This window comes from Zalophus californianus, chromosome 1 (assembly GCF_009762305.2).
Source record: "Zalophus californianus isolate mZalCal1 chromosome 1, mZalCal1.pri.v2, whole genome shotgun sequence".
NCBI lineage: Eukaryota > Metazoa > Chordata > Mammalia > Carnivora > Otariidae > Zalophus > Zalophus californianus.
Genome location: NC_045595.1, coordinates 58,312,979 through 58,364,613, shown reverse-complemented (window position 1 = coordinate 58,364,613; position 51,635 = coordinate 58,312,979). Strand labels below are relative to the sequence as shown.

The window sequence follows — 51,635 nt, the reverse complement described above, 5'->3', positions numbered from 1 at the left end:
TCTCTTTCTCTGTCAAATAAATACATAAAAAATCTTAAAAAAAAAAAAGGAAAATCACAATGCCATTAGCAGAAGACAAGAGTGGATGCTAGATGGCCCAAAACTGCAGATGTCACCACCATGACCTTGGAGGTCAGGTATTCCTGACCCCACACTTAGCAGTTACGTACCCTGAACAAACCTCTTCATTTTCTGATACAGTTTTTACAGGGATTTAAATCTCCATTTTGTGTTTTTAAATTAAACAAAATGTGGAAAGTCCCAAGCGCAGTGCCCAGCACATGGTAGGTCCTCGATTCGTGTGCGTTTCCTCCCGCTTCTCTCTGGACACCTCCTCTTCTGACCTCTTTCCCCTGCCCTCAGAGGGGAAGTAGAGGCGGAGTCCTGGGGGAGGGCAGCTCTTCCCAGTGGCCTTGCCTCAGGGGAATAAAACTCCATGATCAAGGGACATGCTCAGAAAATGGAAATATCTGGCCAAGCCTTCAGAGATTTAATTAAAATTAATATTATGCCTTATCGAAGCAGAAAGCTCAACGCTGCACATGTAGAAGAATCTATTTAACCAATTAGCTGAGTCGAACATGACCGTCCAGACTTCAACAAGTCCCTCTGCACTCCCTCTTGGCCCAGAGTTGCTGCTAATGCCATGTGCATTAGACGAGTGGCCCAGCTAAACGGGTGATCAATAATGGGACAAGAAGGAGTTTCAGGTGAGGCTTGGGAGGAGAGGGTAGGCTTGCCCCGCTCATCCTAGACCACCTTAGTGCAAAGGCACTGTGATTGTGGCTGGAAGATCCTAGACTGGTTCTACCCCTCAGCAGCTGTGTGACCTCAGGCAGGTTAATTCACCTGTCTGGGCTGGAGGTTTCACTTCACATACATACAGTGAAGGTTGGACAGAAAAGGCATACAAGTGGACACAGCAAATTGGTTTCCCATGGGCTGAATCTAGCTAATTTTTCTTATTTGCAATTTCCGCCTGAATTCGCTCATAATGTTTTGAGAATATTCACATTTCCCACCAATCAAAATGGCAAAAATCCTGAAGTTTAGTAATACACTCTGTTCGCAAAGCTGTGGGGAAACAGGTACTCTCATACATTGCCAGTGGTGATGTAAATTCATACAATCCAGATGAAAGAAAATCGGGCAAAAATTGAAAAGTTACACAACTAAAACCTTTGACCTTTGATATAATGGTTCCATTTTAAGGAACTTATCCTAGAGATGATATACTTGCCCATGAACAAAATAAGATGGGCAGTGACAGTCAATGTTATACTATTTGTAATAGTGAAAGACTGTAAACGGCCAATGCCTTCATCAATAGAGGATGGGTTCAGGGTTGCCAGACAAAATGCAGGATGCTCCTTTAAATTTGAATCTCAGATAAACACTAAATGCCTTTTTAGTATATGTATGCAGACAGTATGTCCTGTAATATCATTTGCTAAATATGGCAACCCCAGATAGGTCAAATCAGCATTTTTTAACCTCAGCACTATTAACCCTTAGAGCAACATAATTTTTTTTTAATGAGGCGTCATTGACGTACAACATTATACTAGTTTCAGGTGTGCAACATAGTGATCCGATGTTTATATACATTACAAAGTGATCACCAGTATAAAGCTAGCTCCCACCTGTCACCATACAAAGTTGTTGCAATATTATCAACCAATATTCTCCATGCTGTACATGACATCCTGGGTACATCTTATTAGGGACTCTCCTTGCTTCCTCAACTTGGATGTCTGTTTTCTTCACCAGATGAGGGAAGTTTTCAGCCATTATTCCTTCAAATAGGTTTTCTGCTCCTTTCTCTCCTTTCTCCTTCTGGAACTCCTATAATGAATGCAAATGTGAGTACACTTGATGTTGGCCCAGAGGTTCCTCAAACTAGCCTCATTTTTTATTTTTTATTTTTTAATTAACATATAATGTATTGTTTGTTTCAGAGGTACAGGCCTGTGAGTCATCAGTCTTACACAATTCACAGCACTCACCATAGCACATACCCTCCCCAGTGTCCATCACCCAGCCACCCCATCCCTCCCACCCGCCACCACTCCAGCAACGCTCAGTTTGTTTCCTGAGATTAAGAGTCTCTTACAGTTTGTCTCCCTCTCTGGTTTCATTTTATTTCATTTTTCCCTCCCTTCCCCTATGATTCTCTGTCTTGTTTCTCAAATTCTTCATATCCGTGAGATCATATTGTCTTTCTCTGATTGACTTATTTTGCTTAGCATAATACCCTCTAGTTCCATCCACATTGTTGCAAATGGCACGATTTCATTTTTTTTTTTTTGATTAGCCTCATCTTTTAAATTCTTTCTTTTTTTTTGTAGTTCCAATTTAGTGAGTTCCTCTACACTGTCTTCCAGATCACTGATCATTCTTCTGCATCATCTAATCTGCTGTTTATTCCCTTTCATGTATTTTTTAACTTACTGAGTTCTTCAGCTCTGGTTGTTTTTCACATTTTCTATTTCTTTGTTGAAATTTTCACTGGGTTCATCCATTCTTCTTCTGAGTCTGGTGATATCTTTATGACCATCACTTTAAACTCTTTTTCAGGTACATTGTTTACCTCCATTTCATTTAGTTCTTTTTCTGAGGTTTGGTCTTGTTCTTTCATTTGGAATATAGTCCTGTGTCCTCATTTTGCCTGACTCTCTGTGTTTGTTTCTATGGATTAGGTAGATCAGTTATGTCTTCTGGTCTTAAAGGGGTGTCTTTGTGTAAAAGAGGTCCTATGGGGCCCAGTAGTGCAACCGCCTTGGTCACCTGAGCCAGGTGTCTCAGGGGTGCCCCCTGTGTGGGCTGCATGAACCCTCCTGTTGTGCGTGGGCCACAGTTAGTGTGGACTCATGGTGAGCAGGGCAGTCCCGGGCCCAACCGGTTGAGAAGCCCGGCCGTGACTGCTGCAGGAGCTGTAGCGTGTGGGGCTGGCCGTGCAGGGTCGGAACTACTTGGGCAGGGCAAGTCCACACGGGAATATCACGATGAGGCAAGTGGTGATAGCATGGTAGATGCAGGGTGTCAGAGATGGTGCCAGGCCAGCTAAACAGGAGATTGAAAAAAACTTGTGCCTACCAGTTCTTGCACCCTGATGAACATTCCAGAGGATCTCTGCCCCTCATGCACACACCCTAAAATCAGTCAATGAATCTCCTTCCCATGTAACCCAGGTGCTTTTCTACCTAAGCTGCCTCTGTGCTGGGTCTTGGAGTGAGTGAGAGTGTGAGATCCCTTAAGAGTGGGGTCTCACTTTCCTACCACCCCCCAGCTCTCCTAGACATAATTTCTACTGGTTTTCCAAGCCAGACATTATGGGGGCTCATCTTGCCAGTGCAGCTCCCCCAGACTGGGGAAACTGATGTGGGGCTTGGATACCTTGTTCCTCAGGGAGAGCCTCTACAGTTATGATATCTCTCCTATTTGTGGGCACCACACCGGGGGTGTGGGTCCTTAGTAGATCATATCTCTGCCCCTCCTACCTAGTTCCATGTGACTTTTCTTTATATCCTTAGTCGTGAAAAATCTGTTCTACTAGTCTTCATTTTGTTCTCATAGGTTTTCCGTATGTAGTTGTAGTTTTGGTGTGTCTGTGAGAGGCGAGCTCAGGAGCTTCTTACTCTACCATCGATCCTGCCGACCATACCTGGACACAGTAATTCTTTGTGGTGAGGGCTATTCTTGCATTGTAGGATGCTGAGCAGCATCCCTGACTTCTAACCAACACACACAAACACACCCACAACACACACACCCACACATATGCAAACACACACGTATACCCATACACACGCACACACGCACACACGCACCCATATACACAAACCCGTATACACACATGCAAGTAGACGTATACACATGCATCTGGGCACACACGTGCTCGCACACACACGTACTCTATCGGCGACAATTAAAACTGTCTCCAGACATTGTCAGGACAAACTGACCCCTAGATGAGAGCCACCAGGCTACATAAACTATGGCACTTCCATCCGCACAGTAGATACTCTGCAGGTGTTGGGGGGAAAGACAAGGGGCAGCTCTCTGTTGGCCAAGAGGACAAGTCTCCGGGCTACTCCTCGGTGAAGTAAGCACAGGGCAACACACGTGTGCCACCTTCTATGTAATACAAGAGGACCAGGAACTCATAGTTATACCTGTTTGTTTGCACTAACAACACTCCGAAAGGAGACAGAGAAATTAATGACCAAGGATGGCCTGGGCTGGGGCGGTGAAGAGGCTGATCCTGGGCACACGGGGCAGGAGGGAGGGAGACTCTCCCCCGTGAGTGGATGTGCAAGTCAAACATTTAGGAGTAAAATTGATTTTGTTGTCAATGTTCAGAAAATAGAAGATGTCACATTAAACATTCAGACTTCTCAGTTTTCTTGAAAAATCCAAGTCTGAAACACCAGGACGGGGTTCTTGCCTGGAACCAGTTAGCAGGAGCAGAGAGGCAGCACCCCCTGTAGACTGGGCACCGTGTCCCCCTTGCCAGTACCTGCCTGGCCCCACAGTAGCTAATTTAAGGGGCCCCAGAAAGAGAATGGGCTCTCTGGCACCATCCCAACCAGAGGCCACAGTCTCACTCCTCTCTGCCCCTCCCTGGGGCCTTTGCCCACCGCCCCCACTCCAGGCCCTCCTGCTGAAGGCGCTGGCTGGCCCCAGCCTGTAGACTTCCTCTCCACCCAGACCCTCTTTCCACCCGGCGACTCAGTGACCACGTGGACAGCCCATCGTTTGGCACTCTGGCTTCCCTCTCAGCCACCAGCCCCTCGCCACACCCTTACAGTCAGCACCACTAAACCTGGGGTCCAAATCCCAGTTCTTTTTGAGTGCTGTCTTCACAGCTTTGCCACACCTGTTCCTCCAATCTTTTCAGAAATGCCCCACCAACAGGGAGCCGTGAACTGGGGAGCCTGAGGGCTTAGGCTGTGGAGTTGGGCTCACATCCCACCTCTGCCACTGACTGGCTGTGACCCTTCTGTGCCTCAGTTTCCTTATCCGCAAAATGGGCCTAAGGATGACTTCTCTTCATTCATTCAACAAATACTTACTGAGTGCCTACTGTGTACCAGCCCCATGGCATAGAGCCATGCAAAAAGAGGCCAAAATCTCTGCCCTCACAGAGGGAGAAATAATAAAACATAAGAATTAAAATGCGTAGTGTGACAACAGTGATTGCCAAGCACACCCAGCAAGGCCTGACTGGGTCACCCGGTAAACACACCAGGCCAGTTTTAGATTCAGACAGTCTGTGACCTACATACGGCAAAAGGAAGAGGCACTGAAGGTGCCAGGTCCCCAGGGCCTTGCCCTGCACGGAAACCATGACACCCAAACCAGAGGGCCTGATGGTTGCACTGTGAGATGTGGGGCATCCCTCTCTGAGGAGCCAGATCTCAACCGCAACTGAGGGCTTTTCCATTCTGCAGCTCCGTTCCAATGGCGCCCCATGCATCATGGGAACTGGGAGGCAATACGAAGCTCCCAGGGGAGAGGGCCTCATCCTCCTGTGTTCGGGCCAATGTTCTAGGGTGCGGTTCAAGCCTGCACCTGTGTGGCCTCTGCGGATAGGCGCCAATGGTAGAGCCATGCTGAGGTGATGCAGGAGAGGGCTGTTGGTTTATATAGGATGGTCAGCAAAGGCCTGACTGAAAGGGTAACATTTGAGTAGAGGCCTACATAGCAGAAGAAGCAAATTATGCAGATGTCTAGAGGAAGAGGGTCCCAGGCAGATGCAAAGGCCCTGAGGTAGGAGGAAGACTGGCACATCTGTGGAAAAGCAAGAAACCACAGTGGCTGGGGTAGGGTCAAGAGGGAGAGATGGGGAGAGCATGTGGAGCAATATCAGGGGCCCAAGCCTGCTGGGCCTTGGGGTCGGTGTCAGGACCAGCTTTTAGTCCAAGTGAGGCGAGATTCATGGTAGAGTTCGGAGCAGAGGAAGGAGGGGCGGGGCACAGACCTAGGGGAGAGGACACCCCTCAGCAGGCTGTTGTGACAGTCCAGGCAAGATGCAATGTCACCTGGTCCCGAGTGGAGGTCCAGAAGTGGTCCGATTCTGCCAGTATGTTGAAGGTGGAGGTGACAGGCTTTGGGTGTGGGAATGTGAGAGAAAGACGGGGACCAAGAAGGACACCCAGCTTCCCGCCCAGGCCTGTGTGGATGGGGATCGCCGCAGAAGGAGCAGTGGGGGAGAGTCTGCAGCTAGACTTGGCGCCTGTTGAGTCTGAGTCTCCCAACAGACCTCTGAGTGGAGCTGTGTGATAAGCAGGAGGCAGGGCCACTCAAAAGAGAGCCTGCGGGCTCAGCTCCTAGCAGGGGCCAGCACACAGCCAGCACTCAGCCGAGGTGAGCTCGTTCTGTTACTGAGTCCACCTTCTGACCCCTCAGTGCTGTCTTCACTCTCCTCTCTTCCCGGCTTACATTCTAGAATCAATGGTTTTAACCCCTCTCTTGCCCCTGCCCCATCATCCAGCTGTTGCAACCCCCTCTGGCAGTCTAGTCACCCTTGACTCACCTGTCTGCCTGCCTTCCCCGTGCCTGTGTCCAGGCCACCGGAAACTATTGGAAACATCAGACACCCACAGATGGGTGCCACAGTGGGTGCCCTGGCAAATAGTAGGCTCTTCCTCGCCACCCGTACCCAAACACCCACGGGGGCCTGGCCTCCTTGACATGTCTCTGATCCATCGCTCCCCTCCATCCCAACTGCCTCCCCTGGGGTGGGCTGGATAATGGCCCCCAGAGATGTCCATGTCCTAATCTCCAGAACCTGGGAATATCACCTGACACTGCAGGTGTGATTAAGTTAAGGATCTGAAGGTGGGAGTATATCCTGGACCGCCCAGGTGCATCGGTGTCATCACAGGGTCTTTATATAAACAGTGAGGCATGAGGGTCAGAGTTAGAGAGGTTATGAAATGACAGAAGCAGAGGCTGGAGCTTCCAAAATGAAGGAAGAGGCCACACACCAAGACAATGCAAGGAGCCTCTGGGAGCTGGAAGAGGCAAAGAAACCGATTCTCCCCTAGAGTCTCCAGTGAGACCCATTTCAAACCCCTGACCTCCAGAACTGGGGGATAAGAAATTTGTGTTGTTTCAACCCCATGAGTTTGTGATGATTTGTTTCAGCAACAAAAAGAAACTAACACATCTTGCCTGGCCCAGTTCCCTCGGCTGCTCTGCCACACCAGCCTGCGAGAAGCTGCTTTGGTTGGTATGCTGCTGCCAGAGGGTCTTTCAGAAGCCCAGACCGGGCACTGGGTGGCTCCGTCGGGTAAGCGTCTAACTCCTGGTTTCGGCTCAGCTCGTGATCTCAGGGTCATGAGATCCAGCCCCATGGCGGGCTCCACGCTCAGTGGGGAGTCTGCTTAAGACTCTCTCTCCCTCTGCCCCGCCCCTCCCCTCTCTCTCAAATAAATAAATAAATAGATAGATAGATAAATAAATCTATCTTTTAAAAAAAAAGCCCAGACTGATCATATCAACACTCTGCTTCTGATCAATGGCCCTGTCACCTTTAAGCTTCAGTTCTGCAATATGGCATTTAGGACTTTGTGACCTGGCACCTGCTATCCTCTCAGTCCATTGCTTGTCACTAGTCATGTATTAAGGGGGACCCTTATGATGGCAAAGGACATAATGCCATTTCACATGGGCTTAAATAAAAAGAAGCTGCTGGCTCATGTGCCAGGGAAGTTGTGGGACTTCAGGCACATCTGGATCAAGGAGCACTGCCAGGAATCCATCTCTTACCACTTTTGAGCTACACTTTCCTGCTTTGGCTCCATTTTCAGGCAGGCTCTCCCCTTGTGTGGCAAATGCAGCCCCCAGCAGCTTCAAACTTGCATTCCAGCTTAGCCACCCCCAGTGGAAGAAGTCTTTTTCACCGCGGCGCTAGTAAAAAATCTCAGCTCCGACATGCATTGACTATAATTGGCTCTCCTTGAACCATGTGCCCACCTCCCAATCAAACACTATAGCTAGGGAGAAGCAGGTCTCTCACTGGCTAGGAAGGAGTCATGTGCCCATACATGGACCCTGGGGGTAGAGTGAGAGAAGAGCAGCCTCCAAAAGGAAAGCCGGAATAGATGCCGAGTGGACAGGAATGACAAGTGACCATACACTGTCACACTTCCTGACTAATATACCAGATAGCCTCCTTCCACCCTGCCGTTTTTCTGCCTCAAATGTCCATTGCCTCCCCTCCCCATGTGGCATGCCTCCTCCATGAAGCCCCTCTGGCCCTTAGACATGGTGAGCCACCTCTTTGGGGCTCTCACAGCCCTGGGCTTTTCCCCATCTCTCCCGTGCATGCTGACACTGTGTGGTAGTGGTTAACTCCCGCTGGTCTGTCTGCCCCCCTAACAGCAAATCTGACAGTTACTAACACTGACCAGCACTACCCAGAGAGCTTCATGGGTTTTTAGCTTATTTAACTCATTCAGCACCCCTAAGACGAATCCCTAGCTCAGGGCTAAAGACCAAGTCACAGACAAGATGTTCAAGTGAACACAGGCTACCAGGTATAGACTTATGCTCTCCACCTTGATGCTGCAGCCCTCTCTATAGACCAGAGGGAAGCAGAAAGTGGGTTTGATGCACCTCCGGGTCCCCAGTGTGAGCTCTGAATGCCACTCTTCCATTGAATGCCAAAGACCACAGGTTCAAGGGTCTGGGGGCTCTGACTCTTTGAGCCACTGAGCACAGTTCATAATATTCCCTCAGCTCAATTTCCTCAACTGTAAAATGGGAGAACAATAGTACCTACCTTGTAGGGTTGAAGCAACCATGGAAGGAGATAATGCTTTAGCACTTAGCGCAAAGCCTGGCGTGTAGCAGAGCTTTCAAAATGTTAGCCTGGTGATGTCAAAGACAATGTTACAAGCAATTTGATCCTCTGATAGACTGCGGGAAAGGAGAGGCCCCTCTTCCTCCCCCCATATCACACACAGCCAGAGAAAGTGGTAGTCAAGGGGACTTGAGCCTTTCCTAGTTCTGTTTAAAACCCTTGCCACATTCTCCGGGAGCTGAGGTTTTGATACCTGGCTCTTCTCAGAAGACAGTGCCCCAAGAGCGGGAGAAGCTGGTCCAGGCTGTGGTTACCATGGAAACCATTGAATGTAAATTTCATTTTCTGCCTTGCCCAGCTAAGCTATCGATTCGCAAGAGGAAGAGAAATTGGGAGCAGGTTCCTTCCCAAAGTGAAACACAAAGTGCAGACCCAAAGTGAAAACGGAAGGAAGCGTGATCAGGTGGAGCAAAATCTATCTGGAGAAAAGATGGAGCAGGGGTGGGCGGCACTCACCTACCAGCGGGGTGGCAGAGGCGATGGAGGGGCTCTCTGCTCCCATTAACCCAATGTCTCATGTAAGCAACACTCGAGGCGTCAGACCCCAGCTCCCAAGACAAGCTCTAGACTACCAGCTGTGTGATCTGGGGCAAGTGGATGAACTTCTCTGAGCCTGTTTCTTCATGTGTAAAAAAGAAAAGTTGACAAAAACTGCAGCCCAATAGACTTTCCTTGGGGACATCATCACCCCTGCATCCCCCAACCTCTTCTGGCATGCTCTCTCCCTTTCTAGCCTGAAATCCCTCCCATTGTTGTCACCAATGACTTTGGCACCCAAGGAGATGAATGTTTTCCGCAGAAGCTCCTGTGGGAATGTTTGAGCTTGCCCACGAAAGAAGGGAAGAGGAAGACTCTGAGGAGGACACGGGACAGGTAAGTTCTTGATGGAGCCACCTGGAGTGGAAATCTGGAACCAAGAGTGCTCTAGGGGAAACAGACCATAGAAGGGTCAGGGTTAGGGGACAGACTCACCAACCCAGACAAACCCTGGTGTGGGTCCTTCGCTGGTGCCTGGAGCAGCTTCTCCCTCCCCCGCAGTGGGTGCTGGTGCCTGTCTGCTCCTGGTTTTCTTCAAGGCTAACTACCCAGGGCTCCCCGGCCACAGCCGGGAGGGTGCTGCCTTATCAAGTCCTGGGGCTGTCAATACTGCTCCCTGGGGGTGATCCAGGGCAGCCCGGGCCCCCGACATGCCAAGGGTGCCCTGTCACACACAGTCCTGGCGGCTGCACCCGCAGAAACACTAATTGGGAAGTGAGACAAGCAGAGTGCCTTTAATGAGCTACCTTGTTGTAACTCTAACTGGTTGGCGTTATTTACAGAGATTCTGCTAATGAGGTGCCTGTGAGAGGGGGAGCCCTCGATGGGGGCAGGGGAGGGAAGGCGGCCCAGCTTGAGGGAAGAGGCAAGACTCAAAGGCAAGAGGGAAGGAAGCTCACCTTTGCTGAGCTACTGGGCCAGAGACCCTTTATCCAGGTGATCTCACACATCGCCAGCGACCCAGGAGGTAGGCGTGAGGTGCGCAGGGAAAGGAACATGCCAGAGCCACACAGGGAATCCAGTTCAGGCTGCTCCTCAACCAACCAACCCCTCAGGAACCTGTCGCAGGCAGAAGGCAGGTCCACCCAGACCCATCCTGGGGTGCCAAGAGGAGCATAAGGTCCGTGGGAACGAGGCCACGCCCACGCGGCGCCCCAAGTGCCTCTGGACTTACGAGATCCGCTCAAGAGGGTGGTCCCCCCTCTTCCCGTCCCCCTCCCCTCACCTCTTCTACTCCAGAGTTCACACACCTTGCTCCCTGGGGGGCGATTCCCTGTGGGCCCGGGTTCTCCCAGCCACCCCTCAGGGCCCTCCTTCCCTAAGGCCAGGTGGCCCTGAGTCCCCACCCAGCAGGAGAAGGAGTTTGCTCTGCGTCTTCCACTCTCGCAGCCCATCTACCGTAGATGGAGGAATGAATTTGACTGCAGTTTAACTGGGCTCAGACTGGGTCAGGGTCAGGGGCGGGGCTCAACCTCGGTCGGAGGCGGGGCTCAGGTTGGGCTAGGGGCGGGGCTCAGGCTGCGTCAAGGGGCGGGACTCAACCTGGATCCAGAAGATTGTCAGTCTGGGGTTTAGAGTACCATCTGTGGCTGAAATTAGGAGAAATAAGGACTCTGGCCATTGGTCTTAGTTTTTCCACCTGCGAATGGGATTGATAAAATCTGCCCTTCTGGAAAGTCATGGGATCCTGAAAGGAGTCATGAAATCATTTTGCCAACTGTAAGGTGCCCAAGCCCAGCCTTGTTATCATTTTGATTAGCAGTGAGCATCCGGGTGCTGACGCTGAAACCAAGCTCTCCACCCTGATGGGGACATTTCGCTGGCTTAGCCTCTCATCCCACTGGGCCCTGAGCTCCCCTAGCCCCTTCTCTATTCTCATTGTCACATCCCCTCTCTTCTCCTACTACCTGTCAAGATTGGCATCTCTTTAATTATAACGTCTGTGTGTTTCTTTAGGAGCCATGTAATTCCTCCTGACAGCCACCTATTTAAAATGAAAGTCAAACACTCAGAATTTTGTTTAAGAGTTGAGTCTTGGGGAGAAAATGCATTAATTGCTAAACGTTGCTAATTTCACTCTGATGTGGTAACAAAAAGAATGAATATATATATATATATATATGTACATACACACACACACACACACACACACACACACACAAAGAGGACCAATGAAACCAGCATAAGGGCAAGGATGGTGTCAGAATGTCAGAGCCAGAGGCTCATCTCAGAGCTTGTGCAGCCAGACCCCTTCCTCATTTCACGGATGAGGACACTAAAGCCCAGAGAGGTTAAGTGACTCGTGCTGAAGGTTGCCCAAGCCTCGGAGGCAGATCCAAGGCTGACTGATGCCTACAGGCTCCAGTGGCCTCCATGTAGCAGCTGGTTGATTGGGGGGAAACAAAAGCGGTGCATTCCTTCCACATATCAGCACTCAGGCCATCTGGGGTGCTGCCCGCCCTGCAGGGCTGCTGTGTTTGCAAGTGCTGCCTGCCAGGGGTCCTTGTGCTGGACAAGGGGCCTGCAGAGACCCTCCTCTGAGGCTGGAGATCTGTGCCTCGGTAACCAGGACAGTGGGCACAGACCCACTGAGCAGCCATCTGCGGCAGCTGAGCTGTGAGACACAGGTGCCAAGGGCCTTTGCCGGCAACCAAGACTGCCGTCCATGGGTGGGGAGAGTGCCCGGTTGGGCAGGCAAGGCGGCTTGCATGGGCTCCAGCCCTGGCCTAACGTGCCTCCGCAGCCTCTTGATGAAGAAGGGCTGCTTGGAGGGAAGCCACGGGACAATGTGTGGGTGCCACTGTACGTGGACGGAGCATTATTTATGAACGCAGACAGCTATCAGTTCAAATTCCTTCTTTGCTGGGCAAACTCGGTGAGCTGTTTCAACCTCTCGGTGTTTCTGATCCTGCATCTGGCCAGTGTGATTCACGGTATTGATCAAGCAGAGTTGGTTTGGGGGGCTGATGCGTGAACGTGTGCCTGCCATGTCCCAGCCCAAGGCAGCTCTCTACACCAAAAAGGCAGCAGAGGCTCAGACCAGCAAGCACAAAACAGGGGCTCAAGGGCCTTGCTCAGCCACAGACGTGTTTGCAGACCTGCACATGCTGTTTTACAAATGTAATTTGAAGGCATTCTGGACAGGGCCTGAGCCCCCCGTGGGTCCCGTACCCACTGCTCCACGCATGCTCACAGCCAGCTGCTTCATTCGTGTGCATCTCTTGACTTGGCAGCCCTGGAGGGATTCTTTCCTGCTAGCTCAAAAAGATGAGAGTCTTGCCCACATCCTCTCCAGCTCCCAGGCAAAACCGCATGTCTTCTCCATCCCAGCTCTGATGACATGGCCAGACCACGTCCAGTTTCCTACTCAGCTGGGAGCACCTAGAGGTCAGGGGCCACGTTATATCTCTACATGAGCAGAGGTCAGCTCTGGGTAGTTACAATCATTCAACAAACAGGACTTGAGTCTAGGCTCTAGGGACACAGCTGTGAACAATCTTGACAAGGGCCAAGCCTTCCCAGAGCTGATGTTCTAGTGGGAGAGATGAACAATTAACACTTAAGATGAAGAGGGGAAAGCAAAGTGATGTGCCAGACCAGCAAGTGAGTAAGTGAATGAGTAAGAACGGAAATTTCGGTTCAACCACACAGGAATCTTCCAAATAGGAAGAAAAGTGAACAAGGCTCAGTGAGGAACTGAATCTTCAAGTTTAATGGTTCAATGAACTCTTTTTATCCAGAATTTGGCCCCTGTGCCCACCTCCACTGCTACCTCCCTGGACCAAGCCCTCCTCCCCTCTTGCCTGCATTACTGCTAACAGCCTCGTGACTGCTATCCCCAATTCTGCCATTGACCCCTCTGTAGTCAACTACCAACACAGTAGCCACAGTGATCCTTTTAGAATGTAAGTCAGAGCACAATTCGTCTAGGAAAAACCCTGCTAGCCCTCATATCATTCTGAACGAAAGCCAAGGTTGTCTTCTGTCTTACTTAGAAGGCCCCATGTGACCTGACCCCCATCACCTCCTCCTCTTCCCTTCCTTGCTCTGCTCCAGTCCCAGTGGTCTCCTTGGAAATGCCAGAAACACTTCTGCCTCAGGACCTTTGCACATGTGATATCTCTGCCTGGAATGCTTTCCCGTCAGATACCCACACAGCTCCTGCCTTCAAGGGAAGTGTTTGCTCAAGTGTCCTTCCAAGTGTTTGCTCAAGTGTCATCTCCTCTGTGAGCCCTGCCCTTACCACTATCTGAAATGCCAGCACCCCCTGCCACTTCCCACTCTCCCCCTGCTTTAGACTTCCTTCTTAGTGGCTATCACCTTCCAATCTTTTATATATTTGACTATCTTATCTTGTTTATCTTTTGGCTTTCCCACTAGACCAGGGAATTCTATCTGATTCGTTCATCCTCACATCTAACACAGTGCCTGGCCCACAGAAGCTCCATAGAGCAGTGCTGGAAACGTAACTGATCTTAATGATGAGACAGACAACAGAGGGGCCCAGGCAGGGAGGGAGCTGCCCCAAGTCACAGCAGGAGCTGTGGGCCAAGCTGGGACTGGAACCCCCAGGGGGCCAGAGGAACTGCTGTGTCTCAACTTCTGCTCCCTCCTCTCCAACTGAGGGTCAGGAGCTGGGTTTCTCCATGCATGGGGACTGAGTCAGCATGGAGGAGGTGGCCACCAGGGAGGAGGCTCACCAAGTGTAGGCATGAGGGCACCCTCCTGGGGAAAGGAAGCCGCCACCTGCCCTGTCTGCCAGGCCACAGAGCTCCCAGGCCCAGCTTCCTGGTACTTCCTCCTTTCGAAGCAGCAACCCTGGTTGAGATGGGGGAGGGGCAGTTTAGTAGTTCTACTCTCACCCCCTATTGCTGGACCACTGCAGCCTACACTCCCCATCTCTGTCACCTGAATCAAGTTCACAGGCCCAGTCTGCTACCTTGAGATCCTTCCTTGGTTGCTCGTTGCCCTCTGGACCAGGTCCCAGGTCCTTAGCCTTCAGAGCCTCTGGACCTGTCCCTCACCGTCTCTAGGGTCTCAGTACTCCTGGGTAAGCCTAGAGCTTGGCCCACATCTTGCGGGGCCTGAGAGGAAGCCTGTGGCTCCCTGCCCCTGAGCCCACACACATGCTGTGCCCCAGCCAGAATGCCATGCCCATCCCGGTGAAGGCCACACAACAACAACATTGGTAGCAATAATCCTAGCTCGGCCAGACAGTGCTGAGCCTGACAGCTCGGGTTTCCAATCCCAGCTCCGCCATCTCCTAGCTGACAACCTTGGGGAAGTCACCTGACCTCCCTGTGCTCAGGCTCCCCATCTGTAAAATGAGTATACTATCACTCTCCTTTTCACTCTCCTTTTCTAAGGATGGTCAGGAGACAAATGAGCACGTGCCCGGCCTGACTAGTGCCAGGTCATAACAAGCAACCAAATACTAGAAGACATAAGTAAGGGAAGGAAGGGGAGGGGTCACCACTGGGTACAGTTATGCCCCTGTGTGTTGAGTGCTCCACACCCACACCATCCCATTCTGATCCACTCAGCAGCCCAGTGAAGAAGACACTACTAGTGCTCCCAGTTTCCAGGTAAGGAAACAGAGGTACAAAGCTGTACTTAGGGTCTTCTCAGCTCTCTGCCAAGAAGGGCAGCCTCAGAGGAAGAAAAACTATCTAAAAGCAGTTACCTTTTCAATGTGTCTACTGCCACGTGTCTGCCGGACGCTTTAGCTGCAGGACCTCAGATCCTCAAGGTAACCATCTCATCATTTATAGATGAGGCCATCAAGGCCGCGAAGATTTGCCTGAGCTCGGCCAGCTAGGAAGGGGCAGGTCTGCTGGCTCCAGATCCTGAGGTCTTTCTGGAATAGTGTCCCAGCCACGGAGCTGCACACCATGCTTGGCTCTCCCTTCCAGGGAGGACCTGTCCAGAGGGAAGCAGTGAGTCAACAGCCTCTAGCCTCTTTGCCTTCAGAACCCACCAAGGCAGTAGGACGACGCCACATTCTTCACAAGCTAGAAACTGAGTGCGGCGGTGGTACGAGGGCCTGGCCAGTTCTGCTCCACAGCTCTGGGCTGGCAAGACTTTCCCAGAGCTATGCTGTAGGCTGAGGCCTCAGTCCTTCCTTCACTCCCTCCTTTCAGAAGAATCAGCCCTGCACTGAGGTCAGGAGCCCTTCCTTCCTTGACTCTTCACAGGCATACATCCCTCGCAATTCTCATCTTGACAGCTGGTTTTCAGGGACCCCAGGTGAGACCATGCATCATCTTCCATCCCAACTGCCAGGAAGACTTCTCAGGTATGGAGTCCTGCAGGGCTCTGCAGGTGCGGACGGCAGCGCAGGGCTTCTGTGACCTCCAGGAGTGGAGGGATCCCCTGAGGGCTGGGGTCTGGAGCCCTCTGGCCATTAACACAGCAGCCTTTCCCCTTCCTCAGGGGCGAGCGACAGACTGAGAATCAGACAGAGCTGGTGTCCTTGTACCAGTGCCTTAGACTGTCTGGGCCTCAGTGCTCCTCATCTGTGAAACAGGCATGGGGATACCTATGCCACCACATTGTCTTGAGAACTGCAGAAAGCACCTGCTTTTCAAAGGTGATAACCAGGAGTGTGGGGTTTTAGGTCCATTTCATTAGAAGCGAGATGATCAGAATTGGGAAAAGTCACAGAGCCCTACACTTTTATTATTCAGGTGGAGAACTGGGGACAGAAAGGGGGGAGGAGGCCGGAAGGAGCCTCGAGGCCCTAGCAGGGGTGGACTCCTGTCCCTTGGCCCCGCCCCCGAGTCCTGAATGGCTTCCATTGCCATGCAGCACCACCGTTGCCTTCAGCTACGGGCAACCCGAAATGTGTGTGTTAGAACTAGTCACAGGGTGCCCCAGGTGTGCCCAGGCTCCCTGCTCTCACCCTGTCCCTGGGCAACTCTGGGGACTTGGTGGGGGGAGAGGGAAACCCAAGTAAGCCTTGGTGCTTTCATGAAGACTGTGGCTAGCCAGAGGGCTGCTCAGAGGCTGCGTTTCCAGGAGAAGCCCACCACAGAGGCAGGGCGGAGGAGGAGGCTGAGGCTGTGCCCACCTCCACTGCTAAAGAGATCTCTGGGCCACCTCTCTAGAAGCTAGAACAACCAGAGACACAAAGCTAGGAATACCTCCCGAGACCTCCGGGAAACAAAGACAAAGACACAGGATCACCCCTGTCTGAGTTAAAGACGAAGACCACAGACATGAGGTAGGTAGAGCGACTTGGAGACAGCACAAGACACAGAGAGACCCAGGGTGGAGAGGATGAGGTGCAAAACAGATGGAGCGGCAGAGACTGAGACGCAGAGAAATGGGGGAAGGGGATGAAAGGAACGGCGGAGAGAGAGGAGACAGGGAGAAAGCCGGTGCCAGGGCTGGGGGCGCGGCAGGGGCGGGCGCGGGCCGGCTCCGGGCACGGGGCTGCGCACACCTGCGCTCCGGCTGGTGGCCGAGGTCAGAGCCCCCCGGCCGCCTGCCCGCTGCTCCCCCAGCCTTTGTCCTGTGGCTGGAGGCCGTTCCCGTGGGCCGGGAGCGCCCCCTGCCGTCCATAGAGGGTCGGACGGCAGAGAGCACTCAAACCTCGCGCCCAGAGACCCGCCGCCGCTGGGCGTCCGCTCGCGGTGCACGAGGGGAACAGGCCCAGGGAGAGGACAGGAGGGAACCTCAGCCGGCCGGCGCCTCTATTGGACCGAACTCTAAGCCTCTAGTTTGGTGCTTCTTGCGCTGATGCCTGCCGGCTCTCGCAGGGGACGGTCTGAGTCCCGGAGGTGCTGCAGAGTGAGGTCCCCCCACCCGAGGAGGACGCCCACAGCCCTGCCTCCACCATCCACGCCCCCTCTCCTGTGCAAGACTCAGGCCGCCACGCGGAAGGCAAGCAACAAAATCGGTAAGCAGAGCCGCCAGGGACTGCGTCAGCTTGTGGCCCTGGCGAGGGGACACGGCTCTCGCCCAGCGAACCCCTCCGGGGAAGAGCCCACCACACCCAGCTTTGCCCAATTTTCAGATTTTTCCAAAAAAAGCCAGAAAATTTGGATTTTTATGGGAATGCACACAATTCAATAGCTTTTCAAAACAGGGTAAGGGAAAAAAATGCATTTGGCCCTCAGGCCACCCGCGGGCATCAGCTCTCTCTCAGACTTCTGCCGCCCCTCTGACTCGGGCCTTCTGTGGCTGTGTCCTTAAGAGTTTTCTTCACTTAAATACATTATGGAAAAAGGAAACTCTATCTCTATTATAATTAGAAACCCAGTATCCTGCTTGCCATAGAAGCCGGGTAACCTTAGAAGGAAAATAGGACCATTAAAACTAAAAGTTTGGTCCTGTTCCTCTCACATTACCACATTTGGTGGTCAGCCTCACCTGCAAAGTGCTGATGTCATGAACCACAGGACCTCAGGGTCGGTGGCGATGGGCCCAAAAAAGGGATCTTTCCGGGACCCTCGCAGTGGCCTCTGGGAGTCTGGGAACCGAGAGAGGCTCCTCCATCTGTGTCACTGTCACTGTCCCACTCAGAGCCACCAAAGTGGAAGGCGGGGGGAGGGGCGCTGCCCTCAGAGATTAAAGCACAGAAGGCAGCAGGGCTTGCCCGAGAGGAGGTAGGGAGACGGCGCAGAGACAGTGCCTGAGACTTGGATCAAACTAGAACCTTCTCAGTGATTCCCACCGTGGAGACTGATGACCTTGTTCCTTAGTAGCAAGGAAGGAGCCTGATCCTTCCTGTAAGGATCAGCAGTGACGCTCCCAACATTTGGGAAATGCCAGTCAGGGCATAGCAGGAAGCAGAGGGAAGAGGGGAGCTAGGGCCCATCCTGTAGGAGGAGAAGCAAATGGATGGTGTGTGGACCGGGAGGGAGGATCTCCAGCAAAGTGGCTTCTTTACACAAGTCATTCCCTTGCTTCAAACCTTCCAGGAGCACCCCAACTCTGGGACCAAGACCAAACTCTGCGTGCTTAGGAGGCCCCACAGTAACTGTCCACTCACTGGCCCCAGGACCTCCGTGCTCCCCACCCCCCAACCCCAGCCCCACTGGCCTGCTCTCCTGGTGAACAGGCTGCAGATGGATCTCGAGAATTTGAGTAGGAGTTAGCCGTGTGAATCAGACTGGGCGAAGGGAACAGGCTGCACCGAGGCGTGGAGGTGTGAAACAGCATGTCGTGTTCCGGGACTTGGTGAAGCCCAAGGACTGGGGCAGAAACCGGGAGGTGGACGAGACAGTAGGTGAGAGGGGCAGGCACGCAGTGGCACCCTGGTACAGCTGCGGAATATCAGACAACCTATACAAAATGTAATTAACTCTCCACCAATAGACGTAAAGGGATTTCTATACGGTATTGTTGAATGAGAGAAACAATTTGAAGATAAGTATGTATAATACGATCCCATTTTTATAAAACAATGGCCAAAATACTCTGTGAGCACATACATACAGCCATGTATCTGTATAGGGTTTTATTAACACAAAAGAAAAATACAGAAGGCTACATACTGGGTTGTTAACATGGGTTTTCTTCTGGAAAACCTTTTGTGGGGGAAGGAGAACCAAGAAAAAAAGGATATAAAAAGTCCAGACTGCCTTTCAGAAGATGTATGACCACAGTTATGATGCATGTGCCCGTCATCCGCCCATCACCAAACCCGGACATGTGCGGGTGCGCTCAGCCCATCCCTGCTCTTCACCCCACATGTCTGCTCCTGTCTGGATGACAAGGACATCTCCCCACCTGCCCCCCAGGCCCCCTGAAACACACACACTATGTTTAATTTTGTGTTCTCCCACCCAGCCCATTCTCCACACAGCTAACCCTCTCATGGTCCCAATTGCTCTGAGAGCGAAGCCCAGCCCTCAGAATGGCTCCCAAGCTCCTACTCGGCTGGCCTTGTCACCACTGCAGACTCAAATCTCATTGCTCCCCTGTCCACTGCCAAGTAGCCCATGCTCCCAACCACTGTATTTCCCTCACCTCACCTTTACACCATTCAGCACAAACTTTGTTGCTATTTGCTATATTCCAGTCACAGTTCTGAGCCCTCAGCATTTATTAAAAGCATTTAATCCTCACAACAACCCTGTAAAAGGGTACAATATTTTTGGTTGTATTATATTTTGTAGGATGGAAAGCTGACACACAGAAATGTAAATAATTTGCCTAAGATCGCACAACTAGTTAGTGGGGAAAGCGGTCCTGTAGCCAAAGCTCCTGAACCACTGCGCCCTCTCTTATGCCTTTGAACACGCTATTCCCTCTGTATGGAACTCTCTTTAGTTTCTGTGTTCACTTGGCTAAATCCTGATCACCACTAGATTTCAATTGACATATTGCTTCCTCCAGGAAGACTTCCCGGACCCCCCAAATCTGGGCTAGACATTCTTTTGATGTTCTTTCCCATAGCCCAGTCATTCCTCATTCATAGCACATCTCATGCTCTTCTAGGGTTGCTGAACATCACTACCAGCCTATGAGCTCCTTGCAGGCGGGGGCCTTAGTTTACTCTTTTGAAGATGGGTCCCAAGTACCTAGCACAAACAAAGCTTGTGTTAGGAGCTCAGTCAATGTGTGCTGGATAAAAGAGTGACTATTAATACTTCACATAGGCTAAGATTTGCTTGCTCCACATATTGGAGCGGGGGTGGCGGCCTGAGGGGGAGTCTTGTTTGAGCCCCTTTCAGCACCACAGAGAGCTCCTCGGCCAGCCTCCTGCGGCTTGGCCAAGGGTCTGTGGGTTTGCTTCTTTGTTCTCTGGTGGTTCTGAGCTCTGTCCTGGCTAGGACTCTCAAGGCATGAAAACTTCGCTGGTTTGTCTGAGTGGGGAATACCTCAGGGCAGAGGAGGAAGAAGAGGAATCTGAGGGCTAGAATGAGCCAGTCCCTTGGGCAGAGCTGCATCCCCACCCCAGGGTCCTCTCATCAATCACACCCCACCTCATATACACTTTTTAGCCAGCACAAAGTTTAAAAAAGTAGTTAGTTAGAGAGCCTGTTGGAAGCGGCGCCAAATCTATGTGTTTTCTGGAAGTATTGAACTAGAAAGAAATGAAAACATCAAAATACTCTTTGTACCAGGCTCAAATTGAGCCCTGCTTCATTCAGTCCATGTCTCGGCCTGACTAGAATGATGAAGGGATGGAGGGGAGAGTGGGTTGAAAAGGAACAAGGCTCAGCGGGGAACCTCAGACTGCCATTCTCCGACCACGGGCTGGCGAGCTCAGAAGGAGCCCCTGCTCCGGAGGAGAGCAGAGGAACAAGATTGACAGGTGAGGAGATAGAGGGGGAGGGGGCAGCCGCTGGAAGAGGCTGAGACACAAAGCCATGCTGGCAGACTGGGGAGAGCCTGGGAGAGGAGTAGACGGACCAGCCAGAGCCATCAGTGCTCCAAGAAGCATGTGCAAGAGCTCACCAGGCAGCCACAGGGCCCCAAGGCAGAAAGGACAGTGTGTGTGAAGGAAGAGATGTGAACCGCATATTGGCAGGAGCCAGAGGACAACACCAGTCAGAAACATAGCCAGACAAAACCTCCGAGGTTTTTGAGTGTCACTTACAGCCTGCTTGGAGGGCCCCCAGCCTTGGGAAAGAACCCGGTCTTAGATGACCAAGAGGCTTTTGTCACTCCTTGTTCAAAAGCACATTTTGGGACCAAATCTGGTGGCTGGAGTTGCCCAGTTGTGCACCAGGCTATCACAAGGCTGAGGTCCCCACCACCAGAGACATTCATTGTGTGTGTGTGTGGGTGTGGGTGTGGGTGGGTGGGTGGGTGGGTGGGTGGGTGGGTGGGTGTGTGTGTGTGTATGTGTGGAGGGGTGCCAAAGGATGAAGAGAAACCAGGTTCTTGGAGTCCACTCCACAGCCGGGTTTTGCTAGCCCTGATCCTGCGAAGCTGGAGGCAGCCACTCCTCCATGGCCAACGATTTGGGAAATGGGGGTGCCCCAGCTGGTCTCAGCTGAGACGGAGAGGAAATGAGTCATATCTCAAGGCCATGGAGAGGGGAGATGTCTGGCTCATTTTGTTTTTACACAGCATTGGCTGAGCACTTTCTCTGTGTGCCTGTTACGCACATCAGTGGCCTGAATGCTCTCAACAGCCATCAGAAGTGGGTGCAGCTGTTACACAGCTCTTTGCCCCAGAGCTCAGAGAGGCAAAGCAAGTTGCCCAAGGCCACCAGCAAATTAGCAAGGGAGCTGGGACTGTTACAGACCGTGCCAGACACAGGCAAATGGAGAAGAGTGCATCTGCCCTGCTCTCTACCCACATTCCAGACTCTTCTCTGTTCTTCCCCTTCTCCAGCTCCTTGCCTTCGAGGACTGGCTTCCTGCTTGAGAGAGAGCTGCCACCACTGTGAATCAAGCACTGCCTACCTTCTCAGTGGGGCTGGGTTCTGGGCATTTGGGGTCTCGGCCATAGGTTCTGCTGGGAAATGGGAGGATCCTGCCCCTCTTGGTCCAAATGAGCCAGACATCCATTGGGAGAAAGTGACAGGCTGGCTCCAGGCATAAGCCCACCTCCAGCATTTCTAACCCCAAATCCTCTTCTTGCCCCATTTGTCACCTCGCTCTGGGCACCACCCCTCCTGGCCCTGACCTGCCCTGGACTCACTTCTCTGCCTCTCGCTGAGCATTTCAGGGATCTAGCCTCTGGCCCCACACATCATCATCTTAGAAGCAAACCCTTCCTCGGACCCACTCCATACCAGATGTTCTTGCAAGACCCTCATGTCTATTTGTTCATTTAATCCTGACACCTACCCCATATTACAGATGAGGAAACTGAGGCGGAAAGCAGACACCGTACTTGTGAGTGACTAGACCCAGGCAGTGTGACCCCAAGCTCTGTGCTCTTAACACCCTGCTGTCTCTCGGTGACAGGTGAGTGTGTGATTCTGGATGCTCAAGGTACCCATCCACCTGGAGGGCTCAGGGCTGTGAACTGGGGTTCCCCTCTCCTGCACGGAGCCTGTCCTTGGGCGGTTGGGAAGGAAGGTGCAGGGAGCCTCCGGCCGTGCGCTGGAGAACTGCATGCTCTGGCACCAACACTGGCTGGGCAGCAGGCGGGCTTACACAATGAAAGCTAATTCCTCAGTTGTAATGACTGGAAGAACTGCTGGCTTCTGACTCCTCGCATAATTACCGTGAGACCTCCGTAGAGTAATTCACCAGATAATTACATGGTAGCAGGTGGGGGGTGGGATTCTTCTCTGGAAGGTAAAGAGGTAGCATTTAATTTCGAGGGGGATGCCTAATCCTATAATTACTCAGTAAAGTCCCGTATTTCCGCCAACTTGATTCCCTAGGGCCAGCCTGACCTGCAGAACCAAATCAAGCAGGAGCTCTTGCCCAAGATGAAAATTCGAGGCGGGGGCAGGGGGGTTGATGGGGTTTCCCAGAGCATCTTTACATGTGAATTGTCCTTGGAGCCTCGAAATACAACAGGAGAAATAGGCAGGGGAGGAAATAGAAAGTGCTTTAATATGCTGAAGATGAAACAGACACAAAGGGAGAAATCTTTCCTATCCCCAGGCAAATCAGCTGTTCAGTGTGGTCATCCAGGCTGGGGTTCAAACTCAGGGCATCCCAACCTGTCTGAGACCAACTTCTTTGTCAGTCAAAGGGGGCTGAGCCACACTGCATCGGTGTGCATTATCACAAATAGTACTGCCTAACAAATACTCCAAAACACGGAGGCTTTTAAAAAGCCACCATTTATTGCTCATGCTTTGGCAGTAAGCCGGTAGCTCGGCTAAAGCTGTGACTCACTCACATGCCTGGTGACATGGCTGTCAGCTGGGGCAACAGGTGACTGGGCCACATGCCTCTGGTCCTCCAGCAGGGGAGCCTGGGCTTGGTCACATGGCGGCTGGACAGCTCCAAGAGCCACAGTGGAAATGTACAGGGCCTCTTGAGACCCAGGTTGGGAATGAGAACACCGTCACTTCTGGCCACATTCTACTGGCCAAAGCAGGTCCCAGGACAGCCCGGAGTCCAGGGTGGAGAAATGGACTGCACCCCTTGATGGGAGGGCCTGCATCGCATCAGCAAAGGGCATGAATACAGGGAGGGATGAGAGATTGGACCCACCTTGGTAATCAATCTACCACAGCCTGCCTTATTGGGTTATTGCAAGATTTATGAGATGCAGCTCATAAGGTTCCTTGCACACATAAGTGTTCAGTAAAGTGGAGGTCTGCTTATTATTGCGAATAATAATAGAAGGAGGCTAGTGTCAGGGAAGGGGATGGACTCCTGGTGCCTAACATCCAAGCCGCTGGCCTACCCCTGCACAGAGACAATGGTGCAGTGGAAATGCCTAGCACAGACGGGGATGTGAGTCCCTGTCCTGCCTACCTCTTGCTCTGTGACCTGGGCAACTCACTCCCCACTCAATGCATGGGTGTCTATGGCACCAAGTGGGGGTGACCCCCCTCCACAGGAGCAGCATGAGGGTCAGAGGGACACACTGCATGCCACGACAAAGCTGACCCCCGGCCCCCTGGCTGCTTCTCTCTCTTTTTTTTTAAGATTTATTTATTTGAGAGAGAGAAAGAGAGCATGCACTCGGGCAAGCAGGGTAGGGGGGCAGAGGGAGAGGAAGAGAGAATCCCAAGCGGACTCCCCAATGAGCACAGAGCCGGGTGCAGGGCTCGCTCTCACAACCCTGAGATCATGACCTGAGTCAAAACCAAGACTTGGATGCCTAACCGACTGAGTCACCCAGGCACTGCTCTGTTGTTTCAAATCTAAACCCCACTGCCCAGAGGGTTTTGTATAGCTGTATTTCCTGTTGCTTCCATTACAAGAAGAGCAACTGATTTCCTTTCTTTTTCCAAATATTACATTATTCTATAATACAGGAATGCTTTTTCAAACTGGATATTTCTTCACGGAGATTCTGGTGCGTTCCCTGCTCCACCAGGCCATCCTGCCCCCCACCCACACCTCCAGGCAGGACCATACCCTCATACCCTTCTCCAGTGGTCACAACAATTTCTTTCCATAAATTCAGTTGTCATTACACAAGTAATTGTACTCTCCTTTTGAACACGGCAGAGAAAGGGGCACCTGGGTGGCTCAGTCAGTTAAGCATCTGCCTTTGGCTCAGGCCATGATCTTGGAGTCCCGGGATCGAGCCCCACATCAAGCCCCGCATCAGGCTCCCTGCTCAGTGGGGAGTCTGCTTCTCCCTCTGCCCCTGCTCATGCCCTCTCTCTCTTTCTCATTCTCTCTCTCTCTCAAATAAATATTTTTTTAAATGAACACTGCCGAGAAGGTAGAGTGCTGCATGCCCGCCATCCCCCATTGCAAATCCTTCCCCCAGGCCCCACCACAGATGTCATCTTCACCTCCCCCAGACCACCACAAATGCCGGCACATTTCACATCTTTCCAGACCTCTTCCTCTTAATTAACATATACATTAATTAAATCAGATCCCATTAATTTACATGTAATATATACGTTCCCAGAGAAGTAAGACGTCTAGTGGGAAGTATATATTAATTTGCAACATTCTTTTTCACCCAAACTGTAAATATCTAACTCTATGGATGCATATAGATCTGGTTCATTCTGTTTACATGTTGTATTCTGTAGTATGAATGGACCATATTTTATCCATCCATTCCCTAGTTGATAATAAAATACTCACCACAGCACTCTCCTAAACAAGCATTTAGAATAGGGATTAACTCACTTAATCCCTCACATGAACCAACCATGAGATAGACATTACTATTATTTCCATTTTGCAGTTTTGAAGAAACCATGGCTCAGAGAGGGCAGGTGACCTAGGTAAGGTCACACAGCAAATAAGGGGCAAGGCCAGGACTTGAGCCTATGTAGTCTTGCTCCATAGTTCCTGCTCTCAACCACAATGCTGTGCTGCCTCTCACAGCATCTGTGTATGGGTTGTTCCGGATTTGGTTGGTTTTTGCGGGGGGTGGTTTAGGTTTTTTGCAAAAGTAGCCCAGCCATCTTAATTCTGAAGAATTAAGTTCTGGGGTGTCTGAGCTCAGCCCCAGGTGGGCTGGACAAGAATGATAAGGTCCCTTGGAAGACCAAGGTTAGCATTCTGTTAAGCCAACATCTACATTGGCCATTACAATGTCAACTGCCTTCATGAAGACACGAACCGTGTCTCAGGGATCAGCCTGGGGCTCAGTCAGGGCAGCGCTGAGTAACAAAAGAGGGACAGCCCTTTCCGAACATTGGCATCCCTGAGACTAGAAACGCTAAAGTGGCCTCTGGGTCACTAAGTGCATCTCCCTGAAGGGCCAAAAGTGTGTACCAAGACCGGATGGCAGAAGGCAAGGAGGCACATTCTGGAAATTCTAAGTGATTCAGTATCGGGGACATAAAGCAGGGAGAAAGAGGAGCTTGGGAAGAGTGGGTGGTCAGAGGCGAAGTCAGGGAGGCCGGCATGCCAGGCTCAATTCCATAAGCCTCTCTGAAAGGTCAGAGCAAGGAGCTGGACAGGCAGGAAAGGGGAGGTGTGGCCAGAAGGGACATGGCTTGGAGGTGCAGAGGAGCAGAACTGAACGGGTGCCAGAGAGTTTGCCAGACCTGAGAGAGGGAACAAGGCAGAAGCCTGCAGGTCAGCAGGAGCCAAGGTGTGGGGTCTGAGAGCTATATGCAGTAAATAGCCCAGGCTCCGTCCTGCATTTGCCAGGAGCTACAGAGGTGCAGGCACAGGGCCATGAGCTGAGGGAGCTGGACTCAGGGAGGATTTCTCCAGATGAAGGGGGTGGAGGCAGCTATGTCTGAGGGGTTTCTCCACCTGAGGGAGCTGGGGCAGAGCTCCGTTCCAGGGGGCCACAGGGAAAAGAGGATTCCAGCACTTCTGCAGAAACAGGTGCATGGTACAGGGTGGATGTCCTCTGCCCCCATTTCCTCGGCTTTAATCCTCTCGACTTTTCCTTGAGTCTAGTGGTTTGTGGGGCAGAGCCTTCCAGGAGCGTGTTGGAATTGCTTTGAGGCCAGTGGGCATCCACTCCAGGGGCAGCAACTCCAGGGGCCCCTGCAGACCCCAGCCCTCCCCAAGAGTCACCCCCGTCCTCCCAGATGGTTCTGTGGCCATCAGAGAGGGCAGCACCCTTTAGTGGCAGCACACCTACCAAACAAGGGGGTGAGGCCCCCGCACACGGCAGGTGCTTAGCAATTACTTCCAAAGTGCCATTCCATCACACAGACTGCATGCAGAGTTCTGGGGTGTCCGAGCTTAGCCCCAGCCGGGCTGGACAAGAATGATCAGGTCCCCGGGAAGACCAAGGTTAGCATTCTGTTAAGCCAACATCCCACGGCCATTACAATGTCAGCTGCCCTCATGAAGACACGGACCGGGTCTCTCTTGATCATCTGGGACATCTGCTGCATGTCTTGGGTGGGGCCGATCCTGAGACAAGGGTCAAGTTCACATCCTTTATTTAGGAAGTGGATCTAGGTAGCACCAGTAGGGAAATGGGGCTGAGACAAGGAAGGGAAGGAGACCAATGCTATGCAGCCTCAAACCAGTCACCGAAGCTCTCTGATCTTTGTTTCTCAGTAGAACTGGGTACAGTAATCTCTCTCTGAGAGGATTTGGGGGAGGTTAAAGGGAAGTGATGACAAAAACAGGATAGGTCATTATGTTGCAGTGCTGGGGACTCTCTAAGCATCAAGCACTGGCCCAGAGCAAAGGATAGACCTACACCCCATGTATGCAGGGCTGCAGGTTGCTGTCCCTTGCCAGGCCTGGGGCTGGATTCTGCCCTCTGGGCTCCATGCTGGTCCAAGGACATGATCTTCCATTGGGACTCCAGGACCCCCTGAAACCCCCAGTGGATAGCAGGGGAGGGGAGGGCTTTTCATTCTGAACTCTGCTGGACTTTTTGGACTCCACATGGGTAAAGTTCAGCAATCCACACCACCCCAATCCACGAGTACTCCAAGGTTGAGTGGGCACAGCCGTGAAGCCCTCTGGGCTTTGGCACAGGCCCATCTTAGGCAAGGGGCCTAGAATCCCAGGGTCCATCTAATACTCCAGTCAATCAGAGAATGACTCCTCATTTGCTTCCCCACCAGTTGCCCTGTGACCTTAGCAACTTCCTTAGCCCTTCTGTGTCTCCTTTGCAGCATCTGTAAAATGGGGCTAACAACAGTACCTACCTTCTGGCTTGTTGGGAGGGGAGGACTGTTCATCCATGCAAAGGGTCCAGGCACATAGTAAGTGCTCAGAAAATGCTGGCTGCTAGTGCTAGGCTGGAAGAATAGTCAGGGTCCCAGATGTCAGGGCTGCTGAGGGGTAGGAGCTTAAAATCAGGTGGAGATAGATAATATCCTCGTGGCTGATTTCATCAGGGACACTAGGGAGCCCCTTCCCATACCCATGACACTCCAAGCAAACTGAAGGTTAGGGTGCGGCTAACAGAGCCTGCCCCAGGGGCACAGCTGATGAGGGGCTGACAGGTGAGCTGAGGAAGGAGGATGGGGGTGTTCTGAGCCCCAAGCAGGCCTAGGCTCCAAGATATGCATATGACCCAAACTTGGTTAGCTTTGTCCTGTGTCTGGAATGTCTAGTCCCTTACACAGGTGACTTCATTAGTCCCCACAAGGTCCTATCAGGTAGAGTCCAGAATCAGCCCATCTTTCAGATAAAGAAACTGAGGCACAGAGAGATTAGGTGCTCACCCAGGGGGCAGAGCCATGGTACTTCCCAGCAAGCCTGCCTGAGTCTGTGCTCCTCTTACCCACTGCTTTGGAAAGGTGGTTGGGGGGGGGGGGCATTTTCCAGAAGCTCTCCCCTCCACTGCCTCAACCCAGGATCCTGCATCTCCTCCCTAGTCCCTCCCTTAGGCTCCACCTCTTCCCTGCACCACCAGCCCCCCCAGGCTCCATCTCCTCCCTGCACCCACCCAGGCTCCATCTCCTGCCTGGTCCCCTCCCCCAGGGTCCCTTTCCTCCCTTGTGACCCCCAAAGCACCATCTCACCCCCAGGCTCCATCTGCACCCCCTTTCCTCTGGAGTACCCCATATTCTCAGCATCTTTCCCTGACATGCACTCCCTCTGCAGCTAACTCTCCCTGACTAAGCTGGGTCTCTGAGTTTGGGCATTGGCCTTGGGGGTCCCTGACCCAAAGGGATGAAGAGAGACATCCGGAGTGCTGTCTACCTCCCTTTTCTCCCGGGATCTGCCGGGCCCAGACCCTACTTAGCCTGCTGTGCTTCAAACCTGGGCTCTCCACCCCTGCCCGCCTGCTGTAGGCAGGCCTGGCTGCCCTCGTGCAGAAGGGGGGTAGGAAGGAAAGCTACTTGCCTCCAGGCCCACAGCTTCCACATCAAACCCATCCTCATTAAGAAGCGCTGCGTGTGCCAGGGTGACATCTTTATTCGTGCGCCCAGAGACTTCAAAGCCTTCAGGAGATCTCCTCGGTGGATTAGACATGAAAAATGTCGGAGATGAGATGGAGCAAAGAAGCAGACGGCCGCTCCAGGCGTTAATTAAGCAGGGGGTGGGGGCCCACAGGACACGGCACGTAACCAGGGCTCCTCCAGCCCCAGCCCAGGGTGGGCGGGCTTGTCTAGGGCAGGGAGCTCCAGCCTGCTGCAGGCTCTCCAAGGCCACGAGCCCAGCCGCCTGTAGGCCAGGCCCTTCCCCATGGGAGAATTCACTCTACAGCATCCATGACCAAGCAGCTCCCCTGCTGGCCCACAAATGTGGATTGAGTCTTGCCCGGACAGGTCCAGGAGGAAGGGGACCCAGGCCCCTCCCAAAGAGTTCACAGCCTGGGGAGGCAGGAAGGAGCAGTCCCAAGCCCCTGCGGTAAGTTCTCCAGGAGAGGTGGGTTCGGGAGGCCGTGGGAGCTGGGATTCCAGGCAGAAGGGACAGCACATAAAAGCAGTTCTCTCACTGGAGGGTCACCAGCGGGATCCAAACTGAGATGGACCAGGACAAGCAGGCCATGGGTCGTCTTCAGTAAGGGGCAGTGTGGTCACAGTTAGGGTCTTGAGGATGCTGTGATGGCCTGGCTAGGAGCTGGGTTTGGGGCAGGGATCCAAAGGCTAGAAAGCAGTCAGGACATGGCCGTGGTCCTGGTGGAAGACATGGACCTGAAGCAAGAAGCAGCCACAGACATACAGAGGAGACAGAGGGATGGGAACCACCAGGTGAGGAGACCTGACTGATATCCAGATTCCTGCCCCTGGGACCAGGCAGAAGCTGGCCCATCCCCCTGGTGAGGACATGGAGAAAGGACAGGTGTGGGGAGGATGCTGAGCCTGGTCTGGGGCCTGCTGGCTTTGAGGTGCTCCAAGATACCTGGTGAGATGGTCAGAGGTGGGGGAGCTTTGGGACCAGAGCTCAGGGGAGGCACGGGAAAGCGTGGATGGCCCATCAGCCACACACACAAGATGTATGGGCTGGGGGGGCAGGGCAGGCTCTCTAGATGTCCTGTGTCCAAGGAGACTGTGTCAGCACTGCTGGGCCGAGGCCTCCATTGGTGCCAGGGAAGAGGTGAGCAGCCAAGCCTGGGAGGGGGCAGAGGGCACAGTCTGATTATGCAGAGGAACAAAGCGAGGGGCCCGACAAAAGACTGCCATCCGGCCGAGGTGCCGCAGGGGACCCGAGTTCTGGCAGAGCAAGGGCACCATCTGCTTTAAAGGCAGAAGGCACGGACAGTGCTCCCCACCACCACCATGGACCTTACCCAGTGCCTAGGAAAGGTAGATGCTAGGACCAGGAAGTAGGATTCTGGCTGCCCCCATGGGTGCCTCCCAAAACATTTCCAAGGGGGATGGGAAGAGGAAATCTCCAGCTCAGAGGGCCACTGAGAAACAAATTTCTTTGAGCTTTCTGGTCCTTGCTAGAGGAGGGGGGAGAAAAGTTTCACAAATTAGCTTTCTCTCCCCCACTAGGGTGGGAGGAGGAAAATGGAGCTATTGATTGGCCCATTTGGAGTGTCAGCTTTGACTTGGTGTGTGTCACATGGGTGATCAATTGGAAAAAGCCGCAGGCTCTGATCAAGAGGCGACTTCAGCGTCTCCTGGCAGGGGACGCGGAGTCTGTGCCCGCGGTGGGGATGGGCACTGCTGCTCCTGGCCGAGTGGCAGCCACTCAAGTACAGGCCGACAAAATGTTTGGCTGTGCTCCTGCCCCACCTAAAACTCTCCCCTGCTTCCCCCTCCCACCCCCGAAGGACAGGGCATTCAAGGCAAACAACTCTGCTCTGCCAGGCAAGGGGCAGCTCTCTCTAACCCTGGGGGATCCCTGCCCTGCTGACGCCTGGTAAAGCCCCACACTGCTGCTGTCACCCTCTGTCTGAGCTCCCTGAGAGCAGGGCTTGTGCCGGGGCAGCTGTGGTTCTGCTGGCATCCATTCCCTCGTTCTAGAAATGGGACCTCAGCCTGCCGGGGTTAAGTCTGGTCTCACGTGAGCTAATGGACGGGGGCTCTAGGTTGACCAGATGGCCCAGGTCTGGCCAATGAGAGCGCTGTATCCCTGGTCACTGCGATTGGGTCAAGAAGTGATCATGTGACCCAGACAGAGCCATTCAGAGGCAGAGAGCGTATCCAACTAAGATTTTGCCACACTTTGGGGAAAGAGGAGGTCCTTCCTTTTCACCGGGGATCCCTAAGTTGGTAGGACATGACAAGGAGATCGTCGGTGTTTGAAGCAGGTTGGGTTCCCCAGGAAGTCGACTCTCAGAGTTCAGTGAAGGGGACGTTCATTAAAGAGAGTCCTGGGGATCAGGCCCTCAGAAGGCTGGTGAAGACAGCGCAGTGAGCAGAGGGAGAAGCGACAGGCCTGGCCACCCCACGGGGACCCCTGGAGCTCAAGTGGTCCCTTCAGGGTTGTCCTGAGCTGGGCTGAGATAGCCAAGCCTTTTCTTCTCCCCATCTATCAGCCACTGGGTCTGGGCCACCAAGGGAAAGTATGTGACCTTAGGCAACACAGTTCTTGGCACGCAGAGCAAGAGTTGAGAACTGTCTGCTTGACTGCCCTTCCAGGAGATGAAGGGGCAATGCGTCCTTCATCAAAGGGGGATCTGTGCAGTGCCTACAGGGTCTACCAGGGCGGCCATCTTTGTTACCACTAGGGAATGAATGAATGAATGAAAGAAATCCAGGGCAAAGCAGAAGTAAGAAATGGAGCCATGTTGAGATCCAAAGACCTTGTTTGAACCCCTAGTTGCTGCACTGCCTGATCCATCTGAACTTTTTGCTTAAGCCAGTTTGAGTTGGGATTCTGTCCCTGGCCAATGAGAGGGGTGGGCACTCAAACCAAGCTTAGTCTAACTAGGTCATTTTAGGGCTTAGCGTAAGAAGGACTTTTGATGACAAGGACTGGAGAGCAAGGAGGGATCCAGGGGGTCAGAAAGGAGAACACTGGAGCTTAGGTCAGAGGCAGCACTGGTCATGGTCAAGGCATGTGAAACAGGCCAGGGTGGGGGTGGGGGAGGGTAGGCACACCAAGAAAGGAAGCAGGGAGCACAGAGCTGGAGGGATGTCTGCACATACATACCACACCCTCCATCCCCAGCCTCCCAATGCCCAGTGATGCAACACTGAGTGACATGGACCCTGGCCAATGACAGCCCCACATTCCCTTGGCCACAGTGCTTGCTTCAGGGGGTAGGAGGGTCACCCTAACAGGACCAATCAGAGTCCAGGCACATCAGACCCAAGAATTCTGCCGGAGCTGAGACCTCTGGCCAGGACCCACGGTCCACTTTTCCCCCCCACCCCACTTCTTTCATGTGGTCATCACCCCACCCCCACCACCTCCTCTGCGTGACCCCCTTCCTTCAACCCAATTACAAGCAGGCTTCTCCTTGTGGAAGCCCCAGTCTTGTGCCCTCTGGGTTAGACCTTTTGGGCTAGGAGAACCTCCTAGGGCAGAGCCTGGTCTCCAGCCATCTCCGATTGCTCTTTCACCCCCACCTTCTCCACAGGCTTGGCACACCTGAGTGCGCATTTGCTTAGGAGTGTCAGAGAGAAGTGTGAGCTCAGGAGGAGGGGGGAGAGGAAAGGGGAAGTTCCATGGCAGGCACACATAAGGGAAAACAAAGTTCAGCTCAAACTGACGATCATGTCCTCAAGGCTCTGTGTAGGATGCCCAGCAACATGGCTCAGAAGTAAGGGAGAGAGCAAGGAGACAGGGAAGGAGGGAAGGAGGGGGGTGGCTGCGTTAGTCTTTCCTGAGCGCCCCCCTGTATGCCAGGCTTACCACTGTGTTACCTCCGGTGCCCACTCAGCAGCCCTCATGGTGGATTTTGTTCTTTCAGGAAATGGCTTATCGAAGACCTCATGGCAACTTCATGGCTATTTCCTTCACAGTACAGAGTTACGGAGCAGGGGCAGTATTTGGAGTAAAGCTGTAACAGAAGACAGAAAAATAAATCTGCAAGAATGATTAAGTGATTCCCAGAATGAGTCTCCACAATTACAGATTATCCCAGCTGGAAAGACTCTGGAGTCACAGACTCGACATCCCATTTCACAGAAGGGTAACTAAGCTCCTAAGTGGGCCCCAAGTCCTCGAATAAATGACGGGACCAAGCTTAAAACCCAGGTCTCCAGCCTAGTCGGAGGCTCTAATCAACCCCGCCGCCTTGGGCTTCAGTTCCTCCTTCCAGAGAATCCGGCATCCCTCCCTGTGTCAGGGAGTGGGGGGGACAAAGGTCTGCAGAAGGCCCTTCTGACTGAGCTCTGATCTGCCTTCCTTTTGTTCAACCCCATCATCTTTTGTAATTAGAAAATAAATTACTTTTTCTGAAAGAAACATGCCAGGTTCTAGCTACGTGGATAAGAGGGATGGAGCGGTCCTAGGCCTGACAGGTGGAGAACCAGCGTCCTATCAGCCAGGCCAGACAGCTGGGGCCTACAGACAGACCAGAGACAGCCGGGGGGTGGGGGGCGACAACACGGCATGGCAGGGAGGGGACGCAGAGCGGGGTGAGACAGCAGGACAGCAGCTTGGCTGATGCAGACCCTTTGTGTTTGCACACAGTCCAGCAGCCAAGAAAGCAGAACCCAAGCATCTTTGAAAGAGGACCCCCGGGATCAGTCCTCCAAAGGGAGAATTGGGTCTCAGAGTGGCCCTCACTGTGCCCCTCCCCTTTATGTGTGTGAATTGATACCATCCATCCGGATGTGGTTATCTTGCTGGAGTCTGCAAGGCCAAGGCTTCCACAGAGGCCCAGCTGGTCTGTAGCTCCCACCCTGGCCCCCCACTTCTCTCCCTTCATGTACTCCACCCTCCCCACCCCACCCCACCCCTGGCCGCCAGCTACTCAGCCCATCTGCACTCCCACCACAGGGCCTTTGCCCTGCCACTGTCTGCACAGAGACATCGTTATCCCCATGACCTCCTCCTGGAGATCTCTGCCCATCAGGTCATTGGGAACCACTCCACCCCACCCCACCTGGATTCCCTTTTCCTTCCCCTGCTGTGGTTTCCTCCAGAGCACATATGACCTTCTTTTTTTCTTTTTAATTTTTTTATTGTTACACATATGACCTTCTAACATACTACCAAACTCCTATCTCGTGTATTGTCTACCTCTCCACTTGGGACGCAGACTCTCAGCCCTGACAACAGACCTGGCAGGGGGGTGGGGGGTGGGGGGGTAGGGGGAGGTTTTGATGCCGATGTGGTAGTGTGAGGAGACCAGGCCCACTGGTACCCTGGCTGTGCGAAGGTCACAGGCAGCCCTGGAGAGGGGCTATCCTTGTCGGTGTTTGCTGGAGCTTACTTCCCTGTGTCATGCCCATCTCCTTCAGCACTTGTTGAAAGTCCCCAGCACATGGGGCTATGAAGCAAAGCACAGACAGGACCCAGTGCTGTCCATGGTACCCTCAGAGGGTACCATGATGGAGACAGCTGAAACCCAGGAGAGGTTCCCCAGGGGAAGGAACCTTCGAGGTCAAGAGCCAGACAGTAAGAGCCAGCCTCAGTCCCTACATGGGGAGTCTCCTCCATGCCAGCTGCAGAGGCCTGAATTGTGTCTGAATTAAGGAAACCATCTTCAACATTGTTGGCATCCTTTCCTGCTGGCACACCATCTCCCAGGGGCTCCCCAGGCTCCCGCCTGTGCTGGTCTACAGAGAATGTCCCTTACCACCTACCTGGTGGAGACGCCTGGGAGGTTACATGCGCCACTTCACCACACCCCCAAGAGAGTGGGCAGCCACATCTGGTGGAGGGGAGCACAAAAGCCCAGCCCCCTCTCCTCAAGGTAGGACAACTCTGGTGAGATTTATTCTTCAGAGCTCTTCCCTGCTCCGACCCCAGGGGAGGAAATAGAGGTTTTCAACCATATTCGAAGATGGTCATTATCACTTATAATAATATACACACACATGCAATAAGCTGCCATTTTCACCTATTACACGGGTGAATACCAAAAAGTTTGATAATACACTGATGAGGATGCAGGCAAACAGACATGCCACCCTCCATGCAGGGCATCTTGGCAATATCTGCCCACATTACAGATGCATGTGCCCTGTATCCAGCATCCGCTTGTGAGAAGCTCGCCTGCAGTGGTACAAGGACTTGAACTCGGAGATGTGTGTACATAGACGGCAGGGCAGCAGAGGACAGAGAAGCCATCTCAGTGCCCATCCGAAGGGACTGGCCACGTGAGTTGCAATATATCCATAAAGTGGGGCCCTCCACAGCCATTTTAAAAAGAGGGAAGCAGATCTATATGTGTGAATACAGAATAACCTGGCAAGAAGACTATTAAAATAAAAAGGCACGAGGCAGAACACTCTGTATGCCATGCTACTGTTGGCAGGGGGGAAATAGGTCTGTGTGTCTGTGTAAAATATCTCCAGAAAGATGCTCATAAAACTGATGAGTCGCTGCCTCTGAGAACAGGAACTAGCTGTCAAGGCTGGAAGACAGTTAGCACTATATTTTGACTCTCATTTATATGACCTTTCCAAGAAAAAAAGTTTAACGGTGTAAAATAGTAACAGATGTTTGAGACCCAGGGGAGGAGAGCACAACAGCAGGAAGCAGCAAGGAAGGAGGGCCCTGGGCCTGATTCAGCAGGAGGACGGGCAGTGGTACCATGCTGCCCCCAGGTGCCTGGGAAGAGGGGGGACGGGGAGTGGCTCCTACCAGCTGGAACTGAGCCCAGTTAGGGGTGGGCATCCTGGGGGACCAGCCCTCAAGATGGTCCCCACCAGAGGGAAGCAGATGCAGGTGCCACGGGATGACCTGGAAGGATCCACAGGGGATGGGGTGGAGATGGGAGCCCAAGGATTGGATTCCACCCCAAGGACCCCAAGCTATAGCCCCTGCCACACACACACACACACACACACACCTTCTACTTAAGCACATCAAGGGCTTCCTGTCCCTCTTAGAGTAAAGATGAAAACCCTTCCCTTAGTCTGCAGGGCCCTGTGTGGTCGGCCTGGCCCCTCCTATGGCGACAGCGCCACCCCCAGCCCCCACCTCCCTGTGGATATGCCCCAGGTTCACCTGCCGGGAACGCACCAAGTCCCTCCCACCACAGGCTCTCGCACAGGCTGTTGCCTCTCCCCGGGGGGGCTTTTCTTCACGCACCGTCTCCACTGGCACCACCCCACCTGGCTAACTCCTGATCATCCTTCATGGGAGCTTGGCCATCACTGCCTCAGGAAGTGGCCTCCCTCACGAGCACATGAAACACTTGCCGGTGCCTTTGATGGTCATTTGTGCAAGCCTCGAACCCATGTCTGCCTCCCCACACACGACTCTTTGCTCCAGAAAGGCCGAGAGTCCCTGCTTTTATTTTATCTTCTATCCTATCCTATCCTATTCTATTCTAACACACTTAGAAGCACAAGCCACAAGAGTGCAGCTCACTGAATGTCTACAGTGCACACACCTGTGTAAACACGACCACGCTCCAGCAACTTCTCGTGTCACCCACCCCCCCCCAAGGGTGACCACCATCCTGACTTCCACCAACTTAGACTCATGCTGCCAGCTTCTAAACTTTCTACACGCTTAGTCACACAGCAGGTGCTGGGTGCGAGGTCGGATCTGAGCGGCCCGCTCCCGGCGCCGGGTAAGAGTCCACCGGAAGGATATCCGGAAGTTGCTCTGCGGCCGAAGGGCCCGTGAGCTGCTTCCGGTCTGCGGTCGTTGCGGATTACGCTGCCCTGCACGTTCTTGTACAAGTCTTCTGATAAGCGTGTGCAGACGTTTCTGTTGCGTGTAGACTCAGGCGTTGCCAGGTGGTGAGATAAAAGTGTGCTCCACTTTAGTAAACAGCGACTGCCGCACGGTTTACCGTGTGGGTGCACGGAGTCGCACTCCCGCCGGCCCGGGCCAGGGGGCTCCACGTTCTCGGCCACACTGTCCCCTTGGGGTCTGTCCTCTTCGCCGTAGCCGTTCGGATGCGTGGTCGTGGCCACTCTGGATCACACCAGTTTGTACTCACCCTTTATCTCCATGCCTGACACCGCGGGTAGACATTTAATAAGTATTTGTCAAAGCAAGGAGAGAGGGAAGCAAGGAGGGAAGGAGACAGAACAGGAGAGAGGGAAGGCGGGAGACAGGGAGGGAAGGGAAGGAGGGGCTGTCTCTTAAATTGGTTTGCTTCTGCCTCTGAACCGCCAAGCCAGCAGGCTCCCCGGATCCGGCAAGAATGCCCTCAGCCCTGGGGACAACTCCTCAAGCAAAGATCAGAAGTCCAGAACAACATAGGCACTTTGATCCGTCTCTTGCTAAGATGGAAAAATTCCTGGAGGGTTGGCAGGTGGTGGACACCTCTGGACCAGCTAAACCTCCCCGGGAAGGAGGGAAGTCAGGAAGATGAAGAGAAATGGTCCAGGTGGCACCCCTCAGGCCAGGAACCGAAAGCAGAGAGAATCAAAGACGCCACCAGAACAACCCTGGTCAGCGAGGTGGGGGTGCCCGGAGCCTCTGGAGGAGGCCAGGCGGGAGGATGCAGGTCAGCGGGCTGAACCTCTCCTTTGTTTATGGGGCGCACAGCAAAATCGGAGAGAGGGATGGCAGAAGGGAAGGAGAAAGGGAGCGGGGAAGGTAAGGTCAGGGAAGAGCCACTCGGGTCTTTGACTCCTGCATGCATGCGTGTGTGTGGGAGGGGGTGCATGTGCATGCATGTGTTTAATTTAAATTTAAACAAAAGAAAGCAAAGCTGGCCCTAGTAATATCCACGAAACGAACATACAGAGTATTGTTCAGAGGCTTACTGTCTGACGGCATGAACAAGGTCAGGACTCACTTCTGGAGCCCTGGCCAACCGCTTTCCATGGGCTAATCCACTTCCTCCTCACAGCTCCGTGCAGTGGACACTACTCCACCCCACTCCCGAGACGAGAAAACAGAGGCACACCGGGGGGCCACAGAAGCAGCATGGGGTGACCCCCGAGTTTGAGCCGCCAGAGTCCGCGCTCCTGGAGAATCAGGAGAGGATGCAATTAATCATGACTTTTCCTTTTCCTCACACTTTTATATGTCAAATAGCTACAAAACACACCTTACGTGTGAGATATCAAAGGAGAGAGAGAAATTCGATTGTGGTGGGACATTTTAACTAATACTCCTTTATGAAATATTAAGGAAACAAAAAATGAGCAAGGAGGATCTGAGCTCTGTAATTAAGAGGACAGAATTAATACATAAACATCTATCATTATGCCCAACAGGGAAGGTGCCATGCAAGTGAGTTCTGTGAAACAGATCTGAAAGCTGATCTTTTGGTCAGTCACAGCGCAAATGTCAAAAAAGATGTTTGAACAGATCTTTTAGAGCTGACAGTCTTGACCACAATAAAATAAAGCTGGCAATAAATTCTTTCTAAATATAGAAAGAAAATTGGAGATTCAAAACTCCTCTCTTAAATAACATGTAGGTCAAGGAGGAAATCAAGCACACAACAGACTACCTGGAAGACAATGAAAACAGAGCCCCACATATCAAAACCTCTGGGACAGTCCTCGCCGGCCTCAGAGGCTTCTCCGTGACTTTAAATGCTTTTATTGTCAAAAACCCACTCACACACACAAAGAGAACATGAACAGATGAGGCTTTCAACCTCAGATTTTTAAGAAAAGAACAAACCCAAAGGAAAAAACGGGAGAAAGGAAATAATAAAGATACAAGCAAATAAATAAATTAGGGAACATAAAAGCATGAAAATAATAAATTAATAACAGGCCTGGTTCTTTTGAAAAGAAACTAATAAAATAGAAAAAAAAAACTTCCTATAAATCGAATCAAGGAAAACTCTGTAAATGTAAGGTCTTCCCACTTCAAATTCAGGGCTCTTTAATTTTTTAAAGACAGGCAGGCTATAATAATAAAAAAAGAAAGAAAGAAAGGATCTCCACTAAGGTTGCAGGGAGGGGTAGGTGCAGAGACTCACAACAGATGTTCCTCTATGGTAGAACCTGTGGGATTGGGGACACAAAGCTCCCCAGTCTTGGTCGAAAAGTATCCTCGTCTCAGGAGACATTTTTGAGGGCTCTAGCGGGGACTCTCCTTCCAGAGGTCCTGAGTGCGTGGAATGAGTGAGGCGCAGTGGCCTCCGCGCCCATTTTACAGATGAATCAGACAGGCAAAGTGACATCCAAAGGGGCCCCCTAGCACTGGCCGCCTCTGGGCCCCCTAGAAGAGCCTCTCACCCCATCCTCTATTTCTCTGTTCTTTATTTTCCTTTCTGATGAATTTCTTTCCTGGGTTCTTTTCTTCTTTCTAAGCAAGGAGGCAGAGGTCTCGACAGATCCAAGCAGACCACCGGCAACTGTAATCACCAACAAACTAGTTCAAGTTCCATGGTCTGGAGTCGCTGAGGCCCCTCTCCAAGAGCAGCTACCTCCCCCAACACACACACATCCTCAGCCCTCCTCACAAGGAAATAAAATTGTTTGTTTTACCATCCCTTTGATACAAAGATACTAGGTGGGTTCACAGTTCACATTGCCACACTGATCACTTAAAGTAACTAAGTGTAGAGTTTATTTTAATGGCCAAAGTCATTTAAAAATGATCCCACAAACCATTTTCAACCAACAGTCTCATTAATGTAACATTTTTACTTAACAGAGGCCATTTGGGCTGGGGACGGAGAGCGGGGTGTTAATGAGATGCTGATATAACTTAGGAGAATGTAACTCAACCTGGTTCAAGCAAAACAAAACCAAAAACAACCAGACTGACTCTCTTGGCTTGGAGCCTGGATGGACCCAGAGGATGTAGCGAGGCTTTCACAGGCCCCTCTAGATCCCGGGGGTCTGCATTCTCAGAGTGCGGCCAGCCGGGGGGACCCCCCAGGACTTCCAGCAGAGGCCGGGGGATACTCAGGTCGACTTTGTTCTCCAAAGGAAAACAGGGAACCGGTACCACCCTATGACAGGTTGTCTGCAAATCTGGAGATTCATGCAGGTGTCCAGTTTCTCCAAACCCGTTCCCAAAGATGCAGGCTGAAGGGTTTGGGGTGTCATGATGTCTGTCACTCAGGTTCAGTGAATTTAGCAAAGAGAAAACGCATCAAGGGAGGAGGAAGGTTGAACAGCCGGCCCAAAGCCATAGCAACAAACCTAGGCTATTCAGATTTCTTTCAATCAGTCTCAGTATTTCCGTTGTGTTTCCATAAGGAAGGGGACAGAAAAGGGGCGCCTGGGTGGCTCTGTCGGTTAAGCGTCCGGCTCTCGGTTTCCACTCAAGTCATGATCTCAAGGTCATGAGATCGAGCCCCACACGGGGCTCCATGATCCGAGGGGAGTCCGCCTTGGAGTCTCTCTCTCTTCCTCTCCCTCTGCCCTTCCCCACCCCCCACCCCCATCACAAAAATAAAATAAAATAAGGAAGAAAGGTGGCAGGGCAGTTTCCAGCTCAATCGTTTTCAAATAACAGGGGAATAACGCAGATTTTGCCGATGAATGTGGAGTTTAGGTGCATGAACCCGAGGGCGCCTTCTGCAGGTGTGGTGAGCCAGAGGCCCATGAGGGAGCCCCCTGCACAGTCCCACACAGGGGTCTTGGCAGACAGAGGAAGCCCCGCGTGCCTGGGCCCTGGGCTTCTCCCGGAGCTGTGAGCTTTTTGCTGGCTTGCTGGTCTGCCTACAAGGGACAAGGCGCCACAGCTGCCCGGCTCCAGGCCCTGCCTCTCCCACCCTCCACAGCCTGCCAGACAAGAGGGCGCTTTCTCCCCTGGGTGTTTACATCCAACCCAGGAAGCAGGAAGGAAAAGGGCTCTTCACAATGAGATGGGCCCTTTCTCCTCACAGCTGAATGTGGGTGTGGAGGAGACTTCTATTGTCCAGGGGGAGACAGATGGGGAGGCGGGAGCCATGTGAATGACATACGAAGTGATGGGCTTCGACCTGATCCATAAACACTCCGATTTTTATCAAGGCTTCTTTTGAGAAAGGAGAACAATACATCAGAAGGAAGCAGCCTGCAGACTGTGGATCCGATAATGCCAGGCACCACTCCCAGCTGGGCCAAGTCTTTGTTTCGTGATCTCAGACATCGATTCCACTTCCTTATTGCCTCAGTTTGCTCATCTGTGAAATGGGGATAGTATCTCCCAACAGGATTGTGATGATTGAGCAAGTCTCCAAGGGTCCACAAGTTAGGGACTGAATTATAGACCAGAGCTCAACTAACCATGTCACCAATGGGAGTTGAGGGCTGACGGCTTCCCATTCTGGCCCCCAGCCCCCATCCTACCGCACAATTCCATACTCCCTCAGAGACTACTCCCCACAACCTCACTGCTGGAACACAGGATGTGTTTGTTGAACTCTTTGGGGTTCCTGGGAAGAGATATATCCAGAAGACCATAAGCGAGAGAGCTCAATGCAGTGTCCCATGGAGACCCCTGTGTCCCAGGCTCCCAATCCCAAGTTCCAACCTCACGGAGAACATGACCCAGACTAACACCATGTCAGAGGCATCCACGGCTTTGGAAGCCCCAGGTTGTGCCAACGAGTGCAAGCTAAGACTACCTGTCACGGGAAAGTCCGTGCATGCGTGCGGGCGCGCACACACACACACACACACACACACACACACACACACAGAGGAAATATACACAACAGTAAACCGAACTCTCAGAAACATGCTAATCACTCATATCCATCAAGTATTTACCATCTGCGGAGCTCCTTCATGTCCACCCCTCACCTGAGTCTCATATCACCCTGACGGTCTCCCCACTTGATGCTGAGAAGTGGGTCTTAGTGTTGGCTCCCCATCGTCACTAGAAATCACAGATGACTCCTAATCTCTCCCCCACCATGCCTTTCCATCAGGGGGCATTTAACCGCTTCAGAAACACCCTCCCCTGTCCCAGCCCCGGGGACTCATGTGATCACAAATCCTACAGTGGTTTTTATCTGGCTGCTCTGCGTGTGTCTCCCGGCTGAGCAGCCGTGGACAAGGCGTGTATCCCCGCCTGCAGGGCTGGAGGCTCCAGAAAGGGGGCAGGGGCCCACTCCAGTGGCTGGAGTCCTGCTGCAGGGGTCAGCAAATGAGGGCCTACAAGCCAAATGCCACCTGCCACCTATTTTTGTACAGCCCTTGAGCTAAGAATGGTTTTTCCATTTATAAGTAGTTGGACAAAAAAAAAAAAATTTAAGGGGGATGCTCCTGGGTGGCTCAGTCAGTTGAGTGTCTGGCTCTTGGTTTCAGCTCAGGTTGTCATCCCAGGGTCCTGGCATCGAGCCCCAGGTCAGGCTCCATGCTCAGTCTGCTTGTCCCTCTCCCTCCCCCTCTGCTCCTCTCTCTCTCAAAGAAATAAATAAAATCTTTTAAAAAATGTTTTAAGGATGATATTTTGTGGCGTGAGCAAATTTTATGAAATCCAAATTTCAAGTGTCCGTAAATAAAGTTTTATTGGAACCCAGCCACCCTTGCTTGTTTAGGTATCGCCTGTGGCGGCTTCCACACTACCACAGCAGAGCCCAACAGCAGCAACAGGGGCCATGTGGCCCGCGATGCCAAAATTATTTCCTACCTGTCCCATGGCAGAACAGTTTTGCTGACCCTGCACTCTCACCCTGTGCCTCTCCCCTCCCTATATCACCTGGAGGCAGAGTGTCGCTCTCCACCCACTCAGTGCTGGGCTTGGCCAAATGTGTGTGAGCAGATGTGAATGTGAGCAGAAGCCCTAACCATGCGTGTCTGGCTGGCTTAGCCCTCTTGTGCACAAGGAGATCGAGCCTGGGGAAGCCACCTCTCAGAGGAGCTATTCAGAGGAGCTGATGCGGCCCCAGCTTCCCCAGCTAAACCCCTACTGTCAGCCAAACCCCTACTGACCCTGGGAGCCTGGGTGAAAAATAAGGGTTTGCTGTCAGAGACCACTGAGTGTGGGGTGGTTTGTTAAACAGCACCGTTGTGGCCATAGCTGATTGGGACAATCTGTAACAAGAATGAATCATAAAAAGAACTAGTTGTAACGTTGGTTCATTTTTGAAAGACTTCTGCATTCATTTTATCATGAAATCCCCATTTTCTGGGTAAAGATAATATGAGAGAGCTGATAATGGCATGGCCCAACCCCTGGGCCTTTGCACTGGCAGTTCCCTGTGTCCTTGCTCTTTCCTGGGGACCCACAAGAGCACTCCCTGTCCTCCTCAGGGTCTTCGCTCAAACGTTGGTTCTCAGGGAGGCCCTCCCAGTCACTCCATGGTAAATTGAAACCCCCACCCCGACAGCACTCCCTGCTACCATTCTCTGCTTCTTTTAGCCTCCCAGGACTTATCAACTTCTAGCAGGATTTATTTTCTTATTTACTTCATTTCTTTCCTCTCTTCCCCCTCTAGGATGACAGGGCAGAGGTGAGGGCGAGGGTATTTGTTTTGTTCACTGCTAACCCATGACCCTGATTCTGTTTCTCCTCTCCTTAGGGCCCTCAATCCTTTCCCGGCATACTTGGGGCACGTGGCCCTCCCTGGTCTGTCCTACCCTCACCCTGTGACCTCTCAGACCTCCTCTCCCCCTCACTCACTCTGCTTCTGCCACCCCGGCCTCTTCACTGTTCCTCAAACAAGCCAGGCACATTCTGCCTCAGGGCCTTTGCACTGGCTGTTGCCCCAACCCAGAACACCTTTCCCCCAGATGGGCACATGGCTGCTTTACCACCTTCTCTGGGAGGCCTTCTCTGAATGCCTTCATTTAAACTGTAACCTAGTAGGTACTCAATAAAAATTCATTGAATAAATACAAGGGAGGGAAGGAGATCTGAAGGGAAGGATGGGGACCCAGGAATACTGAAGATCTGTTAGTCTGCTATGAAGAAAACAAACACTCAGGAGATGGAATTTAGGAAGGGTCAGGCCTGAGGCATCGCCATCCTTCCAATCTAACAATTTACATTCCCAGGTGGCCTTATCTCCCCACCGCAAACATCTTGAGGCTTCCCCTGCCAGCTCAGCTGCCTGGGGGCTTGGTTGCTCTACAGCAAAAAGTAGGAAGCTCTGTGGGTTTTGCACGTGGGGCAAGTGGCTGAGTGACAGGTCACACACTGTGCTCAGCCCCATGCTGTGACTGTGCTGGCGGAGATGGCAGGCCCAGGCCTAACCCGGACCCAGCGCTAAGGGGGAGGACTCAGGAACCAGAGACAGGGAAGGGCCGGATTCCATGGGAGTATGGCCTCACCAACGCTCAGCAAATGCTAGCTTGTTGCCAGGCATGACTCTAAGTGCTCCCTATGCACACCCTCACCATCCCCCCCAGGAACTGTGATGGAGGCAGATTCAGTGCCCTCCTCAGACGGGGAAACTGAGGCAAGCATACAGAACAGCAGTGCTCACTACAGGCTGTAAAACATTCTGCCCCGAGATGGGTGAAGGCAGAAGGAGGAGTATGACCCCAATAACAGATGGGAGGCCAGCAGGGGCATCTGCATTTGCTGAGGACTGCTCCTGGGGCAGCGCCCAGCTCAGCCGGCAGCCCTGGATGCCTGGATCCCGGAGAAGACAAAGCAGGCATGGTCTCCCCCTGGTCACCTGAGAGTCTCGTTGGGTGAGTTACACAGTCCCCCTGAGCCCCATCAAGAGGGATTGGCCAACTGCCCAGCAAACCTACGTGCCTCTCCTCCTGGCCCTGAGGAGTAGCTGGCTGCTGTGCTCCAGCCTCCTTTGCTCATGGGTGCAGCTAGTGAACATGTGTGGGTGCAGGCGACACCCAGCCCCCCCAGCTCAGGACCCCAAGGCCTCCTGTGCGACCCTCCACATATTTCCTGCCCATGTCTGCCCATCCGATGTTGACACCTGGGGTGGCTGAGGAGCCATGCATTGAAGGTGGTCGAGCCTCCATCAGCCTAGGTCCCTGAGTGACTGTATGGAACAGGCACGCGTTACCCCATCACAGCCACCCATTGAACTTGATGAGAATGAGAAATAAGTTTCTATTGTTTTCAGCCACTGAGATTTGTTCTTATCTGCTACCGCAAACTATGATCACCGTGACTTACCTACATTCCCCATCTTTCAAATGGGGGTAATACGTATGTTCAAAAGTCGTTGAGTGGGTTAAATTAAATGTGATAACATGCCAGCATGCAGGAAATACTCAGTAGACATCTGATTTAATGTTTGATGAATGTCTGAATGAGTTCATGGAGTGGTTTGGCTGGCACATTAATCAGGAAGGCTTTGGTCTATAAATGGCAGGAGGCTGGGTGAACAGTTGCTGAAACCATACGGACATTGATTGTTGACATAGGAAGTCATCTGGAAGTTCTGGAGCAGTTCTGGAGCTCCTCCCTTGGCCCAGCCATGTCAGACCCTTCCCGCCCTTCCATTCCGCCATTCTCAGCGTGGCGGTTCTTCATTCTCACCCTTGCCACTGCTGGTCCCTGCAGCTCCAGATGTCACACGCCCACGCCATGTTCCACCGGAGGAAGCAAGAGGCAGGGGCAACACGCTCTCTCCTTGAGAGGCTCTAGCTTTTGTTCTGGGAAGCAGACCTTTTCCCAGAAGCCCCCAGCAGGTGTGCCCTTTCCTCCCATTGGCCAGGCGTGGGTCACGTGGCCATTTTACCTGCCCAGGAGCCAGCAAGGCGGAGTGGCTACCGGTGAGCCGTTGAAGTGTCTGCCAGGGACGAGAAGAACGTGAAACGTGGGTCAGAAGCCAGAGAGTGGTCGCACACATGAGATACAGAAAACTTAGCCACCGTGATCAGGAAGAGCAGCAGCTTTGGGGGAAAGGAGGGCCCTGGAAAGACAGGGGCAGGCAGGGGGAGCCAGGCAAGAGCTCAAAGCCCACATGCACAGCCAGATCCAGAGGAGCGGCAGCAGAAGCTGCGGGGGGACCCAGAGGGCCCTCGCCCTGCACCCCCAGAGCAGCACTCGACTATCTTTGGGCGTTAGTCTGAATTCTTTCCTTTGCAAACAACAGATGCCCGCTGGACCTGGTCTGAGGTTTCAGGACGACTGGCTGTCTCAGCCACCAAGGAATGCTCCAGAAGACCAGACTAAGCTGCATCCCAGATTCAGGGCGTCCTCAGGGCTCTGTCGGTCTCTCTCTGCCCCTGTTTTCTGTTTTCCTCCAAGTTGCTCCTACCTGGAAAGCCTTTCCCCTTGGCAATGTGGCAAAGGTGACTTCCAGCAGCTCCAAGTTACATTCCTCAGCTTCGAGACCCCAGTGGCAAAAGAGGACTTCTGCTTCCCTGTGATTTCAGCAGACATCCTGAGGTTCGCTCTGGGTGACCCATGTGGTCACACAAGCAGCTCTGGGGCATGGGCGTCCTCAGCGCACAGCTGTGTAATAATCATCCAGTCGTTGGAACCGGGAGCCTGATGGGCGCTGGGATAGCGGAGCGGGGGACAAAGGCCGGCCATGGTAAAGGGCGGGCTGGTGCTGGTGGGCAATCGCCTAGACTCAGGACAGAGGCATAGGCTACAGGCCGGCAGAACCCACGAGGGAGGGTAACTTTCATGCCCCATCCCCCAACCTGCCTGGGAGTCCCTCCTGCTATGGATGACCACAGCCAGCCACCCTTGCCAGGTCGCCTGCAGAGAGGGAAGCCCACTGTCTCCTCCCTGCCTTCACTCCAGCACTGACATGAGTTGTTATTTGCATACCCTCTCTGGCACTGGTGGGCCCCACTCCCAGCCTAGACTCTCCTCAGAGCTCCAGACTTACCTACCTGCCTCCTCAGCACCTGCACTCGCATATCCAGGACAAATCTCAGACAATGTGGGGGACACTCAACCCCAACCCCCCAACCCCAGTCAACTCCTCCAGCTGTCTGTCATTTCAGTGGACAGCAGCTCCATCCTCCTGCTGAGGCCAAAAGTCGGAGACGTCTCCTTTCCTCTCTCTCACACCCACAACTGACCCGGAGGGGATCTTGTTGGCACAGCTCTAAAAATCTATCCAGAACCCAGCCAGAATTTTCACCTTCTACTGCTGCCACCCTAGCCTGAGTCACTGCCAGCTCTTGCCTGGATGATTAGAGCAGCCCCCTCTCTGCCTGCCCTGCAAACCACAGCCAGAGTGAGCCTTTAACATGTACATCAGATAACATCTCTGCTCAACCCTCCCCAGTATTCCTTCACCTCATGCCTAAAACCCCAGAGGACTTTCAGTGGCTGACAGGGCACTACACTCTGAACCCCCACCATAACCTCATCCCCCACCACTTTCCCTGTCACTCCATTTCAACACACTGACCTCTATGCTTTTTCTCAAATATGCCAAGAATATGGCTGCCTCAGGACCTTTGCACCATCTACCTGATTGCTCTCCCACCAACAGCTGTCATCTGTGCATGGCTGGCTCTTCTGTTGGCACTCTGATCGCTTCTCAAATGTCGATCCCCACCCCTACGTCTACTGTCTCTCTTCTCTGACCACCAGAGAACACATAGAACTTGCTTCCACCTTGTAGCAAATTTCAAGGAAGGGAGGAGTAGGAGGAAATTGGGAGATGGAGTGTGTACCCAAAAGTGCACCCAACCAGAGCCTGGAGCTACCTGAGAGGGACCAGGCTGCAGCCACTGGCAAACAGCAGGAAGAAGCCAGAGACAAATGCCCTGACATCTGCACCCTTTCACTCCCAGGTCCCGCTGCTGCCTCCCACTGGCCACACCCAACTGGAGAGAGTCTGAGCATTAGTCCAAAAAGTGACCAAAGACATGGGCGCCTGGGTGGCTCAGTTGGTTAAGTGACTGCCTTTGGCTCAGGTCATGATCCTGGAGTCCCGGGATCGAGTCCCACGTCGGGCTTCCTGCTCAGCGGGGAGTCTGCTTCTCCCTCTGACCCTCTTTCCCTCTCGTGCTTTCTATCTCTCATTCTCTCTCTCTCAAATAAATAAATAAAATCTTTAAAAAAAAAAAGACCTTTAAATAAAATAAAATAAAAGTGACCAAAGACAGAGGAGGGTACCCAGAAGGGCAAATGGAGAGTGTCCTACTGAGTTCACATCCCGGCTCCACCACTTACTAGCTGTGTGAGTTTGGGCAAGTTTCTTAAACTCTCTGTGCCTCAGTTTTCTCACCTGTAGAATAGGGATCATAAAGTGCCTGTCTCACAGAATCGCTTTGAACATTAATGAACTAAGACAAGTAAATCACTTAGAACAGTACCTGAACATAATAAGTGCCATGTAAAGGTAGCGGGTTTTTTTTAAGATTTATTTATTTATTTGAGAGACAGAGCATGTGCAAGTGGTGAGGAGGGGCAGAAGGAGAGAATCCTCAAGCAGACTCCCTGCTGAGCCCAACGCGGGGCTCAATCTCAGGACCCTGAGATCATGACCTGAGCCAAAATCAAGAGTTTGAAGCTTAACCGACTGAGCCCCCAGGGGCCCCAGGAAGGTAGCATTTCTTATTCTGGAAGGGGCAAAACCAACATTAAAAGAGGCCATGGCAGATTGGACCCAATGACCCAACATCATGGTCAGCACCCCTGCTGGGCCTCAGCAGCACCTTCTCTTCCCTTTGAGGACACCTGCGTTTGGCAACCTGTGTCTGTGAAGGGAGAAGTTGAGGGTTTTCTTTTCTGAGCAGCTGGAAGGCAGGTAGCCTAGTTTGTGGTCCTGGCATTGCCATCTTGGGGCCTCAATTTCCCTATCTATTCAATGGAGGGCAGAGGGCTGGTATGTGGCCCTGTCTTCTTTCCAAAGACATCACCTCCACAGTCATTCCCAGGAAGCCTGTGGTTGGTCTCCAAGGCAACGAGGCATCTGAACCACAGGGAGAGTGTGTGAGGGACCACACTGGATCAATACCACTTCATGGCAATGCTTGGAGACCTCATTCCTGCCTCGACCACATCCCATCCCTCCAGCATGGCACAGTGACTCCCAGCCAGCTCGCCCACCTGCCCTGCCTGCCCCCAGCGTGGTGGCGGCTGCCTGGGACCCAGGATCAGAGATGGATACCTCTCTCCCATCACCACCCATCTGCCTGGAGCCTCATACCACCAAGTCCTGGGAGGGAGGTCAGGTGCTATTTGCAGATGAGGAAACTGAGGCTCAAAGAACAGTGACTTTGGCTGAGCTCCCTTGGATTCTTACCTGTCTTCCAAAGCCAAGTCCCTGGGCCTTCACCTGGTGGCTGGTGGGACCAGGAGCAAGTAAGAGAGGAAGGACAGTGGGCTGAGCTCAGAGTGAGGTTTTCAGACCTGTGGATCCCAGAGGTGAAGCCGCTCCAGGTGAGAAAATGGCAGAAGGAAGGCCCAGAAAAATCCTGGCATGTGTTCTTACCACTTTGTCCCTCCCAAGCCCATGGCAGACATTGCTAATCAAATAGAACATCATTTCCTGTTGGGCCAGCCTCAGAATCCTTCTCAACACAGCACTCCAGGCTGCCTCCTCCTGTTGGTTGAAGTGGGTGCTCAAGATGAAACCACTTGAGTCTCAGATCATCATCTGAAGGACAGTGAAGAGTGAGGGAAAACACAGAGGTCTCAGGATCAGAGCAGATGACACCCTGGGGACCAGGGACATGGGCAGAGGCAGACTGTGGTGGGCTGGGAGGCGCGCTGCCCAGCTCTGTCTCCTGGAAGGATTTGCTGCCCAGCTGGGGGCGGGGGTGGCCAGCAGACACCCCCCAGCTCTTCCTTCTTCGGGGTCTGCCTCAGCTGCAGAGCCACCTGGTGTGAGGTGACCGTCTCCCCAGAGCAGCCCACATCCAACAACCCGGCAATAGAAAGGCCCAGGCACCTTGGCTGGACATAGGACAGCTCCGGTGGGCGGTAATCCAGTCCCGAACACCCGGCAGGGTGACCGAGGTTTGCGGGGTCTGCACTGCAGTTTGACTTCTCCCTCTGCCCAATTTCTCCCCCTTCCTTATATAATACACGCTGAAACCATCTCTGCATCTGCTTCCCGAGGACCCAAGCTGGAGGAGCTGGGGGGGCAGGAACCCAGGTAGTGAGGTGCCAGGCTGCGGAGAGGAGCTGGTGGCCTAGGGTACTTGCATCGGAGTAGGAGAGAGGGAAGGTGGGGCTGTAACCTTCCCAAGAGGAGAGATGCCAAGGAAAACAGAAGGCATCTAGCAGCCAGACCTGCCCTGAGCCAGGCTCAGCCCAATGGTTTGCCTTGGGCAGGCTGCCGTACCATCTGAACCTCAGTTTTCCCATCTGTGACATGGAACATTACAGGGATCAAAAGGGATAAGAAAAGTGCTTTGTAAATGCTGCATACCCTCTCCCGATGAGGGCCTGGCGGTGTTGTCAATGTGCCCGGATCTTCCTTTTGCCTCAAGCAGCCAGCAGGACATGGAAACATGTTACCTTCCTGCTCCAGCCTCAGAGCCCCCGATTGCCCACCTCACCATTCAGTCAGCAAACACCTGTCAAATGCACCCTGCTGGGCTCCAGGGATTCCAGACAAGGTCCCTGCCCTCGGGGGGCTTTCACTCCAGGAGATAAGTAAGGAAACAGAATAAATAGCCAGGACAACTCAGGCCTCAGTAAGTGCTAGAAGAAAACAAATCAGGGCAAGGGCTCAGGAATGATTGGAGAGGTGAGACCCATTAGAGAGGGTGGTCAGGAAAGGCCTTTCTGATGTAGTGGCCTTTGAGCTGACACCTGACCACAACCAGAGAGTGATGTGGACATCAAGGGAAACTGAGACTGGCAACCATCATTTCCCCAGCCTATAACTCCTGGAGCCCTGGGGCATCCCAGGGCCTGTGCTGCAAACTGAAAACAAGGAAATGAAGAGGCCCAGGTCCCACAGGCACTCTTAGGCGAGTGGAGGCATCAGACAAGCAAACAGATATCATAAGTCAGAGGAGCTTTGCTGTAATAGGTAGGGGCTCAATAAGAGGCCTGGGGGGCAGTGGGAGCCCAGGGGAGGAGGCAACTCCCCAGCTCCAGGGCGGTGGAGGGGGTGGTCAGGGAGGACTTCCTGGAGGAGGTGAGGTAGTGTGCTCCAGAGAACAGAGGAAAGGGCATGCGCAAGAACCTAGAGATGACACCCGTAATAGCAAAATCCTTGGGCTTTTGCACTCCACAGGGACTAACTCATTAACCTTCTGTTATGGACTGAATTGCATCCCCCCAAATTCCTATGTTGGAGCCCTAACCCTTGATGTGACTATATTTGGACATGGGGCCTATAGGAGTTAATGGAGGGTTATATGGGGTCATAGGGTGGGGCCCTGATCCCATAGGACTGGTGTCCTTACAAGAAGAGATACCAGAGAGCTCGCACTCTCTCTCCCTCGATCCATACACACACTCCAAGGGAAGGCCAGGTGAGCTCACAGCAAGATGGCAGCCATCTACAAGACAGGGAGAGAACCTCACCAGAAACCCACCATGCTAGCACCCCGATCTGGGACTTCCAGCCACAGAAGTCTGTGGGGGTTGCCCAAGACACCCTCAAGCCACCACCAAGAGGAGGCAACTATTTGCATCCTCACTTTACAGATGGAGAAACTAAGGCCTGGAGACCCCAGGTAACTTGCCTGTGGTCCCCCAGCTGCAGGCGCAGGGTCATCCTCCGCCTCCGTGCTATAATTCCACATGGCCCTGACAGTGCACACCTGCACAGGTTTTGTGCTTACCCACCTCCTTTCTTTCCTTCTAGTTCTGGCCTTGGCCCTGGCCTGTTCCTGAGAGCCACGGCGGACCATGGGAAGAATCCCAGAACATTACTCAGGCAGCTGGAAGGCAGGGGATGGATTCTTCTGGAAGGAACTCAAGGCCTCCCAGCTTGTCCAAGCAACCCTGGGACCAGAACTCCAGGGCCTCTCCTCTCTCTGGGGCCTGTGACTGCCCCATCCCAAGTGAGGGACACAGAGACCCAGCCCTGAGGCACCTGC

At 52.8% G+C, this 51,635-nt stretch overlaps 1 long non-coding RNA gene across 1 annotated transcript; it reads left to right on the top strand.

The window, feature by feature from the left end:
- Positions 1-17,057: 17,057 nt before the first annotated feature.
- On the top strand, positions 17,058-33,093 carry LOC113918214. Its single transcript, XR_003518479.2, has 3 exons — positions 17,058-17,309; positions 22,174-22,281; positions 32,666-33,093. It is a non-coding gene; the product is annotated as an uncharacterized LOC113918214 (long non-coding RNA).
- The last annotated feature ends 18,542 nt before the right edge of the window (positions 33,094-51,635 follow it).